This window comes from Adiantum capillus-veneris, chromosome 18, assembly GCF_014529385.1.
Source record: "Adiantum capillus-veneris isolate H3 chromosome 18, ASM1452938v2, whole genome shotgun sequence".
NCBI lineage: Eukaryota > Viridiplantae > Streptophyta > Polypodiopsida > Polypodiales > Pteridaceae > Adiantum > Adiantum capillus-veneris.
In genome coordinates this window covers 119,186,338-119,258,426 of record NC_140948.1, presented here as the reverse complement: position 1 = coordinate 119,258,426, position 72,089 = coordinate 119,186,338, and the positions used below count along the sequence as shown (strand labels likewise).

General features: G+C 42.1%; 1 protein-coding gene across 1 annotated transcript; it reads right to left on the bottom strand.

Annotated features, from left to right (window-relative positions):
• Positions 1-31,703: 31,703 nt before the first annotated feature.
• LOC147436293 (chaperone protein dnaJ A7A, chloroplastic-like) lies at positions 31,704-46,622 on the bottom strand. Its single transcript, XM_086489228.1, has 7 exons — positions 46,329-46,622; positions 34,615-34,741; positions 34,477-34,534; positions 34,358-34,400; positions 33,185-33,233; positions 33,018-33,101; positions 31,704-32,934 (listed from the first exon to the last, which is right to left on the bottom strand). Exons 1-7 carry the CDS (start codon positions 46,466-46,468, stop codon positions 32,077-32,079), a joined length of 1,359 nt encoding a protein of 452 aa, XP_086345354.1. The 5' UTR covers positions 46,469-46,622; the 3' UTR covers positions 31,704-32,076.
• Positions 46,623-72,089: the final 25,467 nt, after the last annotated feature.

Here is a 72,089-nt window from a genome sequence, read left to right as displayed (position 1 = left end):
ATATAGAACAACCCAAAAAGAACTAAGGGACTTGTTTGCAAAAATTGCACTGACAAAAATTGTGCCTAAAAGGACAAAATTGCCTCCGCAGTATTGCTTGTAGTAGAAACGGAGGCCGAAATGAGTCCAAATCAAAATTCTGAGTAGACCAAGCTCTTTGAGCACTTCTGATGGATTTGTCAACCTGTTGATGCTTACCAAAGCTCATACCCAAATCGAAGAAGTGAGCAGGCAGTTGGTCGCGACATTGACGACTATGCTTGGGAGGACGCAACTTGCTCTAGTACCAATTGTTGAATGTAGGGTTGCAGGGAAACACAGACAGTTTGAATAAGGTGAATAATCTCAAGGAACAAAATAGAGAGTGTATTGCTTAGTGCACAATGGAAAGATAAGTTAGCCCTAGAGTGATGGGTGTATATATAATGCGCGGGGGAAAAAGGCTCCTAGTGAGGGAAAAATGTCCCAACGATCCTAAGTGTATTCACACACATGGCTACCATATATATATATATATATATATGATAACATCACCGAGCTTGAATTTACTATAATTTATGTGTATGCAGAGAACCATTCTCTATGAGGTGTGGATGAAAACTTGCACTAGAATTGATGACCTAATTCTGATTAAAGCTAGCATCTTTTGCAATGAGAGCATGTAGACTAAGATCTACTATAAAGTTTAGAACATGTGAGGAATTTTGGACCTCAAGCACATCTACAATCTTAAAAGACCTCAGCACACTAAGCTTCTCAATCTTAGCTTTGTCCTTGTGATCATTGTTACACTTCTTGCTATTTTGAGGGTTTTTCTTGTCTCTTTGCCATGCAGAACAATATTTCTTTAAATGTCCTTTCTTGTCGCAATGAAAACACTCAACATTGTTCAAGGAACCTCTAGATTTTATATGAGAATTCTTACAATCCTTACTTTTGGTACCGTTATGAGTGCAACCTCAATAAAATTTTTCACTAACGATATATGCATCACCTTGCTTTGCAGAACCCATAGACTTCTTGCGTATTTCTTTGTTGAGTAGATAGGAAACTACGACATCGTCGATTAGTTTTTCCTCAAACATAGAGTTGCTTATAGCTATGCAAAACATGTCGCATGAAGATTGTAGAGAGCACAATAAGAAGATGAACCGTAATTCGTTCTCAAATTTTTGTCCCTGTGATTTCATTCGGTTGAAAAGTAGATCGAATGCATTGAAGTGCTCGAAAACTATGTGACCTTTTTTTATGCAAAACTCTAAAACTTCTTAATGAAGTACACTTTGTTACTTGCACTTTTTATTCATATGTATCACATAGATTGTCCCCTAAGGATTTAGTAGTAGCTACATCCAATATGGTAAAATACACAGGCTCAGCTATTAAAATTAGGGTTGCAACGAAATGAGAAGACAAACAAAGGTCAAGGCACACAACAGAGAGTGTATTACTTAGTGTGCAATGGAAAGATAGATAGCCCTAAAGTGATGGGAGTATATACAATGCACGGGGGAGAAAAACTCCTAAAGAGGGAAAAAATGCCATGGCGGTCCTAATGTGTTCACACACATCACTACCACATGTATATGGTAACAAATCCCCCCTAGAAGTGATATGGTGAATGAGGGCATGCACGAAGAGTAAAGGGAAGTGCCATGCCTTGAGGACAGGATCAGTCCACAAAGGGGAGCAAGCCCAAAGCTTTGCGGAAAGCTTAGAACTTCTCACAAGACAATGCCTTTGTGAAAAGATTTGCAAGGTTGTCCTGTGTTGGCACATAAGCCAAGTTGATCTCTCCTGCTGAGAACCTCTCCCTGCCATAGTGGTAATGCACCTCAATGTGCTTTGTGCGAGCATGAAAGACTGGGTTCCTCGCAACTACCAATGCGCTCTGACTGTCACTTTAGATGATGTTGGCAATGTCTTGTCCAACACCCAAATCAGCCATAAGGCATCTGAGCCATACACACTCAACCGTAGCTGTGAAAACTGCCATGTACTCAGCCTCACAACTGGAAGTGGCCATAGTAGATTGCTTCTTACTCAACCATGAAATACATGAACTACCAAGCATGAAACAAAAACCACTTGTGGACACTCACGTGTCATAACAACCAGCCCAATCTGAGTCCAAAAAATCATGTAAATCTGGCGGCAATGATCCCCCCTTGGGATAAAACAAGCCAGGATGCAAAGTGCCACTCAAGTAGTGAAAAATCCTCTTGACTGCCTACCAATGCTTAGACCCTGGGCTATGCATAAATCTGATGACCTGTGAAACTGCAAATTGAATATACGGCCTCGTGTTGCATACATAAATGAGGTAGCCAACAACAGTTTGGTAAAGAGTGACATCAGCAGGATCACCAACATGTAGAATTAACTTCAAACCTGTTTCCATGGGAGTGGAAATAGGTTTGCAATCCTCAAGTCCAAACTTACATAGCAACGTCTCTATGTAACTTTTCTGACACAAGGCAATACCACCATCACACCGCTTAAACAATATGCCCAAGTAATGATGCAACAGCCCCAAATCTTTCATCTTGAAAGTAGCATTCAAATCAGCCTTAAACTCATCAATATGTGCCTCATTGGGACCAATGATCAACAAATCATCCACATAAGAACAACAATGAGAAGTACATCGCCTTCACGCTTGACATACAATGTGCTTTTTGTTGGATTGTGACGAAAGCCGTGTTTCACCAAATGAGTGTCAATTTTCTCGTACCAAGCATGAGGAGATTGCTTCAACCCATACAAATCCTTACATCTGCACACTTTGTCCTCTTGTCTTTTCTTGACAAAACCATGAGGCTATGTTAAATAGACTTCCTCAAAAATGTCACCATTCAAGAACAGTAACAATATCGGATTGATGTACATCCCAACCAAAATGAGCTACCAATACACATAGAAAACAAACATAGTCATACGACAAGTGGGAGCAAAAGTTTCTTCGTAATCCCTGCCTTTCTGCTGTGCATAGCCTTTTGCAACAAGTCGAGCCTCACCATCCGGCTTGCATTTCAACTTGTAAACCCATTTACTGTACATTTGTCTCGTTTGAATTGACATTCAAAATTCCACCACTGAAAAGAGGCAATAAATTGTCATAAATGTCCTGTGAGCTCACATTACTATCTCTACTACATGACAACAAAGGCTGAACAGAATCTTCCACAAACACAACATCACGTGAGACCAAAATACACTTTGTTTGTGGATGGTACAACCTGTAACCTTTGCTTTCAGCGCTATAACCAACAAAAATTTATTTGACAGTCTTATCATCCAATTTTCTACGCTACACTTGTGGCACTAAACCATAAGCCAAACAGTCAAAAACACGTATGTGTTCAATAGATGGCTTTCTATCATGCCATGCTTCATATGGAGTCATACACTGCAATGCTTTCGGAGGACACCTGTTGAGTACATAAGTGGCACACATGACAGGCTCGAGCCAAATCAAATGTAGTAGCGACACTTGACCATACATCATGCCATTTCCATAAGAGACGTGTTTTTCCTCTCAGCAACACCATTATGTTGAGGCGTATACGGCCCTTTAATTCGGTGTTTTAACCCACTACTAGTCAGAAATGCATTAAATTCATGAGACATATACTCCCCCCCTCGATCGGAACAGAGGGTGCCCACAGTACATTTCAAGACATTTTTAGCCATAGCAAGAAATTGCTTGAAGCACGTAAACACTTCCGACTTAGCTTTCAACGGATGTACCCATACATGCCTGGAATAGTCATCAATGAAAGTCACAAAACACAAGTAATTTCCCAAGGATGGAGTTTGCATAGGCCCACAAAGATCACTATGCACAAGTTGCAATCTGCATGTAGCACGAACTGACCCATCCTTTGGAAACTTAGCACGCTGCATTTTACCCAAAATACAACCTTCACAAACATGTTTGACAGGTGCTTCAAGAGGCGGCAAAGAAGCAACCATATCAGATTTTTTTGCAAACGCAGCAAACTGACAAAATTAAGATGCCCAAAACGTGCATTCCACAATTTTGCATTTGAAACAGCCCTTGAATCTGCAATTGCATTTGCAATATTTTTTCCACACTTGTCATACAAAGCGAGCTTATACAGCCCACGACACAAAAGGCCAGATGCAACAATTTCATCACCAGAATTGAGATCATGAACTATACATCTGTCATCCACAAATTTGACTACAGACCAAGTCTAGCAAGTGCAGAAACAGACAAAAGGTTCTTTTTGATCCAGGTACATACAATGCATCAACAAGTGTGAAAGAACTGCCATTTACAGCAGTAAGCACAATCTTTCCAACTCCCTTGACCGGATAAGAGGCATTGTTGGCACAAGTCACCGTATTCCCATGAGGGACAGACTCACTAGAGGTAAGTAATGTGCTTTGTAACACCACTGTCAAAATATCACACATGTGAATCTTCAGCAACTGACATACATGCATCATGGACAATAGGATTATAAGTGCACTCTACACTAAATGCCCATTCTCCATCAACATCAGCATCACAATCTCCTTTGAATGAAGACTCTACAATTGTTGCACTTGTATTGGATCCTATACTGGATCCAACCTCTTTCTTCTTAGCCTCTTTTGCCTTTAATTTTGGACGCTGCTTGATCAAGTGATCATTAGCTTTACAATAATGGCAACACATCTTCTTTTTGCCCTTATCACCGGAATTGCCAGACGAAGTGCTGCCAGCAGAAGCATTAGGAACAGAAGTTTTGCCACTTGCAGCAGAACCATAAGAAGTGGTTACATTACTGTTCCCACCTTTTCTTTGAGCTGCAATAAAAGCCTATTCAACTGCACGCTGCCTAGTCCTATTCCCCCCCCTCCCCCCCCCCGCGGACCAAATTGAGGCCAAATTTCTCTTGTACTGCTCAATTTCTTCTTTGATGCTCGTCGGACCTGCAGATCTGAATGAGCTCTATAGGGAGCTGTAGACATGGGGTGGGGAGGGGATCAAGTGGCCAGGTTTGGAAGCTCTGATACCAGTTGTGAGGGGCAATTTCCCTGTGCGTGTGTGTGCATGAAGGGGGTGAAGGGGGAGAAAAGGAGAGAGGAACCTTTAAACATGGAATCTGTGTGTGTTCTCTTTTATTATGTACACAAAGGTGTTAGTGAGTTAGTCATGTAAGGTGTTAGTCACACTAAGGCCAATTGGCCTTTACCCCAACAAGACCTTCCACAGAAATATCTACATCGCATGGGGCTACTCAAGGTCCCATATGAACTTGCTATTGACACCCATCTAAGACCTTCCACAGAAATATGTACATCGCATGGGGCTACTCAAGGTCCCATATGAACTTGCTATTGACACCCATCTAAGACCTTCCACAGAAATATGTACATCGCATGGGGCTACTCAAGGTCCCATATGAACTTGCTATTGACACCCATCTAGATTCTGGCCATTGCTTACTTCACTGCTTATTGAGGGGGGGGGACCCCATCAGTTTTGAGCATTAGGATGTACTAGATATCCCTGATTTGCAGTTTAGAGAATTGTTTGTTTTTTGTCCATCTCCAAGCTTTCCTCTCAATTTCAGATTTGCTATCAAAATATTGTCCAACTTGTCATGCACTCCTTGAATGAGTGAGGGGGGTCCTCACTTGTTATTTTGCATCTCGAGCACCTGTCTGATCCAATACCTCTGGCTAGAATCTTGACACCTGTCGACAAAGCCCCCCATAGCACCTTCTATAGAAAAAACTTCATCGAAAGCGGCCACTATGGAATCCATATGTTATTTGATATCGCCGCCCATCTTGATTTTGACCATTGCTTACCCCACTGCTTTGTTGAGGGGGAAGAACCAATCAATCATGAGCATCAAAGTGTGGTAAATATCCTTGGTTTGCGGTTTATAGAAATGTATGCTCTTGGGCCACCATCATGCTTTCCACTTGAAATTAGACTTGTAGATAGGCATCAAGCAATTGTCCAACCCTTCAAAAACTATGTTAATCAATAGTGTTTCAGTACTATTGAGGTGAAACTTGGTAGCCAATTTCTTTATAGCTTTTGCTGCTGTTGTCCCAAAAATGGGCTAGTTGTCGGAGTCCTTTGTAATTGACCTTTTTGGCAATTTCTCTCCAAAATGGGTTCAATGATTCACTTCCTACTTTAGAAAGCCAAGGGAACCACTGTGTTATGGAGTTCCCCCACTCCAATGCCTACGTTACTCTGGCACTTAGGCAAAGATGTTGTTGTAAAGACTAGCAAACATTCATAAACCATGAAAGCGATACCATAATGTGTAGATCTCACAGGGAGCCATAGCATAGCATAGTAGCTACGGACATGTGTGTGTGTGTGTGTGTGTGTGTGTGTGTGTGTGTGTGAGAGAGAGAGAGAGAGAGAGAGAGAGAGAGAGAGAGCCTTTTAAGAGGGAGAAGCCTTGCTCTACAAGCTTTGATTAGCCTCGTGGGCAGTAGTAATTCGTGTCTGTCACCCTCTTTCACTCCTCTATTTGAAAAGTGTTCAACACAAAAGTTGTACACTAAATTGAATTTGTGATCCTCCCTCCCCCCCCCCCCCCCCCCCTCTCTCTCTCTCTCTCCATCAATAAAAAGTTGGTCGAGTGCAATAGATCGATTGATAGAGTAAAGTTTTTAACTCTATAACTATATCTTTCCATATATAAATATTGAGGTTTACCCTTCACGTGGCTGCATTTTTAGCTCAGAAGAGGTAAAAACCTTCACCTTTTTTCATTTGGCAACATTGGCAAAGAATTTCCCCACCACCCTCACCTTGGAGCACTATCACTGGCCATCACCCTTGCCCCAAAGCCCATTCCACCACTATTGCAAATGGTGCAGCAATGGCGCATAGCAACCCCAACCCCCTCCAATAGAAGCTCCAATCGATTGGTTTCCACTTCTTCCCCAATCACTCCCTAGGCATCATCATCACTTAGGCTCAGGTTATATATATATATATATATATATATATATATATATATAGATATAGATATAGATATAGATAGAGAGAGAGAGAGAGAGAGAGAGAGAGAGATCTCTCGCTCTCTCCCGTGCCGCAAGCAAAACCATTGTCGCAGATGACGGGAGTCTCGCCCATGTGTTTTAAAAGATAAGACTGTAGATAGGATTCTATGAATTACCCAATTACAAGAGCTCACTTGTATGGATCAAAATTAGGCATTTATGCTTTGGTGGCTCGGCATGAGCTTGAAGCTGATTTGTATATTTCTTGATGACATTATAATACAATTAATCACAATTGTGAGTTTTGCAAAAAAAAAAAAAAAAAGACTCATTAGTACAACCGAATGAACATAGAGGCCATTTTATTTTTATTGATTACAAGGACGTAGTTAAGCTGGGCAGCGGATCATGGAGCACCTAGCCTGGATTTGAGAGAGCTCGGTGGAGAGCTCGGGGCAGTAGGTGTTGCCGTTGGTGGCGGAGCAGCAGTCGCAGAAGTCGATGTAGCTGCCATCGCTGGGGTTCTTGTCGCAGTCAGGGCTGGGTAGCGAGCTTTCGCACTGAGCTGCCGACATGTCGACGAGCAAGGTGGAGAAGAGAAGCGCCATCATCATCATGAGCGCCACTACAGCACTTGGAGCCTTCTTCATCTTGACGATGCACAGAATGATACACACACGCGCGCACACACAGAAGAAATGCAAAACTCTTAACTCTCTCTCTCTCTCTCTCTCTCTCTCTCTCTCTCTCGTCTGTGTGTCTAAATAGCTGCGCGCCTAGCTCGTTTTTCTCAACGTACTCTTGACTTTTAGACGCCGTTTCCCACAACAGTATTTCAATCCCCCACGTGTTTTTCTACCCATCGAACTTCTGAGTTTGTATCGAACTTCGTCCAATATCCACGCACAAGAAGATTTAGAAATTTTCTCGTGTAGGAAAACGGAGTCTTTTTCAGTGTTTTTCATACAGTGCACAACATCATGAGCTTCTGCTCGAGAGACACCACATACCTAGCTAGGTGCGATTGGGAGCACGGGACCACCGGCCCCCCCATTGGGCCGACGATCTCCTGTCCCCCAATCGTACCTAACTAGGTATGCGGTGCCTCCCTCAGAGACGCTCACGATGTTGAGGTAAGTCACAATGTGGGAATTATTGTGAAAATTTTCTTGTGGTACCGCAAAGACTACAAGAAAAGAAAAACGAAGCAAGAGGGTGAGAGAGAGAGAGAGGAGAGTGTTTGTGTGGCCCATTACTCTCTTTTAAACAGCACAATAACAAACGTGAACAATCTCCCTCTCTCATCGTCTCATAAGAGGATGCTTACTTGTATTGCCTCTCTTACAAGAAAAAGGTGTGCCATGTGGCATTAATCAACTAGCTCTATCCAATAGCCCACAATTGCTCCCAAAAGTTCCATGGTTTACTTCGGCCTTACGTAGGCCCAAAGAGAGAATCAAATACCAAATTGTTAAGAGTTCCCTTGTATTGGTTCACACATAGGCATCCACAAACAAAACGAGTCTTTGCATTGGAGAGGACACACACACTACTAAAGAAGACTCTCAGGGTCAAAAGCTAGACCTAGTTAGCCATATTGTAAATGTCTCTCAGGATCTACGACCAACACTCGACTGTTTAGAAAGAAGAAGGATAAGAAAAACAAAAGTATTATTTTGCTATTGTTGGTTCTTAGTTGTAGCCAGCGTTGGTATTCCTCTCGAGGCCTTTTTCCTCGCATTGACTTGGTCGGCACAGGGATTGTTGTGGCAAAGCTCTCGCTTTGGTGGCAACTCCAAGTGAATCTCGCTTTTATGTCCTCCCATATTCTAAATGGCTCCCATAACAGTTGAACGGCATGTCTCATTGTGGCACCCTTCATCAGTTGATGTATCTGGCTTTGTGGAATATAGATGATGGGAGAGGCCATGGCACTCGGGAGCATGGTTGTCATTGTAACCTTTTCTGGTTTTCTTGATATATTTCTCCACTTACTATTGTGAGTTTGGAAAAGAAAAAAAAAGTGAAGTTCATTAGAGTCCTCAACGAAACACTCATCCACTAGGGTTTGCAAGATCGCGGGGGGGTCTGGGCAGGGAGATGCGTCAATCACAAGGGTGCTCCCAGGGGCAACCCTGCCTCTTCAAATCCGACCTCTTAGACCTGCTTCTTTTTTACGGAAGGCACCATGGGGGCTGCCTACGCTTGTGCAGGGGGACCTTGGGTGGAGTGCTCACGGAGTTGCACGATGTGGGATTTGGATGGAGCTCGTATATGGGGTCCTGGCTCTTGCAGCTTCTCCTTCTCCTTGGTCAATTGACCCTTTCTGACCCAAATCTTGGCTCCCATGTTAGCCATGTTTCATTGATTGTGGACATGCAGCTGGCTCCCTTTGTAGCCATGTGCATGTCATTTGTGGGATAGGGTGGCTCCCTTTGTAGTCAGTTGATGCTTGTGATACCATGGCTAGAGTCGAGCATGGCTGACTCTTGTAATTCTTTTTAGGATGTTAATATATCTAACTCACTTCCAAAACAAAAGTCTTTATTCATTTCACACCTAAGTTTTACCCTCTCTTTTGTTCTACAAATGAAATCTCTTCCCTATTAATTTTCAAGTAATCAACGGACAAGATCAATGCCTTGAGCCACATTTGCCTCATTGATGAATTGAGATGAGAAGAAGCCTTTTGCAAGATATTGGCCATTCAACACTCAACACTGATCCGCTCTAATTGAGGACATTAGTTCTATACAACCAATCTATCAATTCGCAAACCGCCCAATGTGACTAAGAAACAACTTGAAGGACTAAGCAATAGCCCTTGGTACCTCGTGTGTGCCATCAGGGAGGTTCTACAACAAATATGGTCTACATATGGTGGCTCTTAGAAAGCCCCAACCAAAGAACCTTGTAGTGAATATGGGGACTAGTATGAAGTCATCCCATTGAACTTTGGCACTTTTTTTTATGCCTGCTTTAAGTGTAACAAATTTGGGCACTTCATAACAAGATCATCTCATGTTGCCTCGGCCATGGCATCAGGCTCCATGGATAGGGAAAAAGACAAGCCACAAACACTCCAGAGAGCGATTGAAACAGTGACTCCTCCACAAAAGGCTAGCAAACAATAAGGGAAGGATAACCAATTGAATGAGAACACAAAAGCCCTAGAGAAGTCAAAGAAACCCTGTCAAGCCTAGATGAGCGATGGAAAGGCCACCCCACGTTATCGATTCTCATCCACCGCTTAGCACAAAACGTTATCGATTCTCATCCACCGCCTAGCACAATACGGCAACCCATGTGTTCCGAAAGATTTCCTTGTCACCCTCCTTTAGGAAGAAGGACATCAAGCATCTAGCATCTCTTGTAAGTGTTTCAAATCCCAAGCTAGGATGGTTGGTCAATTGAAAGAAGTCCCACCATATAATCCTAAAACCCCCTTTCTATATGACAACATCTTTGAGGGGTTGCAAGATGACAATTGCGAGGATCTTAAGGACTACTAAGTTGGCTTGCTTATAGGCTGTATGCTAGAAAGTGCTCAAGGTGGAGGAGTTCATACACCTCTCTCAATAATGGAAGAGGTTGCTATCCAATCTTGGAATGTGAAAGGTTTGAAAACCAGTAAGAAGAACTCCCTATATTGCAAACAACTTAGAAAAGATAAGGAAGTTAATTGTTGGGCCATCCAAGAGCATCATCTAGATGCTTGCAGCAGAAGGAAGCAAGTTGTGGGGAAGAAGTTGGTATTATATGGAGAAGGAGTTGATGGGTACAATGGCATCTGCACAATTGTGGACAGGGACTTAGAGCCTGAGGTGATCTTTGATCATCCACCTGGGAGAGCTCTAGGAGTGAGGGTCAACTGGGCAGATCAACCATTCACCATTATTAACATATATGGCCCTTGCAATGCTAAGGAAAGAACAAAATTGTGGGAGCACCTCAAAGACACCACGTTGGAAGTGTAATGGCCCCTTATTGGAGACTTTGATATGGTGGAGAAGAGAAAGGATAGAAGAGGCTCCTCAAGTGTGCTAAGTGGTTTTAGAAAAACCAAATAAGCCTATGTGAGAAGTGGGCGATGGTGGACATGTGGGAGGTTGGTCCTTGGAACAGCATGCCAGGCTTCATGTACACTAGCCTACAATATGCTTGAATGGCACCTAGGCTTAACAGGTGCTACTACTCTCATCAAGTCGACTGGATTTTGTCTTTAGTTGATATGAAGGTGGTCACCTCATAGTATTTGTCAGATCACTTACCACTTAGCATGAAACTTAGAAAAGCCAAAGAAGAAGCTTCTTACTACAAGGGTGTACTTATTCAAAGACGACCCTATTTTCAAAATCCAAGCCAACAAAGCCATAAGCAAGCTCTATAAAGATGTCAATTTGGAAAATCCTAAAGCTTGGGATTCCTTTGCCAGGAGCATTAAAACCTCAAGCCCAAGAATGAAGAAGTACTGCGAGGAGCACCTGAAGCAGCTAGCAAATGAAGTAGAGCGACTTACCACAAAAAATGCAAAACGGGCCAACCTCCAATGCACAACAAAAAAGATGGCTAGAAACAAAACCTGACCTAGTTGAACAACAACTTGAGGAAGTACGAAAGGCCAGAATACTATCCACGAAAACCTACCTGCAGCCCAAGGTGGAAAATCAAACACACTTCTTTAGGGTAGTCAAGAGAAGTTGAGTTCATATACAATCGCTCATAGACAAGGAGGGTAATGAAGTAAAGGACCGAGATAAAATGGCTCAAGTGATGTTGGATCCCCAATGCTAGATAATAGGCCAGCTTGAGGCCCTATCTCTGGAAGTGGATGAAGCCAAGACTAGTCTTCTCAGGAGTGTTAAGAAGACGATTTCACATTTCAGAAGCCAACATGATTAAGAAGGTTGTCATTGAGGAGGAATGCTCCTACGTGTGCTCCAAGCTTTAGGCAAGGAGAAATCCCCTGGATAGGATGGACTGACTATTGAGTTCTTCAAAGAATTTTGGGAAGATCTTAAGTCTCCAATCACACGAATTTCTAACCATGCCTTGGTTGATGGAGTCCTCGACTCAAGCATAAAAAGGGGCTCATTTAGCCAATTCCAAAGCAAATATGCTACTCTCATGATGTCATTGGAATATAAGATTATTGCTGAAACAATAGCCCTTAGGCTTTATTCCATTTTGGAAAAGCAATTATCCCCCATCAACACGGTTTTATCAAAGGAAGGTCAATATATGATAGCATATTTGCACCAATGGTCGCCATAGAATATGCATCCTTCACCAAGCAAGAGTGTATCTTACTTCAGCTAGGTGGATTTGGACAAATCCTGTGACAGGATCACATGGTTGTTCATAAAAGATGTCATGAAATCTATGGGCATTGGGCCGCGGTTGTGCAGATTAGTTCTCACCCTCGGTGTTGGTAGCCATTCTGAGCTCTTGTTTAATATAGAATTGTGGGCGCTTTTCAAATGTTAATCAAGCAGGGTTGACTGCTTTTCCCATTGCTATTCGCCATTGGCTCCTATCCTCAGGTTACCATGCTCAAAAATAGTGCTGCGAGAGGGGAGATCCAAGGGCAGACCTTGCCAAACAACAACCAACTCATAGCAAAGCTCTTTGTGGGGATGGCTCCCTCCTTTTCCTCAAAGCTTTCCCTTAGGTTGTCAAGAAGGCTCTGGAGATGGTGCAAACGTTTGGCATAGCCTCTAGGTCAAAATGCAATATTGATAAATCAAGGTTGATCTCACTATAAGAAAACGGCTCATTTGATCCCTCTATGTGGGCCGGTGAGATAGTGTCAAAAGGAAAGATCATCTGCCACTCGAGTGCTCTGTTGGGTTGACATAACTCACAAGCAAAGATTCCATTAGGTCATGGATAAGATAAAGAGCAAGATCCAAAGGTGGAAGTATGTGCTTCTTCCTTTCTCAAGCAAGGTGAAATTTATTAATTGGTCCGCTCCTTAAGTTAGCCAAGCGTAATCGGAAAGAGTTCTTGAAACCGGTGAAATATTTTTATGGCAAGGACTTGATTCCCTGGCAATGGGCCAAGTGGGATTTTTTGCGAGACTAGTGGAGCAAGGGGGCATCAGATTCTTAACCCTATAATTCATGCAGAGGCCCAGTGTGCCAAATTTGTGACATCAATCACTAAGCAAGATCATACATGGGCTATTCTGAAAAAGGTCATGATTGACAACGAAAAAATCTCCCACAAGGCTGCTAGTGGAAAGACCTTGAGGTGCATGACAAACTGCTTGTCCCCAGTGGACCTGCCTAAGGCACAACAAGCGAGCTAGTACAAAATTCTACTGAGCAACGGAGACTTTGAAGTGAGGAGAGTTGACGAGATATTTTCAAAACTCCATTACTCATTGGTCTCCTTGGATTTTCAAAGCAAGAAGAATCCTTCTAAACCCATTTTGGAGTGAGATTGCCAAAAAATCAACAACAAAGGACTCAATCGAATGGTAGAGTTTTGGGACAGCAACAACTGGTGTGCTAGGATAAAAAAATTGGTGATCAACAGAGGATTCTTTCCAACAGAGCAGTAGAGTGGCTTGACATCTATTGTACGCCAGCGTGCGAGTCCAAGTTTGGATTTTCAAAGCAAGAAGCATCCTTCTAAACCCATTTTGGAGTGAGATTGCCAAAAAATCAACAACAAAGGACTCAATCGAATGGTAGAGTTTTGGGACAACAACAACTGGTGTGCTAGGATAAAAAAATTGGTGATCAACAGAGGATTCTTTCCAATAGAGCAGTAGAGTGGCTTGACATCTATTGTACGCCAGCGTGCGAGTCCAAGTTTGAGTGGAATGCATGGCGATGGCCCAAAGACAGACACTTATTTAAACTGCAAACCAAGGTTGTTTCTCACACTTTAATGATGATTGGTTCTCCCCCTTGAACAAGCAATGGACGGAGGCAGGATGGGTGGCGATAAAACAAACAACATCTGGGGTCCTCAATTGCCTCTGTCAATGAAGATATTTTTGTAGAAGGTTTTACGGGGGACTTTGTTGACAAGAGTAAAGATTTTGGCCAAAGGTATTGGTTGGTCAGGTTGTAAAATGGCTAGTGAGGACCTCCCTCACTAGTTCAGGAGTGCCCAACTATAAGTGGCCTGGCAGGGGAAGATTTGCAAATGGATACAAAAGACCCAAAAATTAGGATTCTACAAGAACGACCTGTTCTTAGAAGGGAAGGTGATGAAAAGACAAGTGTCACTTGTTTGCACACAAGTTGTTAGATTCTGTTACTTTAAGCAATTATGAATGGCCAAGAACTGTGGGGTGTTTGAGAATGTTCTCGAAGCGGCTAGCTTCATGGAGATTGTACAAGAAAGCACAGAAGTGATTGCTTTGATTGGTAGTAAAAGGAAGGATTTAGGCAAGTGGAGTACGGCCACTAGCACTGTGCTGACCGAAGCGGGCTAACCAGGTCATGGATAGTGGTTTGCCTCTTGATGGGGCCATGTAGCTTATTCTTGTACCACAAGATCCCTCAAAGCTCAATACAAGCTTGAGGTTCCTTTGTAGATTTTTTGGAAGAATTCAATAATCCACTCACAATTATGAGTTTTTTTTGTGGCTCTGATGGTTTGAAGATCAAGAGATATACACAAACAAACATTTTGATGTCACGTTAAGAAAAAATTTTGACAACATTTGCTAGGACTGGATGGAGGGTGAGGGTAGGAGATGCAAACTATAGAGGGCCCTCTTGGGTGGAGATCCTGACTAGGCAGACCCCTTCCCCTGATTTGATGCCATCTCGACCTGCCTTTTTTTGGAAATGTGAACTCCAAGGGCGCCTCATCTCATGAAGGATGGAATCAATTCCATATGCATGCCTAGGGTGCTCTGTTGGGTAAGGTGGAGTTCTTAGAGGTGTGGGGGCCCTAAGCAGAGTGGGCACTGTCAGTCATGAAGGCGGGCTTTCTTGCTGGCCCACCCCTCCATGGCCAAGATCGCGCTTGGGGGAGGAACAAGAGCTTTCTTCTATAGTAGTGATAGGGCTTCATGTGGGGGAAGTGAATGCTGCATGTGGCAAATTTGGTTAATTGGGTTGCATTTCTGGTGGGAGGTGATTGGGTGGAACCTTTTTGACTTCTTTGCAGGGTTCAGTTGTCCCTGCTTCAATAGCTCAGTGGACATGCGTGGCTAAGGTGACATCTTTCTCCGTATAGTGGCATCCCCATTCTCATTCTCTTATCAGCATTATCACGCTCATTGCCTCATGTGATGGAGTTTTAGACTTCCCCCCTTCTTCGGATTTATGGCTTCTATGATACTATCTCCCGTGCTAGCGAATATATAGATGCTTCCTATGGATGTTACCATGGGCTCCCGCTCTAGCCGATGTATGGTTGCAAGGAGTGGTCTCTTGATGTGCTAGCACAAGTTGTACAGGCTTGCATCTGTAATTATTTTTGGAGTTAATATGTTACTCATTCACCTAATGGCTTCAACAAATACATATTGGCTATCGATATAGTGCAAGGACATCCTCTAAAGAGAAGAAAACGCTAAAGGAAATATGCAAAAGAAAAATGCATACGTATCAATGTGTACTGGTTTATCTCTTATATGGGCTTATGCACTTAAGATGGTTTGAAAATAATTTCATTTTTCCAAGATAGGAGAGACCTAATCACAATTGTGAAAACTGCATAAAAGAAAAAAAAAGTTTTTATCAAATAAAGGCACATTACATGTTTTAAAATACTACACAAAAGGATGAAAGAAAGATAATAAGGTCTACATTATCAAAATTTGTATTGAGAACATAAATAGTCCGTCAAGGTTGGGGGTAGAGGGGCAATAGATGTGCACCCTCCATCCATGCTACAGTACCCTTCGTAATCTGCATAACATTGCATTATAGCCATTAGATTGCTTACATTCAAGCATTCATGAGAATCACAATAATCAGCATCCGAGCAATCATTAGAACTAGTGAACTAGCTTTTCTGAGCAAGCATCAAGCACCAACTCAACATGCAAAAAACTCATGCCATGATGCCAACTCACCATACATAATCTTTACTCTTGTCACATTCATGAGAATCATAGTAATCAGCATCCGAGAAGTTGCTTTAAGACATTAAAGTTTATATACAATATGTCAAAGGGTGCCAATACTAAAAGCCCTTGTATGTACTACATGGGTGCAGCAAGGGGTTGAATTGCTCATTGGGATAAAGCCCCAAATACTCACTTTGAATATCCAAACTTTCAAGCAGTTTTAAATAGTCTCGTCAAAATAAGTTGTGCACACTACATGCACTATGAAAAATTATCGACAAGATTGTGTACCTTTACATAGGGCTTGCAGGGAAACTGCCATAAAAAGTATTAAAAGGGTATTTCCAGATATGGAACTTCATGGAGAGAATATGGTGGTTCAGACAGACCCAAAGAGGTCATCCGATGGAAACAATATTGCCGAAAAAGCTTCTATTGATGGGTTGAAGGCCACGACCTTTCTGGGATTCCATGAGAAATTGGATAGGGATGCATCCAAAGTCTAGTACAACCAGTAGAAGCCTCTACATAATGCTATGAAGGACCATGGACTTGATGGCATAGCAAGAAACCAAATTTTGGATCCCATAATTTCTTGAGCAAGTCCGAATACTCTAGTTGCCTCATGCTTTTCAAGAAATATGATTTTGTGAACTTGTGGGTATATTGTATGTGAGCCTACCACCCTTGATAGATTGAATACTGCAATTATCAACGGAGAGTGGGTGATTGGGAGAGCTTTCTAATGGTAGATAGAAATTCTCCTTGTTGATCTTCCCAATGTAATGTCTTAAACTATGGTCTCTCTTTAGATTCAAAGGCCTTGATCTCTTTCCTCTCCCCAAAATTTTTTGGAGTGTCCACACTGTTAATATGTGTAAAAAAATAAAAATTACTTATATGCAATCAAAGCTTCATTGGCTTATACATTGTGCTTGCAAAATTTTTGGCTTTCCATAGGGTCTTTACTATCTTCAAAAAGGTCCTCTTTTTAGATGTGGATAAAAAATCTTGGCTTTAAACCCTTGGAAAACACAAGTACATGCTTTTCAACAATAGAATGAAATCATTGCTAACTACTGAGCTGTGGCATAGCCGGCTAGGCTATATGAGCCAAGAGGGAATGAGAACACTAATTCATTTTGGTTACTTGTCTGTGAAGTTATTCTAATTTTTCTATGTGTGAGCATTATATTTATGGAAAATAAATGAGGAGCACCTCATCACCATTGAACAGGAAGCATTTGTAGGCAGCTACTAGAACTTGTTCATAGCGACGTTTACGGTCTTATGCCAACCAAATTTCAAGGGGGAACTAGCTATTTTGTGACTTGCATATACGATTCCACTAGAAAGGTGTGGGTTTATTCTTTGCAACATAAGGATCAAGTCTTCTCTACTTTCCTAAAAATCTTAGCATGAGTAGTAGAGAATCAGTCTTGCAAGAAGATCAAAAGCTTGAGGACTAATAATGGTGGAGAATACATCTCCAAGGAGTTTTAAAAAATTTGTAGCAAGAGAGGTATTAAGAAGTAGCTTACTACACCCTACACACTTAATCATAATGGAGTTGCATAAAGAATAAATCGAACGATCCAGGAGCAAGTCACAATCATCCTTGCTATGGCAAATCTGACTCAAGGTTTTTGGGACAAAGGGAGTTCTGACAGATGTGCATATCGTGAACAACTCATCTAGTACGCCATTGAATTACCTAATTCTATAGTACTATGGTCCAAAAAGAAGGCACATTAAGATCATTTGCGTGTCTTTGGATCTAAAGCATATGCACATGTTCCCAAAGAGCTTAAAAAAAAGCTAGACCCAAAGTTACACAAGTGCTGTTGGAATTAGGGTTGCAGAGAAATGCACACAGCTTGGAGAAGATGAAGGAATCTCAAGGCACACAATAGAGAGTGTGTTACTTAGTGTGCAATGGAAAGATGGATAGCCCTAGAGTGATGGGCGTATATACAATGCTCGGGGGGAAAACACATCCTAAAGAGGGAAAAAATGCCCCGGCGGTCCTAGTGTGTTCACACACATCACTACCCCATGTATATGGTAACAAATCCCCTCTGGAGTGATGCGGTGAATGAGAGCTGGCACATGAGTAAAGGGAAGTGCCATGCCCTGAGGACATGATCAGTCCACAAAGGGGAGTAAGCCCAAAGCTTTGCGGAAAGCTTCAAGCTTCTCACGAGACAATGCCTTTGTGAAAATATCTGCAAGGTTGTCCTGTGTTGGCACATAAGCCAAGCCGATCTATCCTGCTGAGAGCCTCTCCCTGACATAGTGGTAATGCACCTATGTGCTTTGTGCGAGCATGAAAAACTGGGTTCCTCGCAACTGCCAATGCGCTCTGTCTATCATTGTAGATAGTGTTGGTAGTGTCATGTCCAACACCCAAATCAACCATAAGGCGTCTGAGCCATACACACTCAACCGTAGCAGTGAAGACTACCCTGTACTCAGCCTCACAACTCGAAGTGGCCACAGTAGGTTGCTTCTTGCTCAACCATGATATACATGAACTGCCAAGCATGAAATAAAAACCACTTGTGGACACTCACGTGTCAAAACAACCAGCCCAATCTGAGTCCGAAAAAGCATGTAAGTTTGGCGGCAATGATCCCCCCTTGGGATAAAACAAGCCAAGATGTAAAGTGCCACTAACGTAGCGGAAAATCCTCTTGACAGCCTGCCAATGCTTAGACCCTGGGCTATGCATAAATCTGTTGACCTGTGAGACTGAAAACTGAATATTTGGCCTCGTGTTGCATACATAAATGAGGCAGCCAACAACAGTTTGGTAAAGAGTGACATCAGCAGGATCGCCAGCATCATGTAGACTCAACTTCAAACCTGTTTCCATGGGAGTGGCAATAGGTTTGCAATCCTCAAGTCCAAACTTACATACCAATGTCTCTTATGTAACTTTTCTGACACAAAGCAATACCACCATCACACTGCTTCAACTGTATGCCCAAGTAATGATGCAACAGCCCCAAATCTTTCATCTTGAAACTAGCATTCAAATCAGCCTTAAATTCAGCAATATATCTCTCATTTGGTCCAGTGATCAGCAAATCATCGACATAAAGAACCACAATGAGAAGTACATCACCCTCACGCTTTACATACAATGTGCTTTCTGTTGGACTGTTACGAAAGCCTTGTTTAACCAAATGAGTGTCAGCTTTCTCATACCAAGCACGAGGAGATTGCTTAACCACATACAAAGCCTTCTTACATCTGCACACTTTGTCCTCTTGTCCTTTTATGACAAAACCACGAGGCTGTGTTACATAAACTTCCTCAAATATGTCACCATTCAAGAAAGTAGTAACAATGTCTGATTGATGTACATCCCAACCAAAATGAGCTGCCAATGCACATAGAAAATGCACAGTAGTCATACGACAAGTGGGAGCAAAAGTCTCTTCATAATCTATGCCTTTTAGTTGTGCATAACCCTTTGCAACAAGTCGAGCCTTATGGCGATCGATCTCACCATTCGGCTTGCGTTTCAACTTGTAAACCCACTTCGTACCAATGGCCTTTTTGCCAGGAGGCAAATCACATAAAGTCCATGTGTCATTTTCTATAAGTGCATCATATTCTGATTGCATGGCAGCCATCCAATTTTCTGAATTCTGTGCTTCATCAAAAGACAGAGGCTCCTCAACATCATGTAAGCTAGACACAGCCAAAGCATAACAATCTGATGCATAAGATGCATGGCGAGAGCCTGAATGAGTACGACTAGACAAAGGTGCATCCAATTTACTGTCACGCAAAGTGTGCACAAGCCATTTTGGCATACCTCTAGACTGCTCATTTTCAGCCCTTTCCTCATCAAGTACATCATGTACATCTGCATCAGTAATAGGCTGATTTGTAACATTTTCAGAAACCCCCATAGGCTGTACATTTGCCTCATTGGAAATTACATTTGTATTTCCACCACTCAAAAGAGGCAACAAAGTGTCATAAATGTCCTGTGAGCTTAGATTATTGTCTCTAGTACATGACAACAAAGGCTGAACACAATCTTCCACAAACACTACATCCTGTGAAACCAAAATACGTTTTTTTTGCGGATGATACAACCTGTAACCTTTGCTTTCAGCACTATAACCAACAGAAATACATTTGACAGCCTTATCATCCAATTTTCTGCACTGTGTTTGTGGCACCAAAGCATATGCCAAACAGCCAAAAACACATGTGCTCAATAGAAGGCTTTCTATCATGCCATGCTTCATATGGAGTAATAGACTGCAAAGCTTAGTACATAAGTGGCACACATGATGGCCTCAAGCCAAAAAGAATGCGGCAAAGCTTGACTTTTGACCATACATCGTGCCATTTCCGTAAGTGACCTGTTTTTCCTCTCAGCAACACCATTTTGCTAAGGTGTATAAGGCACTGTAGATTGGTTTTTTATCCCACAACTAGCCAGAAATGCATTAAATTCATGAGACATATACTCCCCCCCTCGATCGGAACGGAGGGTGCCCATAGTACATTGCGAGACATTTTCAGCCATAGCCAAAAATTGTTTGAAGCACATAAAAACTTTGGACTTCGCTTTAAGCGGAAATATCCATGCATGCCTGGAGTAATCATCACTGAAAGTCACGAAGTAAAGGTAATTGCCCAAGGACGGACTTTGCATGGGCCCACAAACATCACTATGCACAAGCTGCAACCTGCATGTGGCCTGAACTGAACCATCCTTTGGAAACTTAGAACGCTGCATCTTACCCAAAATACAGCCTTCACAAACATGTTTGACAGGTGCTTCAAGAGGCGGCAAAGAAGCAACCATATCAGATTTCTGTAAACTCAGGAAACTGGCAAAATTCAAATGACCAAAACGTGCATGCCAAAGTTTTGCATCTGAAATAGCCCTTGAATCTGCAACAGCATTTGCAAAATTTTGTCCACACTTGTCATACAAAGTGAGCTTATACAACCCACGGCACAAAAGGCCAGATGCAACAATTTCATCACCAAAACTGAGATCATGAACTGTACATCTGTCATCCACAAATTTGACTACAAGTCCAAGTCTAGCAAGTGCGGATACAGACAAGAGATTCTTCTTGATCCCAGGTACATAAAGTGCATCAACAAGTGTGAAGGAACTGCCATTTGCAGCAGTAAGCACAATCTTTCCAACTCCCTGAACCGGATAAGAGGCATTGTTGGCATAAGTGACTGAATTCCCATGAGGGACAGACTCGAGAGAGGTGAATAATTCACGATGTGAGGTTATGTGCTTTGTAGCACCACTATCGAAATACCACACATGTGAATCTGCAGCAACTGACAAGCATGCACCATGGACAGTAGGATTGTAAGTGCACTCTGCACTAAAAGCCCATTCTGCATCAACATCAGCATTATAGTCTCCTTTTACAGAAGACTCAACAATGGCTGCATTTGTAGTGGAACCAGCATTTGCAGTGGAACGACCCTCTTTCTTCTTAGCCTCTTTGGCCTTCAACTTAGGACACGACTTGATTAAGTGATCATTAGCTTTACAATAATGGCAACGCATTTTCTTTTTGCCCTTATCACAAGAGTTTCCAGACGAATTGCTGCCAGCAGAAGCATTAGGAACAGTATTTTTGTCACTCGTAGCAGAACCATAAGAAGTGGCGGCATTGCTGTTACCACCCTTTCTTTGAGAAGCAATAAAAGCCTATTCAACTGCACGCTGCCTAGTCCTATTTTTTCTGGAAAGTGACTCTTGCAACAGCAATGTGCATAATGCATCAAACTTGACAACTTCTGGATTTCCTTGGGTCATAAGTCTTCAAGTACTAGCAAAAGTCTGGTAAGAATCTGGTAAGGCATCAAGAACAGTCTGCACAAGGGAACTGTCTAAAATGACTTCTCCTGCATAAATAAGTTGCTCATTGATATCCTTGACACTAGCAAGGAAAGTGTCCATATCATCTTCCTGATGCATAATCTTCGACTCCAATTCTTTACACAACAAAGCAATTTTAGCCTCATTGCGACTTGCATAAAGACCAGCCAATATATCCCAAGCCTGTTTTGCAGATTTTGCTGAACGAATGTGAGGAACAATGGTGCGCTTCACAGACAACGGAATCAATGCATGAGCCTACGAATCCTTTACATCCCAACGAGCTTGTTCTGTCGTAGGCAAAACAACTCTAACAGCAGCAATCCTTGCAGCAAGACCTGCAACATCCTCAACATCGCCTACATCCTCAAAACCAGGACGTACATCAATGCCCTGCACAATATTCCAGACGCCCTTTGACACAAGAACGTGTTGCATCATATAAGCCCACATAGGGTAATTGTCCCCATCCAACCTGTCCTCGACAACAAACATCTTGAACACATATGTGTTGCTGTTGTCAGCCATGGTAAATGCTGTACCTGATGTGAAAACTGCTCAAAAATAGGAGAAATGGAGCGGGAACAACACGTGTTATATAGCACAAACCATAGAAGATTGTAAGGCACTTGTTATGCAGAAAACGACACTGATAAAAATTCTGCACAAAATGATGAAATTGCCTGTGCAGACCTACCTGTAGTGGAAACGAAGGCCGAAATGAGCCTGATTCAAAAATTTGAGCAGTCTGAGCTTAACGAGCATACCCAAAAATTTTGTCGACCTGCGAACGTTGGCCAAAGCTCAGTGAAATCGGAGAAAGTGAGCAGGCGTGTGCTGGAGCAGCTGGCGACTAAGCCCGGGAGGACGCAACCTGCTCTGATACCAATTGTGGGAATTAGGGTGGCAGAGAAACACACACAACTTGGAGAAGATGAAGGAAGCTCAAGGCACACAATAGAGAGTGTGTTACTTAGTGTGCAATGGAAAGATGGATAGGCCTAGAGTGATGGGCGTATATACAATGCTCGGGGGAAAAAAACCTCCTAAAGAGGGAAAAAATGCCCCGGCGGTCGTAGTGTGTTCACACACATCACTGCCACATGTATATGGTAACAAGTGCATTTTCCTTGGTTATGGTACACATGGAGAGATGGGATATTGTTTTTGGCACCAAGAATCTTCCAAAGTAATTTTTAGTTCACATGTTATCTTTCACGAGTTGATGATGCACAAGAGAAGTTGAGTATAGAAAAGTCGCATTCGAAGACATTGCCTCAAAATCTGTGAAAACTCAAAAGACTAGTGATGTTCCTTCCACTAGTAGTGCTCCAATTTATAGGGTAGAGAGCATTAATCACGCTTTGAGATGATCTACTAGATCCTCGCATCCACCTGGGTGGTTTCAACCAAGGTTGGACTATTTCATGCTGACAGACTGCAACAGTGAGCCATCTTGTTATAAAGAAGCGATGCAAATGGATGACAAGGTCAAGTGGGAGCAGGCCATACAATCTGAGTACCACTCAATTGTCAACAAATGCTTTTATATGGTCCCATAATTTTAGAAATAGTCACTGCTTGTATACAAAGAAACTCAGCGGTATCAAAAGTTTTATATGATCCCACGGTTCTAGAAGGAGTCAGGAGGATCGCTACTTGTATATAACGAAACTCAGTGATGGTTCTTTGGTCATTCTCATTTTATATGTAGATGACACGCTGATTGCAGGAAAGTCCACAAAGGAGATTGCCAAATTAAAGCAAATGTTGACCAAAAAATTTAATATAAATGATTGGGGCGAAGCAAATCAGTTTCTTGGTATGCGTAACAAGAGAGACAAAAAAAAGGGTATTCTTAATCTATCTCCAAAATTTGATATCCACAAGGTATTGCAGCATTTCAATATGCAAGGGGGGAAGGTTGTGAGTACCCCACTACTGTCATATTTGAAACTAAGAAAAAAATATTCTCCCAAGACGGATGTTGAGAGAGCAAGATGTTACCATATACATGTCATAGTGATGAGTGTGAACACACTTAGGACCATCGGGGCATTTTTCCCTCACTAGGAGGTATTTTTCCCCACCATTGTATATACACCCATCACTCTAGGGCAATCTATCTTTCCATTGCACGTTAAGTAATACAATCTCTATTGTGTGCCTTGAGCTTCCTTCATCTTCTCTAAGGTGTGTGTGTTTTTTTGCAACCCTAATTCCAAAAATTGGTATCAGAGCAGGTTGCATCCTCTCGGGCTTAGTTGCCAGTAGCTCCAACACCTGCTCACTTTCTCTTATTTTTGTGAGCTTTGGCAAGCATCAGCAAGTCAACAAATACTTCAAGAGCACTCGTAGAGCTTGGTCTGCTTAGAATTTTCATTTGGGCTCATTTTGGCCTCCATTTCCACTACAAGCAGTATAGCACATGCCCGGGGGATTCACTCTATATACAAAACGGGACGCCACCTGCGAGCAGACAACTTTGATAAAACCCTTATATACGACTCATATTAGGGAATATGACCCCCCTTTCTACGCTTATATGAGAATCAATAACGAAAACTATCATACCCCTATCTTACATATAAAATTTAGGTCTCACATGATCTAACTGAGTAAGGCTAGTAAAAGAGTGTGTAGCATAGTGACTGGCAACATACTAAGGAACCACTTTTGTTGATAACTAGATGTACCCTCAATGTGTCTTAGTTTGACTTTCAAATTATGTGCCCGATCAACCTACACTCTGGCTACTTGTCCAATTTTGACCCATCCAAAGTTGGTATAAATCAACCCTTGACCTGCTCCAAATGAGCCCTTATCTATGACCAGCTTGATGCAAAATTTAATGTGTGACCTGATAAAAAACTTTCCCATAATTCATCCAAGTTCTAGTGTACACCGGGACCAATCGTTATAAGTAATCAACCCAGGTGAGTCCCCCCCCCCCCCCCTTTTAGTATGATACCCCCCTCCCTTATCTTTAAGCTTGGGAGATAAATTATTGGGGGCCTGCCCCTAAATTATACGCTTATGTAACTTGTAAAAAAACCCCCCTCCCCTGCACTTACATGGTGCAGTAAGTTTTCCATGGTGAATCCCCCGGGAGCACAGGCTATTTCGTCATTTTGTGCAAAATTTTTGTCAGTGCCGTTTTCTACATGACAGGTCCCTTACAGTGTTCTAGAGTTTGTGCTATATAGCACGTGTTGTTCCCGCTTTGCTTCTTCTCTTTTCGAGAAGTTTTCACATCAGGTGCAGCATTTGCCATGGCTAACAACAACATATATGTGTTCAAGATGTTTGTTGTTGAGGATAGATTGGATGGGGAAAATTACCCTATGTGGGCTTATCTAATGCAACATGTCCTTGTGTCAAAGTCCATTTGGAATATTGCGCAGGGCATTGATGTAAGTCCTGGTTCTGAGGATGTAGGGGACGTTGAGGATGTTGCAGGTTTTGGTGGCAGGGTTGTTCCTTCCAGAATTGCTTTGCCTATGGCTGAGCAAGCCTATTGGGATGTAAGAGATACGCAATCTCATGTGTTGATTGCATTGTCTATAAAACACACTATTACTCCTCACATTTGTTGAGCAAAATCTACAAAATAAGCTTCGATATTCTGGCTGGTCTTTATGCAAGTCGCAATGAGGCTAAAATTGCATTGTTGCATAAAGAGCTAGAGTCGAAGATTATGCATGACGAAGATGAAATGGAAACTTTCCTTGCTAGTGTCAAGGATATAAATTAGCAACTTATTTCTGTAGGCAAAGTCATTTCTGACAATTCCCTTGTGCAGATTGTTCTTGATGCTTTGCCAGATTCTTACCAGACTTTTGCTAGTACTTGGAGACTCATGACCCAAGGAAATCCTAAAGTTGTCAAGTTTGATGAGTTATGCACATTGTTGTTACAAGAATCACTTTCCAAAAAAAACAGGGCTAAACAGTGTGCAATTGAACAAGCTTTTATTGTTGTTCAAAGAAAAGGTGGTAACAGCAATGTAACCACTTCCCATGGTTCTTCTCCGAGTGGAAAATCTTATGTTCCTAATGCTTCTACTAGCAGCACGTCGTCTGGGAATTCTGGTGATAAGGGCAAAAAAGAAGATGCATTGCCATTATTGTAAAGCTAATGATCACTTGATCAAGCAGTGTCTAAAATTGAAGGCAAAAGAGGCTAAGAAGAAAAAGGTTGGATCAACTATAGGGTCCAATACAAGTGCAACTATTGTAGAGTCTTCTATGAAAGGAGATTATGATGTTGATGTAGATGCAAAGCGGACTTTTAGTGTAGAGTGTACTTATATTCCTGCTTTCCATGATGCATGCATGTCAATTGTTGCAGATTCACATGTGTGGTATTTTGACATTGGTGCTACAAAGCACATTACCTCACATCGTGATTTGTTTACCTCTTTTGAGGATGGTCCTCATGGGAGTTCAGTCACTTGTGCCAACAATGCCTATTGATGATTACTGCAGGCATGCATGGATGCATCCGCTTAAGGCGAAGTCCTAAGTGTTTTTGTACTTCAAGTAATTTTTGTCCATGGCTAAAAATATCTCAAAATGTACTATGGGCACCCTCCGTTCCAATCGAGAGGGGGATTATATGTGTCATGAATTTAATGCATTTCTGGCTAGTCGTGGGATAAAACACCAATGTTGAGAGAAAAAACAAGTCTCTCACAGAAATGGCACAATTTACGATCAAAAGTCAAGCTTTGCCGCATTTGTTTTGGCTTGAGGCTATAATGTGTGCCACTTTTGTATTGAACAGATGTCCTACAAAAGATTTTTAGTCTATGACTCCTTATGAAGCATGACATGATAGAAATCCTTCTATTCAACATGCGTATTTTTGGATGTTTGGCTTATGCTTTGGTGCCACAAACGCAGCACTAAAAATTCGATGATTAGGCTATCAAATGCATTTTTGTTGGTTATAGTGCTGAAAGAAAAGGTTACACGTTATATCATCTGCAAACAAAGCATACCTTGGTTTCACAAGATATTGTGTTTGTGGAAGATTCTATTTAGCACTAGCTTGTTGTCATGTACTAGAGACAATTATGTAAGCTCACAGGATACTTATGACACTTTGTTGCCTCTTTTCAGTGTTGGAAGTACGAATGTAAATTCCAATGAGGCAAACGTATAGCCGATGGGGGTTTCTAAAAATGTTACAGATGAGCAAATTTTTTATGCAGATGTACATGATGTACTGATGGGCTGAGAATGAGCAGACTATAGGTATGTCAAAATGGTTGGTTCATACTTTGCGTGACAGTAAATTGGATGCACCTTTGTCTAGTCGTACTCGTTCAGGTTCTCGCCATGCATCTTATGCATCAAATTGTTATTCTTTGAATGTGTCTAGCTTATGTGATGTTGAGGAAACTCACTCTTTTGATGAAGCATAGAATTCAAAAAATTTGATGGCTGCCATGCAATCAGAATATGATGCACTTATACAAAATGACACATGGACTTTATGTGATTTTCCTCCTGCAAAAAGGGCCATTGGTACAAAGTGGGTTTACAAGTTGAAACGCAAGCCGGATGGTGAGATTGATCGCTATAAGTCTCGAATTGTTGCAAAGGGTTATGCACAACAAAAAGGTATAGACTATGAAGAGACTTTTGCTCCCACTTGTTGTATGACTATTGTGCGTTTTCTATGTGCATTGGCAGCTCATTTTGGTTGGGATGTACAACAGTTAGAAATTGTTATTGTTTTCTTGAATGGTGACATATTTGAGGGATTTTATGTAATGCAGCCTTGCGGTTTTGTCAAGAAAGGACAAAAGGATAAAGTGTGCAAATATAAGAAAGCTTTGTATGGGTTGAAGCAATCTCCTCGTGCTTGGTATGAGAAAGCTAACACTCATTTGGTCAAATGAGGCTTTCATAACATTCCAACAAAAAGCACATTGTATGTAAAGCACGAGGGTGATGTACTTCTCATTGTCATTCTCTATGTGGATGACTCGCCAACCACTGGACTAAATGAGAGACATATTGTTGAATTTAAGGTTGATTTAAACGCTAGTTTCAAGATGAAAGATTTGGGGATGCTACATCCTTACTTGGGCATACAATTTAAGCGTGTGGGGCAGTATTTCCTTGTGTCAAACAAGCTACATAGAGACATTGTTATGTAAGTCTGGACTTGAGGATTCCAAACCTATTTCCAATCCCATGGAAACAAATTTGAAATTGAGTCTTCATGATGTTGGTGATCCTGTCAATGTCACTCTTTATCAAACTATCGTTGCATGTCTTATTTATGTATGCAACACAAGGCCGGATATTTAGTTTGTAGTCTCACGGGTCAGCAGATTCATGCATAGACCAAGGTCTAAGCATTGGGAGACTGTCAAAAGGATTTTTCGCTACTTGAGTGGCACTTTACATCTTGCATAGCCCAGGGTCTAAGCATTGGCAGACTGTCTCAAAAGGATTTTTCGCTACTCGAGTGGCACTTTACATCTTGGCTTGGTTTATCCCAAGGGAGAATCATTGCCGCCAGATTTACATGCTTTTTTGGACTCAAATTGGGCTGGTTGTTTTGACACACGAGTGTCCACAAGTGGTTTTTGTTTCATGGATAGGGCACTGTCAACACTATCTACACGGACAGTCGGAGCACATTGGTAGTTGCAAGGAACCCAATTTTTCATGCTCGCAAAAAGCACATTGAGGTGCATTACCACTATGTCAGGGAGAGGCTCTCAGTAGGAGAGATCAGCTCGGCTTATGTGCAAACACAGGACAACCTTGCATATGTTTTTACAAAGGCATTGTCTCGTGAGAAGTTTGAAGCTTTCCACAAAGCTTTGGGCTTACTCCCCTTTGTGGACTGACCATGTCCTCAGGGATGGCACTTCCCTATACTCTATGTGTCAGTTCTCGTTCATCGCATCACTCCCAAGGGGAATTTGTTACCATGTAGATGTGGTAGTGATGTATGTGAACACACTTAGGACCACTGGGGCTTTTTTCCCCTCACTAGGAGGTTTTTCCCCCGTGCATATTCTATGTACGCCCATCACTCTAGGGCTATCTATCTTTCCATTGTACACTAAGCAATACACTCTCTATTGTGTGCCTTGAGCTTCCTTCGTCTTCTCCAAGCTGTGTGTGTTTTCTTGCAACCCTAATTCCAACACAAGAATGGCTAGTGTGTCATATTATTCAACCACAGGCAGTCTTATATATGTTATGGTAGCTACAAGGCCATCCATTGCATTTGTAGTATGAGATACTTGAAGGATAGAGCAAGCAAGTGTTGACACTTGGGTAACATCGATGCATCTATTGTTAGTTCAGGGTTGCAAAGATATTTTGAGATCTACGTCCAGCTCCATTTTCATATTTGCAAAAGGAGTCATTTCTTGGCGATCGTCTCTCCAAGCTTATGCGTCTTCTTTCACTACTACAAAGATTGAGTACATTGCAATGTCAGATGTCAGTAAGGAAGCTATATGGTTGCCACATTTAGTGGGAGATTTAGACATTCATTAGGTTTTAGTTTTGCATTTTGATAGTCGGAGTGTCATTGCTTTGGTCAGAAGTCCGGTGTTTCACTCCAAGTCATAACACATTGTGAGATATCATCACATTTGGGATACGTTGATGGATAACGATGGGACCTTGTCAAGGTCCACACCGATGACAACCTAGTGGATGCTCTTACAAAGAGCTTGGCTATGGAGCGGTTTGCACATTGCATTGAGTTAATGGGTGTAGGGTGAGCACAATTGTACAAGGGTGAAGTTTTTGCTTCAAGCTTGTACGTACTAGCTGTAGACATAGCCAATTAAGTCCAGAATGATATTTTAAGTGGGAGACTGTTAGGGTAAAAGCTTGTGGCTGCCCTCTCGTGACTAACACCCTCTACACAGTACCTCACTTGATACACTCTTCAAGCGTATATACCATAGTGACTTCTCACTGTGTGTTGTTTTCTCCAATTACTCTTCTCTTCTTCTTCCCCTTCCCGCACACGCGCACAAGTAAACAGTCTCCCTCACATTAAGCTCATCAAATTTAAATTTTTCGGATAGTATTTGAGGTGCTAAAAAAGTCATAAAGATGCAAATTTTGTCTATAAATCAACATAAGCATAGCTCCAAAAATAGGCCATAACTTAAAATACAAACATCCCTTATACCTTAAAAGCATGAAATCATGTTTAAAACTCGTAAAATTAATCATAGAATCCTCTAAACAACATTAAGATTGTATTTATAAAGGTGTTAACACCATTATTATGAAAAAACAAAACAACACTCATTTTTGGACACATTTTAGATTGAAAAAGCTTTTGCAAGCGTGAGATGAAAGGTGGAATCCACAGCCAAAAAAACTTCCAAGTCTTTTAGCTCACAAGACAAGTTGTGGATGATACAATGCAAAAATCTTTTTGCTTTCAGAGGGAGCTAGAAATCGTGAAGCCATTGAGCCTCTGTGTGTGTGTGTGTGTGTGTGTGTGTGTGAGCCCAAGAAGTGATCTCTTTTTTGGTGCAACCAACACTCAATGAAGAAACTAAGCAAGTAATAGGTGGCCAAGGACATTATCTTATATAATTCTAGATTGTTACTTATTTAGGATACCATAATTGTATCTCTAGCCTCATAAGCTCATAGCTACAACGAAAGCACCTAGAGTATCGGCACTGCTACAATTGTGTGTCTTGTGGGTCAGCTCCTCAAATGTGTGTTTGATTAAAAGAAGAGGCTCTAAAATTCCAGAACCTTGATAGGGTTTGGTGGAGGGATTCTTCCTTGAGAAATTGGTGGGCAACATAGCCCCACTTTCGCTGAAAACAGCACAAAGTCTTGGCCTTGCCAATGCTGGACATACATGTTTATCAAAACATTGCCTAGCATGATATTGCTTTCCACAACAGCCACTAAGAACCAATCTCATCAAGAATTTTTCTACCCAAGTCACTTTTGTGCATAATGCCACATTGATCCCATTTGAAGTATCCCTGGCTCTATGTTCACTCACAGCAGTCAAGAACTTCCTATCCTTGCCCATGCTGATGACATAACTTATAATACTTGCCTTCGAAATACAAAGAATAGTTGATCCCATTTGAAGAGAACCCCTTACTCCACATCTGCTCATGGTCCTGCCCAATGTTGGTGACATTCTTGTTTTTCCAAAATCCTGTAAAGAGAAATTCCATCATGCATATGTTTTCGCTTGCCAATTTTTTGCATGGCACAAATCCATTAGCATAGGAGTACCAACAATTTGGAGCTGCTCTGTGAATGCATTTGGACAAAGGCCATCGCTGTGCATTCAATGAAAACAACCTAGAGTAACCATGTTTCACATATTGTGCATTAAGTGTAGTCCAAGAGGATGATGACACCTCATTTAAGCACAATCCAAGAGAAGTGATGAAAAAGAGCACAGAAAGCCAGCGAAAAGATGGGAGAGATTAGAAACACATCCTATGTAGAGAGAGAGAGAGAGGGTACACCCTGAGCCCTCACGTTATGCCATGTGGCAAGTCTTCCTTCACGGTGGTTAAAAAAGATAGAAATATTTGGGAGGGGGGGGGGGGGGGGGGGGGGGGGGGGGGGGGGTTGATTTTACACAATTAGGTGTATGTGCACATTGCTCGCATGTAGGTGAAGAGAGGAGAAGACGGGGGGATTTGGGGGGGGGGGGGGGGATAAGTCTAGTAACACATACATGCTAGAGTACATGCATACGTTCAAATGCCCATTGCATGTCAACATATAGAATAGAAGAAACCATATGAACTCCGAAAAGTGACGTATGAATTACATAAAGAGACCGAAGAATAAGTGTGCTCATAATGAAATTCATGGTCCAACAAGAATAAGTGTGTTCATTATGAAGACTATGATCGAACAGGAACCTCAATGCTTTCCCACTTTAGCCATAAGCCAAAAAACACACTGCACAAACACTCATGCTAGCAATGAGAACCTTATACAAATGCACTGCAAAGAGAGATCCCTTATCTTGACTGATGCCAATCAAGTCAATTACAGCTTTCATGTTGAAAACCCCACAGAAAAATGATGCTGTTAAATACGACTCGAGATCACGAGATCCCTTGTGTGCGGCCTCCAAACTATACAGAAAAGGGACTCTTTTATCAGGCTTGCTATCTGGAACCCGCAGGCTTGACTTTGTTCAGGCTAGCCAACTCCTCCACCAGCTTCCTCTCTTCCGAGCTCAGCCTTTTAGGAATGTCAACCTGTACCTTGACTAGCTGATCACCTCGCATATTTGTCTTCCCTAAATAGGGGACCCCCCGCTTGGCCATCACCAAGGTTGTCCCTGGTTGCGTACCCGTCGGGATCTTCAAGTCCACAACACCATCCACAGTTGGAACCTTGACACTCGTTCCCAGAATTGCATCAATATACGATATTTTGCACGTCACCAAAATGTTGTTTCCATCCCGTTTCAGCTCCGGGTCTGTTCGCACATTGATGAAGACGTACAAATCCCCAGGAGGGCCCCCACGTTTTCCTGCGTTTCCCTCCGAACGAACTCTTAGGCGGCTACCCGAATCCACACCTGCAGGTACCTTCAAACTGATTTTCTTTGTTCTTCGAACACGCCCATCCCCACCACAAGCATTACAAGGAGTGGATGACTCCCCAGATCCACCACAGACAGGACATGTAGATATTTGCCTGAATTGGCCTAATGGCGTATTTGTCGTTGTAGCCACCTGACCTTGACCACCGCAAGTACCACAAGTAACAGGAGAAGTTCCTGGCTTTGCGCCAGAGCCATTACAGGTGGCACAACTTTCAAGTCTTGTGACTTCTATCTCTTTGTCCGTTCCAAAGACAGCATCCTTGAAGTTCAATAGCAGATCATATCTTTCATCATCCCCTTGCACAGACCTGTTGCGGGCTGCTCTGCCACCCATGCCCATGCCCCCCATACCACCCATGCCACCCATGCCTCCAAAAAATGTCTCAAATAGATCGAACGGATTGGTAAAACCCTAAAAAAACAAAAAAAAAGAACATATTTACCCAGAAATCGTCCTGATTTTAGACCAGAGTTTCAAACAGTCGAGTACCATACCGCAGCACCACTGGCGCCGGCACCTTTAAGTCCCGCCTCTCCAAATTTATCATATATTGAACGTTTCTCATCATCTGACAAGACCTGTCAGCAAGAAAAAGTTTAGTTATGAGAAAACACCCCTCGCAAACCAAGGAGAACTGCATCTCAAAAACTCATCAAGGAACCTCATAAGCATTGCTTATCTCTTTGAATTTTTGCTCCGCTCCGGGCTCTCTGCGGCAAAACCAGAGGCAGTCATCAGAATACAAAGCAAATGCACATACAAACAATATATATATATATATATATATATATATATATATATTCCCTCTTGAATAACAGGACTTCAGTTCAGATGAGGCCTCTTGTGGTTGTTCCTACGACATTAGAAATTTTCTTCTTCTTCCTCTGTCTCTTTCTAAAACAAGTCCCAAGTGTTGAGGCTGCTTTCATTTATCTCCTAGTTTCGAAGTCAATAGGGTGCCCTGATTGGCGCCCGTGAAATTTCTCCTCTAAACGGAGCTGAAGTCCCAAGAAAACAAAACAGTGTTACAAATGGGAAGCCAACCTTCAAGATGGCAGTTGAGTCTTGCTTTGTCTTGAGAAGCAAAAGATGGAATCCAAAGCTAAATGTGGTGTATTATGAACCTCTCGATATTCCAAATATTAGAATAATCATATTTCATGGAGTCCCTATAGACCAGAGTTGCCTTGTCAACCTTTTAAACAGCTTCATGCAGAGGATAAAGAGCAACACGAAGCATCAGTTGGGATCGCAGAGTTCAAGACAAAATGTCTAGAAGACACCATGGTACATTGCAGAATGATCCAGGCATGGATGCACAGTTGATAGATGCCTAAATGTTACATGCAGCTGCCGCTCTATGTACCATGTGGCCATGCTTCATGTACTCTAGGTCCCACATAAGACTAGGAAATCCCCACAACCTTCTGAACTTTTTCAAAGGCTGTTTAAGCCCAGATTAGTCCATAAGATTAGATAGTCCCTTGCGTGATGATTAGTGCTAACTATAATGACTAGCTAGTTGTTACAGCATGTGGCATCCAGGACAGGTATCATGTAGCTGGCAGAGTGTTAAGCAGTGCTTCCGATCTTGAGCCAATCGGAAAGTGTGGCATTTTATGTGCAGTGCGAAACATCTGCAGCTTAAAATGAAGACTAACAATTAAATAATCACTCTGGAGGTACACAGCAAGAAGGCCCTTTCAGACAAACATCCATCAAAACCATCAACTTTGACTTCAAACTCTAGTGAATGCTGGCAGACAACTCTTGAGATCATGAACATTCTAATGATATTATGTAAAACCAAAAAGGAGACTTCACAGGCACTCACTTGTTGACATCTGGATGAAACTGTCTTGCCAATTTTCGATAAGCTGACAGTAAATACACACGAACAACAAAAGTCAGACACCCTCTAAATGCAAAAAAAACAGAGAAACACACTCTTACAGCTTTTGATATCTGCCTTGCTTGCATTTTTGGAAACACCGAGGATGCTATAATAATCCTACACCAAAAGAGGAAAACAAAACACCTTAAGGATATATCAAACTATACCAACAAACACAAGCAATATACTTCCCATACCGCATCTGCACGAACTATCACACTAGAACTCTGGCGCCTTTGTTGTTGTTTCTGCAAGATCGAAAGCCTCAACGGCTTGGAGGTCATGAACCCTCCTGATGACCAATTTATACGATCAACACCATGTCTGCCAGAAAAATAATAGTTGTCACTAACAATGCCGAAGGAAACACGAAAAACGTTAACTTGACAGTAAATGCTTTTACCATCAGAAAAACAGAATCGTTCAAATACTGCTATCCTAGTATGAATGAATTTCCTCTTGCTTCACAACATGTTTGGCCAGTTTGTTGTCCTAGGCTGGCAACACCTTTGTGCGTAGATTTATAGATGTGCAAGGCCTCTTAGGGCAAGGACTTTAGCTACTCATTTATAGGTACGGCAATCTCTAATTTTCATTGAATTGTCCCAATCTCTAATTTTCATCGAATTCTCTCACACCATCATGTTCCTGTAGCATCGCCCTTATAGAATGCTTTATCACCCTCCCAGCAGGTATGGTAGATTGATTATCGCATTTCCCTCTAGCATATCAGGTCTCAAGTTCAAGACTCGTCGGGTAGATTGCACCGACAGTTGTAACTGGTGCCTCCAAACGACTATCTAAAGACTGAGAAACATCCCTAGCTGCTGCTGATCAGTGGCTGGAACCTCAGAGGACTCTTATGACGGGTTTCAGGGTTAGCATTTCTGCATCTAGACCAAAAACGCAACCGATCAGTGTATGCATGGACTCTCTCCCCTCCTAGAGAGGTGGTTTCTAAGTCACAGCAAGAAATCCTCAAAGCCGTGATCTCTAGAATCTCTCCAGAGCAAATTTCTCTCTAGCTTGATTTTTGCTTGTCTCATCTTTCTCAAACTGTTCGCTCTCTTGAGAGAAATTTTAAGTTCTCGGCTGACTCGTCTTTCAACTGCTTCGTCAAATTCATCCTCCGAGTACACCCATGGAATAGGTGTTTTCTTCAAATCTGGCTTCAGAGGAGAATTGATGGCCGTACGCCATCGAGAATGCATTTCGTCGATCGGGTGCGTGGTCAGAAATTTTGCATACTGAGGATCTTTTGTATACTGGAGCATTTGCCGAGCACAGGCATCAACCTAATGTTGACGCTGCATCTCCATTTGTTAGACCGTAAAATCGGCTCCGAGTAGGTAATGTCGCCACTGAGTAAGAGCATGGATAACCGCCAAAAGCTCTTTCTCATATATCTGTGCTGTCAATTCTGGCCTTAAAAAGAATTGGCTATCATAGGCAATGGCATGGCCTTCTTGCATAAAGACCGCACCCAGACTACGACCACAAGCATCACAATATACTTCGAATGACTTCTGCCAATCCGGCAAAGTCAAAAATGGTCCTGTAGTCAATTTCTCTTTCAATGTCTGAAAGGCAGTCACCTCTGTGGGTCCCCACAAGAAAGGGACTCCTTTCTGTGTCAAGATGTGCAAAGGGGAAGCAACCTCTGCACCGTTCATTGCAAAGACTTTCAAATTACATGGCATGCCTGAGACAATAGTCTCTGACAAAGATCCCCGATTCACGAGTTTGTTTTGGAAGGCTATTTGGGAGAACATTGGCACACGGTTGCAGTTCTCGTCATCTTTCCACGCGCAAACAGATGGGCAATTTGAGATTGCAAATTCAGTCGTACTAGGTTTATTGAAGTCTTATATTTCTGATCAGAGACTCAATGGGAACAGTATTTGCTATAACAAACTGCTGATGTGTCAAAGCCTAAAGAATGGAGCCAACTTACAGATGTGGCCGAGGGGCCTAAACCCTAAGAAGAACAAGTAACTGAAGAAGTCCTACCAACTTATGGGGACACCGTTCGATGGGGCCCCAAGTGACATAAAGGATTAAAATAAAGAAAGACCCGCACACACGCAAATACTGATGACGTGGCAAATTTCCGAAAATTGCGTTGGCATGATGACATGGCATGCTGTATGGAATTCCGCGTTTTGTGCTGGCTGATGATGTGGCACGCTATACGGATTTCCATGATTTACGTTGGCAGCTTTTTGGCTTTGCTTTCGGACCAGATGCTTTTAAGTTTGAAGGCTTTTTACTGTAAACTGCTTTTCAGGCCAAGGGCCTTTAAATATGAGGTTAGGGCTCATTTTCAGGCATGCTTCCTGGAGAAGGTGCAGAGTCTGGAGTATCGGCTTGTACTATGTTGATGCAATATAAAGAAATACCGAAAGGGGCGCCAAGGTTTGGGGCCAATACTCTCTAGGGTGGAATTCCGCCACTCCGTGTCGCGTGTTGTCTCTCTCTCTCTCTCAGTTCAATTGTTATTTGAAGTGCTTAAAGTTGTTCAGTCTGTTCTTTTTTTCTATTGGCACGTGGTGCCAACCTTGTGACAGTGGTATCAGAGCATCAGGCATGTGCTTTTCTGAAAGCATACCGGTCCTATAAAAGAGCAGACAGAGCTATTGGAATTTTTATTTGAGGTATCTTTGCCATCTAACCCAGGCTTATTAGCCACTCCCACCCTTACTTCATCGCGCATCTGGTGCGCTTCCGTCTTCATCGCAGTGTCTTACAGGGCATAAGCCAATTAAGATCACTTGCAAGAGAAGGATCCAGATTTGTTTCAAGTCACTGTTTTTTCTCAGAAGCAGTGCCATGTAGATGTTGATGTCTACAGCTACTAAGCAGCATACTCCAAGTACTTGGCAAGCTTTCAAGAAAATTTTTGCCCGAAGTTATATGGTTTCTTACATCTTCCTTCGGAGTGCAACTTCTGGCAGAGTGGGGTATCCTGAAATGCTTGCCATGGAAACCCTTGCAGATTATTTTCTCGACATCTCTCAGTAGATGTCTCTTTACGAGCAAACGACCTTGGAGGTCCGGTACGATTGTTATGTCTTGGGACTACTGTAACAAACTGCTGACGTGTCAAAGCCCTGAAGAATGGAGTCAACTTGCAGATGTCGGCCGAGGGGCCTAAACCCTAGGAAGAACAAGTAACAAAAGAAGAAGTCCTACCAACTTATGGGGACCTTGTCCGATGGGGCCCCAAGTGACATAAAGGCATTAAAAATAAAGCAGAACACACTCAAAGGACTTTGCACATCAGAATATGATGACATGGCACCTGTACGGACGTTCGGCAATTCGCGATGGATTTTTAGGAAAATCTCGAAATTTTTGGGAAAGTGTTTTTTTGGGGTCAGCTTTTCATATTTGATGCTTTTAGGCTTTGGGACTTTAAATTGAGCCTTGGGGGGCCTCTCTGGCACTCTTCAGCGCGCAGATTGCAGAGGAGGTGCTCCCCGCCTGTTATACTTTGCGAATCAACAGTAATATAAAGAAATACCGAAAGGGGTGCCAAGGTTTGGGGCCAATACTCTCTGGGGTGGAATTCCGCCACTCCGTGTCGCGTGTCGTTTCTCTCTCTCAGTTCAATTGAAGTGCTAAAAGTCTGTTCAGTCTGTTCTTTTCTATTGGCACGTGGTGCCGGGCTTGTGACAACTACCATTGCCGCCAGACGAACACTGTCTGTCCAAGAGCTGATGGACCATGCTGAGGTTGTCTACGACCTTATGGAAGGAACCTAACCCTAATTTTTGGTGCAGGTTTCATGATGGAAAAGTCAATCGACTTTTCAAGCTCGACTGATGTCGAGATTGCTTTTTAAATTTGAAATCTGTTTGAGAACTTGTTTGGTGATCCTGTTTGGAATTTGTTTGAAATGGATGGTATCTGTTTTAAACCTGTTTTGGTGCCGATTTGAATTGTTTGACTCTGGTTTTAATACTAGTTTCAATTATTGGTGATTTTACTCCCGGGTGGAGTAGTGAGAAAAGATGTTTGAGAATGCTTGTTCATACTCATGGCCCGGACCCTTGTGGTTATTTGCGGGGGGAGTATTGAATGATTGAAAAGTGTTGTTTTTACTCATGGCCCGGACCCTTGTGGTTATTTACGGGGGGAGTATTGTTGTTGTTACTCATGGCCCGGACCTGCATGGTTATTTACAGGGGGAGTATTAAGAAGTCTGAGCAGTGGTTACTCTCAGCACCTCCAACGATGCGGTTTGGAGGGTGTTTGGTTGTAAAAGGCCTCTATATCTCATGGCCCGGACCTTTTTAGGTTATTTGCGAGAGGAGTGATGAGGGAGGCGTTGAACAGCTCATGGCCCGGACCTGGATGGTTATTTGCGAGGGGAGTGTTCATCGGCGGCTTTATGTTTCTATGTCTTGTAACATGCATATGTGAGCATTTGTGTTGCATTGTGATGTGCCAATTACTGAATATACCTAATTGGATGAGATTGCGTAGGTATGTAATTTTAGTGCATCGACACCCGTGGAAGATCAGTACGATCTGGGTGTGATGGCTAATTTTACTACGCCGGAATATCAAGAGTTCCAATCTGGACGAAAGGAGAAGCTAACTCCTTGATCAAAGCAGCCGAAAGGAGAAGATAATTCCTTGATCAAAAGAGCCGAAAGGAGAAGCTAACTCTTTAATAAAAAGAGTAAATTAATTGTCCCTCGGAATGACCCTCGGAAATTTTTAAGCTAACTTGAGTTGTTTTGCAGATATGTTGTAATCGCGGACGATTACTCTCTTTCAAGAAGGGGAGATGTAACCAACTGCTGACGTGTCAAAGCCTAAAGAATGGAGCCAACTTACAGATGTGGCCGAGGGACCTAAACCCTAAGAAGAACAAGTAACTGAAGAAGTCCTACCAACTTATGGGAACCCCGTTCGATGGGGCCCCAAGTGACATAAAGGATTATAAAGCAGGACCTGCACACACGCAAATACTAATGACGTGGCAGATTTCCGAAACTTGCGCTGGCATCATGACGTGGCATGCTGTACGGAATTCTGTGTTTTGCGTTGGCTAATGACGTGGCATGTTGTACGGATTTCCGTGATTTACGCTGGCAGCTTTTTGGCTTTGCTTTTAAACCAGATGCTTTTAAGTTTGAAGGCTTTTTACTGTAAACTGCTTTTCAGGCCAAGGGCCTTTAAATATGAGGTTAGGGCTCATTCTCTCACATGCTTCTTGGAGAAGGTGCAAAGTCTGGAGTACCGGCTTGTGCTATGTTGATGCAATATAAATAAATACCGAAAGGGGCGCCAAGGTTTGGGGCCAATACTCTCTGGGGTAGAATTCTACCACTCCGTGTCGCGTGTTGTCTCTCTCTCTCTCTCTCTCTCTCTCTCTCTCTCTCTCTCAGTTCAGTTGTTATTTGAAGTGCTTAAAGTTGTTCAGTCTGTTCTTTTTTTCTATTGGCACGTGGTGCCAACCTTGTGACATTTGCCCTTGGTGGAATTTGTCTATAATAACACAATCCACTCTTCGACGGGGAAGGCGCCATTTGAGATCATTGAAGGTGCTCCGAAGGTTCCACCCTTCCTTAGCCCAAAAGATAAGATTTTTGAAGCCGACCAGTACACGAGGGACTTGGACACTGCTTTTGCCAAGGTTCAGAAGACTTTAGCGAAATCTCAAGAATGACACAAGAAGGCAGCAGATCGACACCGTCGCAATTTGAAATCAAAGGAAGACGATTGGGTGCTCTTACATTTTGAGAAGGCACGCCTAAGAAAGAAAAAGAGAAAGGAGCGGCTTTTTCCAAAGCTTAGCATGAGGTACTATGGCCCTTTCCAGATAAAAGAAAAGGTAAATGATGTCTCCTTTAGACTGAAGCTGCTCGATACTCGGAGAGTCACAATGCATTTCATGCGAGTCTATTGAAGCCTTTTAAAGGCAATGTGCCCAATGATGAGCAACCCGAAGTGGAGGAAAGCAAGGAGATACTCGTTGTAGAACAGATTTTGGCACACAAGGATAGAAAGATAAAAGATAAAGCGATTAGGCGGTTCATGGTTAAATTCTTGAACTATCCTGCATTGGATGCAGAGTGGATGGAGGAGGAGGACCTAGCAGATACTCCTCAGATTTTGGAACTTTACCTTGAAGCATTCACTTTAGCATAGGCTACTCCGATAGAACCCCGATTTCAGCATGGGTGAATCTAGTGCAGCAGGTTTGCACAAGAGGGGAGTCACTCCGCTCCTTTGTCAACGGATTACCTCGAATTTGAATAGTCATTGATGTCCATTTGGGTTTCAGGGATACTGATGGGCTGACAGTATTCTGCTGTATGACTTTATGAACTGGAATTCCCCAATATGAAAATGATTGATTGACTTGTTTTAGTGCAAGAACTGAAAGACGAAATGACTGCAACATTTCAGTCTCATAAATCTCTAAAGACATAATTGCAATAAGAATTAATTAATCGCACATCTGTGAGGTCCCGACTGGATCTAGATGCGATTACTAAATGCGTTGCCGATTAATCATGGTTTTGAGATTTGGAATGAATTTGTATGTGATTTATCATGTGAGGTCCTGTGATGTCAAGTGATGTCCATCCAGTGATGTGATTGTCGATTTATACAAGTGTTAGATGTGTGTTGTCTAGTGCGCCGGTACTAACAGTAAGTGTCTACTAAGACAGTTTATCGCCTCTGTCTGTTTTGCAAGCGTAATCGAGGGCGATCACAATTCTTTCAAGAGGGGGGTATGTCACAAACTAGTGACGTGGTTGGCCCCTGAAATGTGCCGACAGACTGACATGGCAGCAAGCCCGAAAATCACGCCGCAAAACGCACTGACATGCTGACGTGGTAGTGTACGGACGCTCGTAAATTACGCTGGCTGATTTTTGACAGCTTTTGGACAACAGTTGCTTTTGTGTTTAAGAGCTTTTGAGTTTGAGATTTTGGGGCTTTGCTTTTGGGCATCCCTTGTAACAATAAAAAGGTCTTTTGGGCCTCATTACTCAGAACATCTGAACGCAGAGTCTAAGTGTGAGATCCCAGAGACTCCCTTGTACTTTGCACACAAATTAATATAAAAAGAAATACTGAAAGGGGCGCCAGTCTTTGGGACCAATACCTCTTGGCACCGGGCCGTGTCGTCTTTTGTGAACTGTTTTGAAGTGAATCTTTGCTGGGTCGCGGTAGAATCTAGACTTGGGGTGTCCAAGTTTGTTACAGAAGAACCGCCAGCCACTAACCACAACTCTCCGCAATAACGAATAAATTCTCGAGTGTCTTGTGAAAATCAACCGCAAAGGCCTCGTTTGACGCCTCAACAACGAGACACCTTACTACAAGAAGACCGATGCTTTGGATTTTTTCAAACAGGGCATAACCATTCTAGTTATCCCCATTGCACTGATAGACCAGCGGAGCCGACGCCGACACGAACGGTCGACGGATGCCCAGTGGCACCTCCAACTAAGAGAGCTAGACCTGCTATTAGACTAGTCCCTAATATCTATGGTATACGCCTTGAGAATACAAATGAATTGTGCTGAGCATATGGAAAAGTGAGTGGCTTTAAAGCCCTTATTTTCTTTGACCCCGAAGCTACAAAGAACCTCATCCATCCAGAATTCTGGAAGCATATGCACTTTGATTATGATGCAGAGGGTGGAGAAATTGAAGCCGAGCTAGCCACGGGGCGAACTCAGAAAGTGGTACCGCTCATTGGTGCTCTTCCAGTGACTATCCAAGATTATCATGGAAAAGTTGATTTCCACATTATGAAGTTGGGCAATTGCGACGTTCTCTTGGGCATGCCTTGGCATTACAAGAATGCTGCAACTCTCTAGGCTTGGAACCGAACCATCACTGTGATGCAAAAGGGCAAGCCAGTCGTCCTCAAAAGTTCGGTTGTTCGAACAAAACCCTAAATGAACTCTCTAGTTGTTTTATAGTTAGATACTTTTGAGCTCTGTTAGCGAAAGTATTGTTTGAAAATTTCTTTGAAATTTGTTTGAAATGGATGGTATCTGTTTTGAAACTTGTCTTGGTGCCGATTTGAATTGTTTGACTCTGGTTTTAAATACCGATTGCAATGATTGGTGATTTTACTCCCGGGTGAAGTACTGAGAAATGATGTTTGAGAATGCTTGCACATACTCATGGCCCGGACCCTTGTGGTTATTTGTGAGGGGAGTATTAAATGCTTGAAAAATGTTGTCGTTGTTACTCCCGGCCCGAACCTGGATGGTTATACGAGAGGTGTATTAAGAAGTCTGAGCAGTGGTTACTCTCAACACCTCCAAACGACGCAGGCTGCGGTCTGGGGGGCGTTTGGCTGTAAAAGGCCTCTATATCTCCCGGTTCGGACCTTTTTAGGTTATGCGGGAGGAGTGATGAGGGACTCGTTAATATCTCCCGGCCCGTAGCTTGTTAGGTTATGCGGGAGGAGTGTTCATCGAAGACTTAATGTTTCTATGTCTTGTTACATGCATATGTGAGCATTTGTGTTGCATTGTGATGTGCCAACTACTGAATATTCCTAATTGGATGAGATTGCCTAGGCATGTAATTTTAGTGCATCAAGACACCCATGGAAGATCAATGCGGTCTAGGGGTGATGGCTAATTTTACTACACCGGAATATCGAGAGTTTCGATCTGGACGAAAGGAGAAGCCAACTCCTTAACAAGAGCAAACGTATTGTCCCTCGGAATGTTCCTCGGAAAAAAAAAATTAGCTAAATTGAGTTGTTTTGCAGATATACGCTAATCGCGGACGATTGCTCTCTTTCAAGAAGGGGGGATGTCACAAACTGCTGACGTGTCAAGCCACTGAAGACATGAGCCAACTTGCAGATCCCGACGGAGGGGCCTAAACCCTAAGTGACGAAGTAGAGGCAGCAGAAGAAGTTTTACCAACTTGCAAAGTCTTGCCGAGTGGCTTATTTTTAAAGAAGAGTTCCCATCAACTTATGCGACCCCGTCCGATGGGACCCAGGAACCTAAAGAGATTAAAATAAAGCAAGACCCGCTCACTCACACAGATAGAGGTGCGTAAAAGATGATGACATGGCAGTTGTATTGACGCTCGCAATTTGCACTGGTAGTGCCATGTGGCAGCCTGTACGGAATTCCCTGATTTTACGCTGGCCTACTGACATGGCAGCCTATACGGATTTCCGTGATTTACGTTGGACAATTTTCAGCACCAGCTTTTGACCCAGTTGCTTTTGAGTTTCAAGCTTTTCATGTAAACTGCTTTTCAAAGCCAAGGGCCTTTACATAAGTGCAGAGGGCTCAGTCTCTGGCACGCTTCGGTGAGAAGGTGCAGAGCGCGAGTACCAACATTGTACTGAGTTCAAATGATATGAAGAAATACTGAAAGGGGCGCCAAGGTTTGAGGTCAGTACTCTCTGAGGTGGAATTCCGTCACTCCGTGTCACATGTTCTCTCTTCTTTTCAGTTCAATTATTATCCAAGTGCTAAAAGTCTATTCAGTCTCTTCTTTTCTATTGGCACGTGGTGCCCGTCTTGTGACACTTGAGGCAGATCCCGGCCGAGGGGCCTAAACCCTAAGAAGAAGCAGCAAAAGAAGCAGAAGCAGCAAAAGATGTTTACCAACTTATAAAGTCTTAGCGAGTGGCCTTTTTTTAAAGAAGAGTTCCCACCAAGTTTTGGCAAATAAAATAGATCCTGGCCGAAGGGCCTAAAAACCTAGAAGAAGAAGAAGAAATATAAAGAATCCCCAACCAACTCACAGATCAGCGGCCGAGGAGCCTAGAAGCCCTAAAAGTCAAGAAAACTTGTTTAAAGCACCCGAAAGTGGCCGAAACAAAGTCAGACAAGTTATAAGATGACATGGCACATGTATGGATATCCCGGAATTCGCGGCTGATTTTTAGGGAAATCCCGAAATTATAGGAAAGTGTTTTTTTGGGGTCATCTTTTCATATTTGATACTTTTAGGCTTTGGGCCTTTAAATATGAGCCTTAGGGGCCCTCTTTGGCAGCGCGCAGATTGCAGAAGAGGTGCTCCCGGTTGTTGTACTTTGCGAATCAGCAATAATAAAGAAATACCAAAGTGGCGCCAACGTTTGGGGCCAATGCTCTCTTTGGATGGAACTCCGCCACTCCCCATCTCGTGTAATGCATCTCTTTCAGTTCAACTGTTATTTGAAGTGCTTAAAGTTGTTTAGTTTGTTCTTTTTCGTTGGCACGTGGTGCCCGTCGATGTGGTGTCCGTCCCCGTTACAAGATCATCCAGATATCCCACATCTTGCGATTCAACCCCTCGAGAGAGAGTTGAACAGACTATACGAAATGTTTCATGCTCTAGTCGAAGCATCTAGGCACAAGATTTCTCCTTGTACGAGTCAAGTATTCTCCGCCAGATGCCCCTCTTTGCGAACCTTCTTCCTGACTTTGTCGGATACATGAAGCGTAAGAAAAGTGAACACTCGAAGGTTGTTATCCTCCCACTTGGCAATCTCGTCAACATCGGCCTCTTCTAGCTTTTAGGACTGATCCTTGAAATCATTTGAGACAAGCCCAAAGCTTGAGGAAGAATAAGGTGGTCTTGACCTTGGTTTCAATGCGCTATAGTTGGTCTCATCCAACTTCTCCGCAACTAGAAAAGTAGGCAAAGTAGCCTATGATAACACCATCTCCTCTTTAGGGGGCACAAGTATCTCCAATGAATAACACACTGAGGAGCACTCAGGCTATTAACTATTGCAACAGTCACAAATAGACCACAGACCACCGATGGTGTCCTGTCAGTAGGTAGTCTATCCCAAGCCACAAAGGTGAGCTCTCAGTTGGCTATTCGCTTCGAAAACTGTCTAGCATTCTCGAATGGAGGAAGAGCACAACAATGAAGGAGCTTACTGCATTGATAATTGTTCTACACTCGTTCCCTCTTTGTGTAAAGACATCAAAATTGGTATTTATAAGATGTCAGGATGTGGTCTATCATCTTCAAATTTTGTGGCGTGGCTCACGCACATGTTCCCTCTCGACACACACACACTCTCACCCGAGCTGCAAATGTCCTGAAATTGGTAGTCTTTGATCCGTCTTGCTTTACACCAATGAAAAAAATATTCCCTCCATCTTGGATAGGCCCTTTCATTCCAAGGTAGTTGATCAAAAAAATGGGTTGCAAGTATTTAGAGGTTGATTGTGCACCGGCAAGAGCAAGACACAAAGGAAGAATTGTATTCTATGAACCAAGGGTTGAAATGTAAAATTTAAACCTCCAGTAGAGAATATACCTCAATAAAAACACAAAATCCAAGTGTTTGACATGAGTCACAAAACCATGGCTAGGAGTACACTGAAAATGATCAGTCAAAGTTACTGTTTGGAATTACGTATTAGACCATCAGTCATTCGCTTCATATTAGGGCACTCTTACAGATTGTACAGCCAATTTTTCTATTGAGCTGGCGACCCTTTCAGCAAGTCAATTTTCTTGTTGCTCTCATAAATATTACGTTCCAGTACAGTAGAGTTTGTGCTTGCGAGAACCCTGAATGATGTAGTAAAATTTTTGAAAGCCAAGTTATCACAGTATTAACTTTGTTGGCCTTGAAGTAGGGTTAGATGGAAACTCGGACAGTTGTGGCAATAGCTGGAAACTATAAGTCTAAACTCTATGCAGCACATAACTTGTCCAACATAGGTTTAATAATTGCAATGTAAATGTGAGCTGCACATATTCAGCAATAAGAGAAAGTGATGGAATGTGATCTACATGGCTACTGTTCAATGAAAACAAAAGGAATGGGATCGGTCAGATGCTTAAATACACACAATCTACACCATATTTATAGCGAGAATAAAAAAACCCTGCGCACAGCCGCACACTTTCACACAACCCACCAGCTCGTACACAGCTAGAAACACACCTGGATTCTTGAAAGCTTGATCTCGAGCAACGCGAGCGTCGGTGTGCAGAAGCCACAGACTTGTGGAGAGGAGCATCTCGAGGTGCACCTTGCTGCTGCTGAATTCCGAGCCGTAAGGACTGGGAACCCGTGAAAGCCATTTGCGTCCAACGCAAGCACACGCTGAAAACCCTAGTCTGCAGGAAGTACACAAGCAGGAGAACAACCCCTCAGCGCTGGCTATGGCTCCTTTGGGACCATAGCTTCAGCACCAAACCTTCAAACCTTGTTCTATGGTTGTTGGAACGATTGTAGTAAGGTTGCATAATTTTATTTTATGCGTACTAAAGTTGTTGTGCTTCGAGAGGTTGCGAGCCTATGTCCCTAAGATTCATTTTTAATCCCTATATAAAGGGTATCCACCAAGATGCCAAGGCAAATGAAAGAAAAGGGCGGGGTCAAGGCAGTAGTTGTTGCGCAAGAAGGAGGTAGAGGAAGAGGATGCAGCCCGAGCAACACGGGGCCACAAATGTGGTGGGTTGGAAGGCAGCAGAAGGAGGTGCAGAAACACGGTAGGAGAAGGGAAAGGAGAGACGAAAATTCTTTTCTTAAAAATTAACTATGTCGCTTCTTGGACAACAAGGTGATTGTGTTTGTGTGGTTAGCGCATGAATTTATTCAGCGAGGCCGAGAGTTCGGTTCCCATAATGTCAAGCTAGAGTTTTGCTTGCTTGGTGGATGCACAGCTTTGAAGAGACCAAGGGAGGAATCACGAAAGTTTTCGCTTAATAGAGGGCATGAGAAACTCCAAGGCATTCTATTAAAGTTATGGTTCTATTACCATGCTCTCTATAGGAGTAGAACTTTACATTGCACAAATCGGGGCAACTGACATATCGTCTTTGCATTTATTTGAGAAATGGCAAGCACAAACTCATGGGGGTGGAGAGAGAGAGAGAGAGAGAGAGAGAGAGAGAGAGAGAGAGAGATTGATGATGATGTGCAATGTCTTTTTAAAAATCCAAGATTTAGTGTGTGTAGGGTACTGACTTTCTCTTTGGCTAGAAATATATATATGGAGAGAGAGAGAGAGAGAGAGAGAGAGAGATCCTTATGCATTTAGTGACTTAGGAGTAACCCCTTTGAGAAATCCCCTTTCTCTTTCCTTGCTATTGTTTTTATTCTATTGGAAATGATAACAAGTTTTCATTGGAAGAAGGGAAAAGGAAAGGGGGGGGGGGGACAACGAGATAGATATAGAAAGAGAGAGAAGAGCAAGATAGCAAAAACATGGAAAGCGGAATTTCAGAATCTTTTTCAAGCACAACTGGGGTTAAACAAAGATGTCCATTGTCACAAACTCTTTTTGGTCTATGTATCGATCAATTGGAACAAAAGGTATCTTACTTTATGCAACAAGCAAGCTAGAGTTGTGGCATAGTCGGTTAGGACATATAAGTCAGAAAGGAATGAAAGTACTACAACGTTCTGGTTATATGCATGTGTTAGATTACTTTAATTTTTCTTTATGTGAGCATTGCATTTATGGTAAACAGACTATGTTGACCTCATCGTTTTTAGACAAGGAGTTATGGATCCCTAGATCTTGTTCATAGCGACTTATGCGGCCCTATGCATGTTAAGTCTCTCAAGGGACGACAGGGGGCACTATACTTCCTAGCATTCCTAGATGACTCTACTAGGAAGGTGTGGTTTTATCTCTTGAAGTAGAAGAGCGAAGTCTTTAGTGTCTCTCAGAAGTCCTTAGCAATGGTCAAAAACCAATCAAGTAGAGAGCTTAAAGCTTTGCAAACTGACAATGGAGGCAAGTAAATATCATCTAAGTTCAAGGACTTCTGCAGTAAACAAGGCATTAGAAGACAGGCAGAAAGGATTGTTGGGGTATAAAGCCCAATGTGGTCGCCCAGGTAAGTGGGCGGGCCGCCAGGTATGTACACATATTCTTTTGTAAAAACCTAATAAGAACTCACTATGCTCTACACATTACAGTAGAGCGAGTTCACCATATCGTCGTGCTCTTCTTCTCGCGCACTCTCTCGCGTCGCACTTTCGCTCGTACTCCTTCAACTGGTATCAGAGCTCAGATCGAGGCTCGGGGCAGCACTGCAGGAGGCTAGAGTCACCAACTCAGATTGGACTGAAATTCGACAGGCGAAGACACGGCCCCAAATTTCATTCTTAGGTCATCTCGACCACCGTTTGGCTTCGACAAAGGTCTGCGCAGGCCATTTTTGACTACGTGGTCTCGACGGGTGCAGATCCGACTCTGCAAATTTGGGGTTTTCGGCCTACGACTGCAGGTGCTGAGGATATCGACACTCCCAGAGTGTTGATTTGTGGCTGTCTACACATCGAAGGACGGCTCACAGTTCTTGGAGGCGTGTCACATACGACACGGGCGTATCTACACACAGACTGTAGGCGACATCCACTAGTTCATCAGGTAGCTTGTGTTTGCTGCTTGATATTCCAGATTTCATCCTGACATTGCAGGTACTTCCACATGGGATGTATTGTCAGAGATGATGTATGTCTGTTGAGGGTTTGTTTGGATGTGAGTCACGCAGCAAACAACCGCCGCAGCGGTTACAGCATACAGTGGGAAATTTGTGGATGTATGACTTTGTGGGAAGTCTATGTACTATCAGATTTACTGCAGCCTTTGTTGAGGGTCGAGTGAGGTTTTATTGAGCTGGAGGATTCTCGAATGTTGAGATCCTTTCGGTGATACAGGTCTTGGAGCGATCCCTTGAGAACCCTTAAATAGGCAGCTAGGATGTATTGACTGTGAGTTAGACAGTTGGGATTGCATCTTTGCTTTACTGCCGTTGAGGCATTGTCGCAGTCTATGCTTACAGGACTGTGACAGAACAGTCAGAGACAGTACAGGCGCAGGACAGGTTTACTCACAACTTACAGTGTCAGAGAGACAGTGTTTTTGAGCTGTTTTTTGGTCTGTTTTTGAGTACACCATAGCCATTTTACAAAGGAGACTCTGCCGAAATTGATGCAGAATCTGAAGCTTTCTTGGTTCATTTGACAGGTTGATATTGGTTCAGAGGTCATTTTACAGGGGAAACTCTGCCGAATTTTTCCCAGGAAAGTAAACTACTGTGAAGCGTAGCTATGGCTGGATCAAAGGACACTGCTCTTTACAATATCAAGAAGCTGGATGGAACCAATTTCCCATTGTGGAAGAAGCAGATTTGGCACGTGTTGGTACAAAAGAAGCAGATAAAACCTATAAAGCTCAAAGGGATAAAACCAGAAGATATGGACGAAGATGAATGGAGCGAAATGGATGAATTGGCACTTTCTACCATTATGCTAACTTTGGCAGAAAGCGTTTACTTCAATGTAGCAGACGAGATGTCGGCTTATCAAGCATGGTTAAAGCTGAGTGATCTTTATGAGAAGCAGAGTGCAGCTTCACAGGTATACTGGCTTAAGAAGCTTGTTGACTTGAAGATGAAAGAAGGGACACCTATGTCCAATCATCTGAATGATTTCAACACCATCTACAGCCAGTTGTCAGCTCAAGGTGTCAAGTTTGATGAACCTGTTAGAGCTATGTTCCTGTTGATCACATTGCCGGAAAGTTGGGACACTTTTCGCACAGCTTTGAGTAATTCTGCACCTCCAGATGGTTTGAACATAGCAGGTGTAGAAGGAAGTCTGCTTACTAAAGAAACCAATAGAAAGACAATGGACAAAGGCAAAGGAACAGCCTTAGTTGTCAGGGGAAGGACCAAAGAAAAGTACAAAGGTGGAAAGAGGAATCAGTCTCGTAGCAAGTCCCGCAGTGCTAAAGGCAAGAGTGACATAGAATGCTACCATTGTGGCAAGAAGGGTCACATGAAAAGAGACTGCAGAGAATGGAAAGCAGAAAAAGGCAAAGAGAAAGCTGAAGACCATGGTGAGAAGAACAAGTCCTCAGTGAAGATTCAAGAAATAAATGTGACAAACACTGTTGCAGAGGATGACAGTCTAGTGTCAGGAGACATCTACTTCTTGAAGAATACAATGGACTCAGCTCTTCTTACAGCATCTGATGGAAATGCACTGAGTGACTAGATTATAGACTCAGGGGCATCACTTCATGTGTCTCCAAACAAGGAGTGGTTTACTTCTTATGTGACCACTAAAGATCATGTTCGGCTAGGCAATGGGCAGACATGTGAGATCTTAGGTGTTGGAGATGTTCAATTGAAGTTTCAGAATGGCTCTTCTTTCACGCTGAAGAATGTGAGACATGTTCCCGCAATTACAAAGAGCTCGATCATCACATGTTTACTTGATGATGCTGGCTACGTCACCACTTTTGGACAGAACATGTGGAAGATATCCAAGGGTTCTATGACAGTAGCACATGGAGTAAAGTCTGGAGGACTTTACATGATTTATGTATCAAATGTCTCTAAAAATGTAATCAATGTAACCCAGCAGCCGAACGTTTCTTTGTGGCATAGCCGGTTAGGACATATGTCCAAGAAGGGAATAGAAATCTTGTCTCGTTCTGGTTATTTGCGTGGCTTTTCATTTAATGATTTTGAATTCTGTGAACATTGTCTGTATGGTAAGCAAACACAGCAGCCACATAAGCATAGAAGCAGTAGAAGAGATACACAGTTGGCACTTGTTCATAGTGATTTGTGTGGACCTATGCCTAACCTATCTCTAGGGGGAGCTTCTTACTTTATGACATTTATAGATGATTACTCGAGGAAAGTATGGGTTTACTTTCTCAAGCACAAGGATGAAGCGTTTAGTGTTTTCAAAACGTTTGTGACACTTGTGGAGAATCAGAGTGGCAAGAAGCTTAAATGCTTACGCACTGACAATGGTGGAGAGTATGTTTCAAAGGCCTTTCAGGACTTTTGTGAGTCAAAAGGTATAAAACGTGAACTTACTTCTCCTTACAATCCTCCTCAAAATGGTGTTGCTGAGAGGATGAATAGGACCATACAAGAGAAGGTCAGAAGTATGTTGTCTAATGCACAACTGCCAAATGGGTTTTGGGCTGAAGCTGTATCAACAGCTGTTCATCTTGTAAATAGATCTCCTAGCAAGGTTTTACAGAAGGATTCAGTGCCAGAGATGGTATGGTCAGGCAAAATGCCCTCATAGCAAAATGCCACATGTTGAGGGTTTGTTGGCTATGAGTCACGCAGCAAACAACCGCCGCAGCGGTTACAGCATACAGTGGGAAATTTGTGGATGTATGACTTTGTGGGAAGTCTATGTACTATCAGATTTACTGCAGCCTTTGTTGAGGGTCGAGTGAGGTTTTATTGAGCTGGGGGATTCTCGAATGTTGAGATCCTTTCGGTGATACAGGTCTTGGAGCGATCCCTCGAGCACCCTTAAATAGGCAGCTAGGATGTATTGACTGTGAGTTAGACAGTTGGGATTGCATCTTTGCTTTACTGCCGTTGAGGCATTGTCGCAGTCTATGCTTACAGGACTGTGACAGAACAGTCAGAGACAGTACAGGCGTAGGACAGGTTTACCCACAGCTTACAGTGTCAGAGAGACAGTGTTTTTGAGCTGTTTTTTGGTCTGTTTTTGAGTACACCATAGCCATTTTACAAAGGAGACTCTGCCGAAATTGATGCAGAATCTGAAGCTTTCTAGGTTCATTTGACAGGTTGATATTGGTTCAGAGGTCATTTTACAGGGGAAACTCTGCCGAATTTTTCCCAGGAAAGTAAACTACTGTGAAGCGTAGCTATGGCTGGATCAAAGGACACTGCTCTTTACAATATCAAGAAGCTGGATGGAACCAATTTCCCATTGTCGAAGAAGCAGATTTGGCACGTGTTGGTACAAAAGAAGCAGATAAAACCTATAAAGCTCAAAGGGATAAAACCAGAAGATATGGACGAAGATGAATGGAGCGAAATGGATGAATTGGCACTTTCTACCATTATGCTAACTTTGGCAGAAAGCGTTTACCTCAATGTAGCAGACGAGATGTCGGCTTATCAAGCATGGTTAAAGCTGAGTGATCTTTATGAGAAGCAGAGTGCAGCTTCACAGGTATACTGGCTTAAGAAGCTTGTTGACTTGAAGATGAAAGAAGGGACACCTATGTCCAATCATCTGAATGATTTCAACACCATCTACAGCCAGTTGTCAGCTCAAGGTGTCAAGTTTGATGAACCTGTTAGAGCTATGTTCCTGTTGATCACATTGCCGGAAAGTTGGGACACTTTTCGCACAGCTTTGAGTAATTCTGCACCTCCAGATGGTTTGAACATAGCAGGTGTAGAAGGAAGTCTGCTTACTAAAGAAACCAATAGAAAGACAATGGACAAAGGCAAAGGAACAGCCTTAGTTGTCAGGGGAAGGACCAAAGAAAAGTACAAAGGTGGAAAGAGGAATCGGTCTCGTAGCAAGTCCCGCAGTGCTAAAGGCAAGAGTGACATAGAATGCTACCATTGTGGCAAGAAGGGTCACATGAAAAGAGACTGCAGAGAATGGAAAGCAGAAAAAGGCAAAGAGAAAGCTGAAGACCATGGTGAGAAGAACAAGTCCTCAGTGAAGATTCAAGAAATAAATGTGACAAACACTGTTGCAGTGGATGACAGTCTAGTGTCAGGAGACGTCTACTTCTTGAAGAATACAATGGACTCAGCTCTTCTTACAGCATCTGATGGAAATGCACTAAGTGACTGGATTATAGACTCAGGGGCATCACTTCCTGTGTCTCCAAACAAGGAGTGGTTTACCTCTTATGTGCCCACTAAAGATCATGTTCGGCTAGGCAATGGGCAGACATGTGAGATCTTAGGTGTTGGAGATGTTCAATTGAAGTTTCAGAATGGCTCTTCTTTCACGCTGAAGAATGTGAGACATGTTCCCGCAATTACAAAGAGCTTGATCAACACAGGTTTACTTGATGATGCTGGCTACGTCACCACTTTTGGACAGAACATGTGGAAGATATCCAAGGGTTCTATGACAGTAGCACATGGAGTAAAGTCTGGAGGACTTTACATGATTTATGTATCAAATGTCTCTAAAAATGTAATCAATGTAACCCAGCAGCCGAACGTTTCTTTGTGGCATAGCCGGTTAGGACATATGTCCAAGAAGGGAATGGAAATCTTGTCTCGTTCTGGTTATTTGCCTGGCTTTTCATTTAATGATTTTGAATTCTGTGAACATTGTCTGTATGGTAAGCAAACACAGCAGCCACATAAGCATAGAAGCAGTAGAAGAGATACACAGTTGGCACTTATTCATAATGATTTGTGTGGACCTATGCCTAACCTATCTCTAGGGGGAGCTTCTTACTTTATGACATTTATAGATGATTACTCGAGGAAAGTATGGGTTTACTTTCTCAAGCACAAGGATGAAGCGTTTAGTGTTTTCAAAACGTTTGTGACACTTGTGGAGAATCAGAGTGGCAAGAAGCTTAAATGCTTACGCACTGACAATGGTGGAGAGTATGTTTCAAAGGCCTTTCAGGACTTTTGTGAGTCAAAAGGTATAAAACGTGAACTTACTGCTCCTTACAATCCTCCTCAAAATGGTGTTGCTGAGAGGATGAATAGGACCATACAAGAGAAGGTCAGAAGTATGTTGTCTAATGCACAACTGCCAAATGGGTTTTGGGCTGAAGCTGTATCAACAGCTGTTCATCTTGTAAATAGATCTCCTAGCAAGGTTTTGCAGAAGGATTCAGTGCCAGAGATGGTATGGTCAGGCAAAATGCCCTCATACAAGCATCTCAGAGTCTTTGGTTGTGAGGCATATACTCACGTTCCAAAGGAATTTAGGAACAAACTTGAGCCAAAGAGTAGAAAGTGCATCTTTCTAGGCTATGGTAATTCTGGTGAGATGGGGTACAGACTTTGGGATCCCGAATCCAGAAAGGTTGTCCGCAGCAATGATGTTCACTTTAATGAATCCAAATATCATTCTAAACCAGAGAGGGTTGAGGAGATTAGAAGAGTTGTCTTCCAAGAAGATGGACCTGCACGTGCAAGACAAAATGTCAGGGCTCATGAGGAGCAAGGACAGGATAGAGTGGAACCACAGGTTGTGGCTGAGCCTGAGCCACCTATTGTGAGTAGATCTGGACGTGTCATGCGACCTCCTGATAGGTTTGTTCCATCTATGAACTATGTCATGTTAACTGATTGCAATGAGCCTTCATGTTACAAGGAAGCAGTGCAAATGAAGGACTCCGGGAATTGGCAATTGGCCATGCAGTCAGAGATGACAGCTCTGCATAAAAACAAGACATGGAAGCTAGTTAAATTACCACAGGGTAAAAAGGCTCTACCTTGTAAATGGGTTTACAAGTATAAGATCACCGCTCATGATAGTCAGCCAAAGTACAAAGCAAGGCTTGTTGCCAAGGGCTTTAAGCAAGAACAAGGCATTGACTTTGATGAAGTCTTCTCTCCGGTGGTCAAGATGACTACATTGAGATGCTTTCTTGCATTGGTTGCCATATTAGATTTGGTGTTGCACCAAATGGATGTCAAGATAGTGTTCTTGCATGGTGATTTAAATGTGGAAATTTACATGCAGCAGCCAGAAGGGTTTGTTGAGAAAGGCAAGGAAGATTGGGTATGCCAGTTGTTAAAGAGTCTTTATGGCTTAAAACAATCACCGAGGGCATGGTACCATAAATTCCACAAGTTTATGCTTTCTCAAGGCTACAAACGTAGTGAGTTCGATCACTGTCTATATACAAAGAAGGCTAAGGATGGCAGTTGGCTGATCCTTATTTTGTATGTGGATGACATGTTGATTGCTGGCAAGCACTTGGAAGAAATTTCAGCTTTGAAGTCAAAGATGGCAAAATCGTTTGACATGAAAGACATGGGTGAGGCAAGTCATATACTTGGTATGCGCATTGAGAGAGACAAATCAAAGAAGTTGATTTGGTTATCTCAAACAGAGTATATTGACAAGGTTTTGCAACGTTTCAATATGGAGAAGGGAAAGGCACTGAGTGTTCCATTGCAACCATATGTGAAACTTATCAAACAAGATTGTCCTGTGTCTGAGGAAGAACAGGCTGACATGGATAAGATTCCATATGCGTCTGCAGTGGGTAGTTTGATGTATGCAATGATGGCTACTCGCCCAGACATTGCATTTGCAGTGGGAGTAGTAAGTCGATACATGTCAAACCCAGGCAAGAAACATTGGGAGGGAGTGAAAGGAATATTGAGATACCTGAAAGCTACAAAGAGTATGCGTATATGCTATGGGAGACAGGAGCTAAGTGTAAAGGGTTTTACAGACTCAGATTATGCAGGTGACTTAGACAACCGAAGGTCGACGTCAGGGTATGTCTTTACATTGGCTGGTGGAGCAGTATCATGGCGTTCTAGATTACAAGATTGTGTTACTCAGTCTACTACAGAGGCTGAATATGTTGCAGCATCAGAGGCATGCAAAGGATCAATTTGGCTTAATCGACTAGTAACAGATTTGGGAATCAAAGAAGAGATGCCTGTGTTATATTGTGATAGTCGAAGTGCTATACAATTGGCTCGCAATCCAGTTTATCACTCAAAGACAAAGCATGTGGATGTGAAGTATCATTTCATCAGGGAAATGCTCGAGGATAAGCAACTTCAGCTTGTCAAAGTTCACACCACAGAAAATCCTGCTGATCTACTTACAAAAGGACTTCCCTCAGAGAGCTTTGCGCATTTTCGCAAGCAGTTAGGTGTAGGGTAGTACATCACTTCTCTACATCTCTTGTATATTAGCTTGTATAGTAGCTTCTCTCACACTTAAAGTACCACATTGGACTTTAAGTGGGAGGTTGTTGGGGTATAAAGCCCAATGTGGTCGCCCAGGTAAGTGGGCGGGCCGCCAGGTATGTACACATATTCTTTTGTAAAAACCTAATAAGAACTCACTATGCTGTACACATTACAATAGAGCGAGTTCACCATATCGTCGTGCTCTTCTTCTCGCACTCTCTCTCTCGCGTCGCACTTCCGCTCGTACTCCTTCATGTGCGCTCATGATTAGTGTGCTACATGATGTGCGCCTTGCAATCGTTAGTGTGTGTGATTGGGTTGATTTGATGTGAAGAGAAGTGAATGTGGAGATTGCCAGACATCGTGGCTTAGCTCCTCCATAGGTCGAGAAGCCCATTTCATAGAGTTTACATTCGTGTTGCCATGATTATCTCACTAATCGGTGAATGTTTACATGCCCTAGTCGGGTAGCTCATCCCTCTGGATTGACAATTATTGCTGGTCTTTGGAGCTATGCTACAATGGAACCCTTAACATTTGGTGTGTTGTCGGGGAACGATGGCCTACGCTAGTGTAATTGTGGCATAATCGAATGGTTTCCTCACTAATTTCAATTTGTGTGTTTATGGTTTTGTGGACTTTGGATGTGTGTGCATGAAACAATGTGTTCAATTTCCCCTAATTTGTCACCATATCTTGTTAATTGTGTACCTTCACACTCTAATTTCACACTAACCCCTTGCTAATTTTACTAATTTTTTCTAACTTACATACTAATTTTCTTCTAATTGAGCTAAGATTTTTTGTTTATGCTTTGATAGTTGCCTAATTAGAGGCTTGGGTTACATTCTAACATTGTCGGTTTGTGCTAATCACTTCATGATTTGCTGGTTTTGGAATGCAAGATTAGGGATTTGGAGCACTGGCAAAATCAGCCTACGCATTGTGTAATCTGTGGTTGGATGGTGCCATTGAACTCGAATCTTGTGCAATATGCTTCGCCATTGTCAATTTGATGATTTTGCAACTTTTGATTTTACATGTTTGCATGCCGTCGTAATGCCGAAATTTTTATAAAATTGAATGTGCAAATTGGTGCTAATGTGCAATATTAATTTGCTTAATTGCACGCTTGGATGGTCAATTGCAAGTTTGTGCATTAATATCAAGTGTGTGTGCATTCTAATTGAGTGTGTGTATGTTTAATGTTAAGTGTGTGTGCAATATTTTGCCCTTGTGTGTGCCCTTAAAAATCAATGTGTGCATAATGCTTTTGCAAATGTGATGATTGATTTGTGAAGTGGTCATGCTCAATTAGACATTTGGATATTCAAATTGCTACTTCGACAATATTAACCCTTGTGTGTGTGTGTACCTAAAGTTGGTAAAAACTACCAATTATTAGTGTGTGTGTGTGTGTGTGTGTGTGTGTGTGTGTGTGTGTGTGTGGGCGCGCCTAAAAAGTGCTTAATGTGCATGATCAATTCAAATTTTGATTGTAAATTTGATGTGTGTAAAAGTTAATTGCTACGTTTTAAGCTCAAAATTGGGATTTACAAACTCCGTTTGTGTCAAATTTTGACCTAGAATTACCGACTAATTGCCTATTTTGATTTTAATGTCAAAATTATTTGGCACTTGAATCGATGTGCTAATTTTGATTTGATTTGGCTGCACTAATCCCCTATGTGTGGAGAATTTTCAAAGAAAAACTAGAATTTTGGGATGTTTTTTTCAAAATTTGGCATTAATTTTTTTATTAATTCCGCAAAAAATTGATATCTTGCAATCTTGACGAGTTGTTTTGTGTGCGTAAGTAAGGCATGATTTGGAGCACTTTGGTGTTTTGTATGTTTTGCTATTTTCGAGGGTCGGGTTGTTGATTTTGTCGTAATTGGTATTTTTGGTGTGCTTATGCGTGTCAAAAGTGATCGATTGTAATTGCCAATAATTTTCTTAGATTTAAAGATTTTTTTGGAATTTAAAGTGATTTTTAGCATTTTTGGCTAATTTTCCACCTAATTTTGGCATTTTCGGGCTTTCAAAAAGTAAAAATTGAAAATTGGGTTCGATAGGCACCAATGGTTGATCACAAGCTCAGGCATACGCTTCGCCATGTTTTTTACGATTGTGCACACTCTACAAGATTTTTTTGGGCTTTAGCACAAAAAAAGACTCATAAAGCGTGTGTAGGTGAAAATCACCTCTTGCGATGATCAAAGGTTAAATAAGTCAAAAAAATGACCCCTTCCCCAGCCATCTTAGGCACGTTGAAGATAGTCTGTCTTCTCCCTTTCATTTTCTTCTCATCCCCACCCCACTCTCTTGTTGGAATTAGGGTTGTAGAGAAACACACACAGCTTGGAGAAGACGAAGGAAGCTCAAGGCACACAATAGAGAGTGTGTTACTTAGTGTGCAATGGAAAGATAGATAGCCCTAGAGTGATGGGCGTATATACAATGCACGGGGGAAAAAACCTCCTAAAGAGGGAAAAAATGCCCCGGCGGTCCTAGTGTGTTCACACACATCACTACCACATGTATATGGTAACAAATCCCCCCTGGAGTGATGCGGTGAACGAGAGCTGGCAGATGAGTAAAGGGAAGTGCCATGCCCTGAGGACAAGATCAGTCCACAAAGGGGAGTAAGCCCAAAGCTTTGCGGAAAGCTTCAACCTTCTCACGAGACAATGCCTTTGTGAAAAGATGTGCAAGGTTGTCCTGTGTTGGCACATAAGCCAAGCCGATCTATCATGCTGAGAGCCTCTCCCTGACATAGTGGTAATGCACCTCAATGTGCTTTGTGCGAGCATGAAAAACTGGGTTCCTCGCAATTGCCAATGCACTCTGACTGTCAGTGTAGATAGTGTTGGCAGTGTCCTGTCCAACACCCAAATCAGCCATAAGGCGTCTGAGCCATACACACTCAACCGTAGCTGTGAAGACTGCCCTGTACTCAGCCTCACAACTTGAAGTGGCCACAGTAGGTTGCTTCTTGCTCAACCATGATATACATGAACTGCCAAGCATGAAACAAAAACCACTTGTGGACACTCGCGTGTCAAAACAACCAGCCCAATCTGAGTCCGAAAAAGCATGTAAGTCTGGCGGCAATGATCCCCCCTTGGGATAAAACAAGCCAAGATGTAACGTGTTGCATACATAAATGAGGCAGCCAACAACAGTTTGGTAAAGAGTGACATCAACAGGATCACCAGCATCATGTAGACTCAACTTCAAACCTGTTTCCATGGGAGTGGCTATAGGTTTGCAATCCTCAAGTCCGAACTTACATACCAATGTCTCTATGTAACTTTTCTGACACAAGGCAATACCACCATCACACTGCTTAAACTGTATACCCAAATAATGATGCAACAGCCCCAAATCTTTCATCTTGAAAGTAGCATTCAAATCAGTCTTAAATTCAACAATATGTCTCTCATTTGGTCCAGTGATCAGCAAATCATCAACATAAAGAACCACAATGAGAAGTACATCATCCTCATGCTTTACATACAATGTGCTTTCTGTTGGACTGTTACGAAAGCCTTGTTTGACCAAATGAGTGTCAGCTTTCTCATACCAAGCACGAGGATATTGCTTCAACCCATACAAAGCCTTGTTACATTTGCACACTTTGTCCTCTTGTCCTTTTATGACAAAACCGCGAGGCTGCGTTACATAAACTTCCTCAAATATGTCACCATTCAAGAAAGCAGTAACAATGTCTGATTGATGTACACCCCAACCAAAATGAGCTGCCAATGCACATAGAAAACGCACAGTAGTCATACGACAAGTGGGAGAAAAAGTCTCTTCATAATCTATGCCTTTTTGTTGTGCATAACCCTTTGCAACAAGTCGAGCCTTACGGCGATCGATCTCACCATCCGGCTTGCGTTTCAACTTGTAAACCCACTTCGTACCAATGGCCTTTTTGCCAGGAGGCAAATCACATAAAGTCCATGTATCATTTTCTATAAGTGCATCATATTCTGATTGCATGGCAGCCATCCAATTTTCTAAATTTTGTGCTTCATCAAAAGTCAGAGGCTCCTCAACATCATGTAAGCTAGACACAGCCAAAGCATAACAATCTGATGCATAAGATGCATGGCGAGAGCCTGAACGAGTACGACTAGACAAAGGTGCATCCAATTTACTGTCACGCAAAGTGTGCACCAACCATTTTGGCATACCTCTAGCCTGCTCATTTTCAGCCCTTTCCTCACCAAGTACATCATGTACATCTGCATCAGTAATAGGCTGATCTAAAACATTTTCAAAAACCCCCATAGGCTGTACATTTGCCTCATCGGAACTTACAGTCGTATTTCCACCACTGAAAAGAGGCAACAAAGTGTCATAAATGTCTTGTGAGCTTACATTACTGTCTCTAGTACATGACAGCAAAGGCTGAACAGAATCTTCCACAAACACTACATCCAAAGAAACCAGAATACGTTTTGTTTACGGATGATACAACCTGTAACCTTTGCTTTCAGCACTATAACCAACAAAAATACATTTGACAGCCTTATCATCCAATTTTCTGCGCTGCACTTGTGGCACCAAAGCATATGCCAAACAGCCAAAAACACGCATGTGCTCAATAGAAGGCTTTCTATCATGCCATGCTTCATATGGAGTAATAGACTGCAAAGCTTTCGTAGGACACCTGTTTAGTACATAAGTGGCACACATGATGGCATCAAGCCAAAAAGAATGCGGTAAAGCTTGACTTTTGACCATACATCGTGCCATTTCCGTTAGTGACCTGTTTTTCCTCTCAGCAACACCATTTTGCTGAGGTGTATAAGGCACTGTACATTGGTGTTTTATCCCACGACTAGCCTGAAATGCATTAAATTCATGAGACATATACTCCCCCCCTCGATCAGAACGGAGGGTGCCCATAGTACATTTCGAGACATTTTCAGCCATAGCCAGAAATTGTTTGAAGCACATAAAAACTTCGGACTTCGCTTTAAGCGTAAATACCCATGCATGCCTGGAGTAATCATCAATGAAAGTCACGAAGTACAGGTAATTGCCCAAGGACGGAGTTTGCATGGGCCCACAAACATCACTATGCACAAGCTGCAACCTGCATGTGGCCTGAATTGAACCATCCTTTGGAAACTTAGAACGCTGCATCTTACCCAAAATATAGCCTTCACAAACATGTTTGACAAGTGCTTCAAGAGGCGGCAAAGAAGCAACCATATCAGATTTCTGCAAACGCAGCAAACTGGCAAAATTCAGATGACCAAAACATGCATGCCAAAGTTTTGCATCTGAAAATCTGCAACAGCATTGGCAAAATTTTGTCCACACTTGTCATACAAAGTGAACTTATACAGCCCACGGCACAAAAGCCCAGATGCAACAATTTCATCACCAAAACTGAGATCATGAACTGTACATCTGTCATCCACAAATTTGACTACAAGTCCAAGTCTAGCAAGTGCGGATACAGACAAGAGATTCTTCTTGATCCCAGGTACATAAAGTGCATCAACAAGTGTGAAAGAGCTGCCATTAGTAGCGGTAAGCACAATCTTTCCAACTCCCTGAACTGTATAAGAGGCGTTGTTGGCATAAGTGACTGAATTCCCATGAGGGACAGACTCGAGAGAGGTAAACAATTCACGATGTGAGGTAATGTGCTTTGTAGCACCACTGTCGAAATACCACACATGTGAATCTATAGCAACTGACAAGCATGCATCATGGACAGCAGGATTGTAAGTGCACTCTGCGCTAAAAGCCCATTCTGCATCAACATCAGCAACACAGTCTCCTTTCACAGAAGACTCAACAATGGCTGCATTTGTAGTGGAACCAGCATTTGCAGTGGAACCACCCTCTTTTTTCTTAGCCTCTTTGGCCTTCAACTTAGGACACGACTTGATCAAGTGATCATTGGCTTTACAATAATGGCAACGCATCTTCTTTTTGCCCTTATCACCAGAATTTCCAGACGAATTGCTGCCAGCAGAAGCATTAGGAACATAATTTTTGCCAATCGCAACAGAACCATAAGAAGTGGCTGCATTGCTGTTACCACCCTTTCTTTGAGAAGCAATAAAAGCCTGTTCAACTGCACGCTTTTTTGGAAAGTGACTCTTGCAACAGCAATGTGCATAATGCATCAAACTTGACAACTTCTGGATTTCCTTGGGTCATAAGTCTCCAAGTAATAGCACAAGGGAACTGTCTGAAATAACTTCACCTGCAGAAATAAGTTGCTCATTGATATCCTTGACACTAGCAAGGAAAGTGTCCATATCATCTTCCTCATGCATAATCTTCGACTCCAGCTCTTTACGCAGCAAAGCAATTTTAGCCTCATTGCGGCTTGCATAAAGACCTGCTAGAATATCCCAAGCCTGTTTTGCAGATTTTGCTGAACGGATGTGAGGAACAATGGTGCGCTTCACAGACAACGCAATCAATGCATGAGCCTACGCATCATTAACATCCCAACGAGCTTGTTCTGCCGTAGGCAAAACAACTCTAACAGCAACAATCCTTGCAGCAAGACCTGCAACATCCTCAACATCGCCTACATCCTCAGAACGAGGACGTACATCAATGCCTTGCACAATGTTCCAGACACCCTTTGACACAAGAACATGTTGCATCATATAAGCCCACATAGGGTAGTTGTTCTCATCCAACCTGAACACATCTTGAACACATCTGTGTTGTTGTTGTCAGCCATGGTAAATGATGCACCTGATGTGAGAACTGCCCAAAAATAGGAGAAACGGAGCGGGAACAACCTGTGCTATATAGCACAAACCGTAGAAGACTGTAAGGCACCTGTTATGCAGAAAACGGCACTGACATAATTTCTGCACAAAATGACGAAATAGCCTATGCAGAATTGCCTGTAGTGGAAACGGAGGCCGAAATGAGCCCAAATCAAAATTCTGAGCAGTCCAAGCTCTTCGAGGACTCCCAAAATATTTGTCAACCTGCGAACACTCGCCAAAGCTCACTGAAATCGGAGAAAGTGAGCAGGCGTGTGCTGGAGCAGCTGGCGACTAAGCCCGGGAGGGTGTGACCTGCTCTTATACCAATTGTTGGAATTAGGGTTGCAGAGAAACACACACAGCTTGGAGAAGACGAAGGAAGCTCAAGGCACACAATAGAGAGTGTGTTACTTAGTGTGCAATGGAAAGATAGCCCTAGAGTGATGGGCGTATATACAATGCACGGGGGAAAAAACCTCCTAAAGAGGGAAAAAATGCCTCGGCTGTCCTAGTGTGTTCACACACATCACTACCACATGTATATGGTAACATCTCTCTCTCTCTCTCTCTCTCTCTCTCTCTCTCTCTCTCTCTCTCTCTCTCTCTCTCTCTCTCTCTCTCTCTCTCTCTCTCTCTCTCTCTGTGTGTGTGCTAGTAGCGCACAAGACTCTCTCTCTCTCCCTAGCGCTAAGTTTCCCCGCCATTTACAGTGGATCTGCTCGTTGCCTCACACTCCGCAAGTCCCGCCTCACACTTCGCAGGTCCCACCACAGCCCTCTAGTCCCTGCTCCACTGCGCGCCAGGCCCGACTCCCGAGACCCTCGCCTTCTTTCACTATCGCCACGCGCAGGTCAACACCGCCGGACAATTTGGAGCAGGTAAGTAACTTCAATATTAATTTAGTTTAATTTCTATTTTTTATTTCATTAATAAAACACCCAAAAAAACAAAGAGAGAGAGAGAGAGAGAGAGAAAGAGAGAGAAAGGAAAAAAAGGAGAATAACTCAAAAATTCATTTCTTTTAAAAATCAATAAAAAAGTAAAAAATTTATAAAAATACATTAAAAAACTAAAAAGTATGAAAAGGACCAAAAAAACAAATAAAAAAAAGAAAAACAAAAAAACTCCCAAAAATAAAAGAAATCAAACAAATCAAAAACTTCACAGAATACTCATTGAAAAGTCAAAAACATTACAGATAAATTACCAAATAAATTAAAAAATTCATAGGAAAACACCAATTTTTTTTATAAAAAATAGAAATAATCATTGAAAAGTCCTTAAAAATATAAAAATTCCCAAAATTTTATAAAAAATCACAAAACACCAAAATTTTTAAAATAACTCAAAAAATTCACAAATTTTAATAAAAATAAAAGGGAAGGAGTTAAAAAATAAAAAATAAAAAGCAAAAAAGTGACGGCGGGAGAGTCACGCACCGCAAGTATATAAAAAAAAAAGACAAGACGAGTAAAGGAAGTCACATAGAAAGAAAGAAACACTTGGTCATCGTATACGTAAATCGCAAAAACTACACCTCACCTTTAATTTGGCCAAAAGTTGTCAAAAAACTAAAAAAACAACAATTTTTGGAGCTACTTAAAAAAACGACAATGAACACTATTAAAAAAACTTCAATTTTTGTACTAAAGTCAATAAAGAAAGTTTTTTGAGACAAAAAAGGTGCAAATATTTTTGAAAAAATTACATGACATTCCACTAGAAAAACAATTACATCCTTGAAAGCTTACAATTGAAGACTCAAGGCTTTCAATTACAATCCTTAAACTTTTTCCATCAAAATTTTTATGGTTTGTTGACAAAGATGACCAGACTTCTTCAAGGTGAAACCATAAACAAGAATTTCCACATCCTCCAAGTTTAGATTATCGATACATTGTTCGCTTCTTTCCTTTTTTCTTCTTCTTAGTCACCTTGATCACTTCAGGATAGTACCTACTGGTAAGTGCATCTTCTCCAACCGCTTTGTACCAATCAAATGAATACATTGATTTTCTTCATAGATCTTGATGACTTTGGCTATCCAAAATGGACATCCACTCTCATCATCTGATTCTAACACAAAAACCATGACACCCACAGCCAATTCATTGACATTCCCCTCCCACATCTCTTTCTCTTGTTGTCGTCTTTGTGTTGTTTTTCTTGCACCAACATAAGCTTCTCAAGTCTCTCCGTGCACCAATCGCTCCAACTCCTCTGTTAATTGAGAAGTAATTCAGTCCCTTGATTTCCACCCTCTATAACATTATCGTTAGGAATAATGTTTGGTTGACGCACACGCCAAAAAAATGGATCCAAGTTTATGACTTCGGCTGTGTCACTTTCGAGGCCCTCAATTAACTTCTTTTTCTCCTCAAAAAACTAAACCACCACTCCATTGAGCATGCTAGAAAGTATACATGTGATGCTTGTACTGTGTCTTTGATTTCAACTAAGCATTGCATATAATTGATGCTTCGATTCTCCTTTACAGCTTTTGTCGATTCATTGTTGATCCTAATAGCATGTATCTAGATGGCACAATCTGCTGTTTTGGAACAAATGATATGAATTTTAAACCATTAGCAGGATGCCATGATTCTGTGTTAGAATACTTCTTGCACCGAAGTTGAGTTTCACCATCTTTGTTCTTCATCTTGAATTGATGTTGGAAACTATGATCATTTAGTTGTACAAAGTATGATGTACCTAAATCTCCACCAATGGCAAACTCACAAAAATCATATGTTCCTTTAAGAACATGTACTTCCGGTTGAGGTTCGTAAGATTCTCTAAGCACTTCACAAATTCAGGAAGGTCAAATGCACTTTTGTTTGCCAGCTTCACTGAAAATCTATTGAACATTTGGTCAAGTTGATCGTGAGTATGCCCCACTAATAAAAAACCAAGTTTGACATTCTTAAAAACCTCTTTTTTCACTAGCATGCTTAAGTAAGCTATTAGCACTTGATTCTTGTTTTTTTGAGCTGTGTTGTCAAGTTGCACGTACAATGTTCCTAGTAATTCTCCTTCCCACTCATTCAAAATCTTTTGGATCACACTGACTGTGAGGTTTGGATCGTTATGTAGATTAGGTAGGTTGATGAAAACTTTAAATGTCATGACGCCATTGAAGATAAGTGCTCCAACCACATGTAGCTGCACAAAATTTTCTTCTTTGAGATTTTTTGGAGCATGTAAAAAATGAGGTAGTAAAGTCTTCTTCTGATCCATCCCATCATTGACCAATCCCAAGTATTGATCTTTGTGCTCTAGACACTTTTTGCTATGCTTTGCTAGCTTTTGTCGCTCTATGCTTTGTTGTTCTCGGTGGATTTCAAGTGCAAGTTGAATAGGAGCTTCAAAACAAAAGAACAATATTAGTTATTGAATACAATGATCCAAAAAATTATATTTGAACTTCAAAATCCAAATCAAGCTTACCTTTTTGTTCTGATGTTTAGGCTGTGTCTTGCTTTGCTTTTAATTCAGCATAAATTTGACACACACGCATTCTCTTCTTTTTTTCAAAATCTTTACATGAAAGAAGTGTTGTAATGGAAATGGCCTATGAAGTTTGAGAGTAGTGGAATTAGGAAATTAAATGAAGCACTTTTGTGAGGTTACTTTGTGAGCATAGCAGGTGAACTTAATTGATGGTAGCAACATAAACATAGTACTTAGTTAACTTGTCATGAACAATACTTTTGCAAGAGAGAGAGTTTAGAGAACATGACAACAATTGATGACCGGATTCATACGGAGCCGGTCTCCCCTTCAATAGGCATTTGTATTATAGTTTCTCCCATCAAGAAAGACTTGGTACACTACAATCTTTGTGTTCCTTGTGACCTAGGTGATGCAATGAAGATGGAAAGCTTCATGCATCACAAGCATAACATAAACTTTGTAGAAAGCATTAACTATCCCAAGCCTCAGTCCCAAGGCCTCAAACACCTTCGAAGGTGGAGAGAGCTAGCGGGGAATGAGGATAGGGAAGAGGAAGAAGAAACAAGTTCCTAACTTATCATCACTCTTCTTGCTATCATACATAATAGCATAGTAATGAAGATGGAGAAGATGGCAAGCTTAAGCATTGAAGCATGGCTCTTGGTTGGATTTGCATTCCATAGCCAAGAGTGTTGGTGTAGGCTCTCACTTCTCACAATCTTGGAGAAGGAGGTGGAGTTCCTCAACTTTCACCAAGTGAGAATGATCCACAAAATGAATGTGTGTGTGTGTGTGGTGTATACCCCCCCAGCACTCCCCTTGCTTGCTTAGGGCGAGTTCTAGCCTTTCCACATGCTTCAAGATCATTGGACCCCTCTCCCCCTAGCCAATCACATGCAGCATGCATTCAAGTACATGGGTAGTCTTTGGACAAGTGTCCTTCTTACCCCTTAGAGAGAGAGAGAGAGAGAGAGAGAGCTTGAAAATATCTAGATATTTGTTGGATGGAACGAGAAGCTCATTGGACCCCTCTTTAGCCCAACCAATAGCATTCAAGCACACCATGTAGCTAAGCATAGGGAGAGTCTAACATGTGTCCCATGTGACCCTTGAGAAAAGGGGTGCCCTTTGGGTGAGTGGGAGGTTAAGTCAAAGATTCCCCTAACTTTGGGACTTTCCCCCTCCTTTGTAGGGTCTCTTTTTTACTCAAGCACCTTACCCCCCATGCATGGGAAGCTTCTCAAGCACCTTCCTCATTAAGTTTGTAGGGTCTCTTTTTGACTCAAGCACCTTACCCATCACGCATGGGAATCTTCTCAAGCACCTTCCTCATTAAGTATGACAAGCACCTCAAGTACCTTAGTCATCAAGCACGACAAGCACCTTAGTCATCAAGCACAACAAGCACCTCAAGCTTAGGTCAGGTTCCCACCTCAAGCTCAGCCCTAGCTTGCCTAAGGTCAAATTGCCTAAGGTCAAAGGACTTTCAACACTAAGCATTGGAGGTCTTTAATGAAGCTAAACCTAAGGTCTTTTAAGCTCCATTAGTTAACCTTGCTCTTGGACATACCATCTCTCATTTGGACCCCTTTACCATTGGCCCCATGTTGAGATAGATCTGTAAGCACATGTCTATATTCTAACCCTTTTTCCTGTTTATTATCCCACATTAAATGATCAGTTTAATATGAGAAAATCATTTGGGTTGGTTAAATATTAGGTTTTATGACATTGCCTCTCTCTTGAAACCATAGTCGTCCTCGACTATGAGGTAAAAGAGATAAAGCCATAGTCATTAGTCAATTTGTCTTAGCGGGTAGAGGATCCCTTTTTACCCTACAACATCATTCCAAGATGGATGACTAATCCATTTGGTGCTTGGGAGACATAGCTGCCGCAAGCATGTCTACTCTTTAGTCCATTTCATCCTCCCAAGTAGAGTGACAAATTCTACATGGTGTTTGAGAGACGTCGTCATCACAAACATGATTCTTATTATGAATACTACTTAAATTTGTGCACAATAAAGAGAGAATTAGTCTTATAAGACAAAACATTGATCAATTAAAAGAAACATCTACATTTGCTTACTCTAATGTAGTATTGTAAGTGTTGACAAGGTTCATACTATTCTTAAGTTGGATTTCTTGCATCCATCTAGCATCTTCAAAAGGATAATTTCTGAACTTAATAAGATACCGTCGGATAATCTTACCATGTCGTAGTACCTTGTCTTCATGCCAAAGGATAGCTTCGGGTTGTAGCACCTCTTCTTGGTCTTCGATTTTGCGAGGGTCTTCTCAATAATTGGTTCATTTGGAGGCTCTCCTTTGTAGGGCTTAAGTAGGTTCACATGAAAAGCATTGTGTATGAGCCAATGGTTAGGCAACTTGAGTTGATAAGCCACCTCATTGATCGGCTTCAAAATTTGAAAAGGACCATAGTATCTTTTTGCTAGTTTAGCATAATACTTTTGATGGCCCGTAGGATTTTTGCCCGTCGTTTGCCTCAATCGAGCCTTAGGAAACTTAAGTAAGACCTAATCATTTTCTTTGAATGTTAAGGCCCTTTTGTGCTTGTCAGCATCAACTTTTTTCCTTAGTTGGGAGATGGATATAGCCTCCTTAATCTTTTGAAAAGATGCTTGCAGGTCACGGCTATACTCATTGGTAGCAAAGATCTTTCCATGTACTTTAAGTAGCAAGGGACTTTTAGGTCTTCCCTCAATGATTTCAAAAGGTGCTTTTCCCGTAGAAGGATGGATAGTATTATTATACGCATACTCTACAAGAGGTAAGTACTTTTCCCATTGTGAGCATTGATCTACTTCTGTAACATAGGTCTTTAGTAGATGAAGAATCGTAAGATTGGCTATCTCACTTTGGCCATCCGTTTGTGGGTGATAGGCCAAAGAGAAATTCAATCTTGTACCTAGATTTTCGAAGAGACCTTTCCAAAAATTCCTGGTCATTCTAGGGTCTCTATCTGACACGATGGATGTTGGCAATACATGGTGTTTGAAAATATGGGATATGAAGAGAGTTGCCATTTGGTGTGCCTTAATAGTCTTCTTGACACGGATAAAGTGTGCTTGCTTGCTAAACCTGTCGACTATTGTTCATATTCCCGTATTCCCATGGATAGACTTGGGTGATCCAAATATAAAATCCATGGATATACTCTCCCATGGTGAATTAGGGATTGGCAATGGCTAGAGTAATCCAAGTTGCTTCCCTCTATCATACTTGGTCTTTTGGCATACCACACATTTTGAAACATACTCTTGTATGTCCATTTTCATGGTAGGCTAATAAAAGTACGTCTTTACTCCTTGAAGTGTACGTTGAATGCCTCTATGCCCCACATAGGGAGGAGCATGGGATTCATACATAACTTTCTCATGAAGGGAGTGGATAACACATAGCCTATTGCCATGGAGAAGATAACCATCTTGCAAGGTGAATGGTTCCTCTTTCTTCCCCAAAGCAAGGGCTGACATTATGTCTTTAAAGTCAGGGTCAATAGCATACTCATCTATCATAGACGATAGATCACTGTGAATTGCTATTGACACAGCATTACCTTTTGGTCGTCGTGAAAGTGCATCAGCCACTTGATTGTGCTTACCAGCAATGTGGAAATTAAATTGCAAAAGAAATTTGCCCACCTCATTTGTTTGTCGGAAAGCTTTGTTTGCGTCATGAAGAGTACTTGAGACTTTGATGGTCTATTCGTAAAATGAATGGAGTCCCAAATAGATAGTGCTTCCATGTGTCTAGGGCATGTAGAACAGCTAACAGCTCTTTCTCATAAATGCCTAAGACCCGTTCATCCGTATTGAGCCTTCAGTTCTCATATGCTATGGCATGCCCTTCTTGAAGCAAGAATGCTCCAAGGCTATCACCACAAGCATCACATTGGATCTCAAATGGTTTTGAGAGATCCGGAAGCATAAGGACTCGTTGGGAGGTAAGATTCTCTTTGAGCTTGTCAAAAGCACTTTGCTCCTTAGTAGTCCATGAATACTTAACGCAAGTCATGTAATTGTCCTGCTATTTTTGAGAGAATTTTGCTATGAATCGTCTATAGTATGCACATATACCAATAAAGCTTCTTAGTTCATGTAGATTCCTTGGATTAGGCCATGCTTTTATTACCTCCAACTTTGATCGATCCATACGGATACCAGCTTGAGAGATAATATGACCTAAGTATTGAATCTCTTGAAGGAAAAATTCGCTTTTCTTTTGTTTGAGAAAAAGCTTATTCTCCCTTAATGCTATCCTTATTTGATGGTAGCCACTTTTAAGGTCAATCCTACTAAAGTCGGTAGAGCCTTGTAGCTTATCAAACAGACCTTCTACCCGAGATACAGGAAATCTGTTTTTGATAGTGATATGGTTTAGTGCGTGATAGTCCACACACATGCGGTATGTACCATCTTTCTTTTGCACTAAAAGGATTGGAGAACAAAAGGGAGAGGAGCCAGGCCTCACCATCCCTTTGTCTACCAATTCTTGTACTTGCCTCATGATCTCCTCTTAAGGAGCTTGGGAAACTCGATAAGGAGGTTTGTTAGGCAGTGAGCTTCCTGATAGGAGCTCAATTCGATGGTCATCATCCCCTCATTTTGGAGGTAAGTCCATAGGGATATCATCGATGAACACATCTTGGGATCCTTTTAGAAAGTTAGACAAGTCTAACTCTTCTTGATTCCTACCATTCACCTTTGATGAAACATTAGAACCTTTTGGAGACTCTTCGACAAAAAAAATGTACGTAGAAACTGAGCTCTTCACATTGATTTATCAAGGGCAAGAGGATTTACAAGTGGTATAGTACGACCAAACTCATTAGCCTCTATATAAATATTCTTTCCCCTGTAGGTGAAGTGGATTCTCCTTTCAGGGAACTTCATGTTGGCAGCCATGCGGTTGAACCATGGTGCCCCTAGGATAACATCCTCATGTTGGAGAGAAGAGATAAATAAGTCTTCTTTGTCGACATAGCTTTGGACATGAAGCCTCAACTTCCCAATCAAGGGAGTAACGGAGGCTTGTTGTCCCTTGAAAGTTGCATCGGCAGTTACAGCATCTCCCATCTCAAAAGCTTGAATACCCAACTTGGTGGCCAACTCCATTGATATGAAGTTGTGAGAAGAACCAGGGTCAAACAATATGAAGGCATCATGCTCCCTTACCTTTCCCCATTATAGGAGAGAGGTGATCCTTTGCAATGAGCATCCTCTTTTGGAGCTTCGATAGTGGAAGCTCTAGGAGTCTCATTACGAGCATTTCTTTTGGGGCAAGAACGATAACCATGTCCTTGCTCCCCACATTTAAAACATTTGTGATCCTTGCGAAAATTTTCAAGCTCTTCAGGAGAGAGTTTATTTTTACCTTTGTAAACACCTTTCTCCTTGGACCGATTGTTGTTGGAATGGCCTTGGAAAAAAATTTTGCCATTAATTTTTTCCTTTGCATCACTTTTGTCTTTATTTTCCATGGGCTTGACATTCCATCTAGCCCCTTGTTGGAAATTGATGCGTGAAGCAACCATGGTGGTGGATTACTTCGCTGATAGAATAAGGCCGTTGAGAGTTGACATACTTGGCCATCCCTTCAAGTAATCCCACATAGAATTATTGCTTTTGCTCAGCAAAGTCTATCTTTTGAAAGACAGTAGCCTTGAGATGTAAATCCCAAAACTTGTCCACATAATGGTGGATAGACTCATGAGAGAGAAGCCTCAAACTCCGCCATTGGGTGAGAACTTTGTCCTTTGCATCGCTTGCAAAGAATTGC

Coding starts and splice junctions, on each gene's coding strand:
- LOC147436293 (XM_086489228.1), bottom strand. CDS start 46,468: ATGGCTTTCACGGGTTCCCAGTCCTTACGGCTCGGAATTCAGCAGCAG. Junction 34,535..34,614: donor TGATAGTTCGTGCAGATGCG/GTATGGGAAGTA, acceptor CTTTTGGTGTAG/GATTATTATAGCATCCTCGG. Junction 33,102..33,184: donor AGATAAGCAATGCTTATGAG/GTTCCTTGATGA, acceptor TCTTGCTGACAG/GTCTTGTCAGATGATGAGAA.